Source organism: Camelus dromedarius, chromosome 32 (assembly GCF_036321535.1).
Source record: "Camelus dromedarius isolate mCamDro1 chromosome 32, mCamDro1.pat, whole genome shotgun sequence".
Taxonomy (NCBI): Eukaryota; Metazoa; Chordata; class Mammalia; order Artiodactyla; family Camelidae; genus Camelus; species Camelus dromedarius.
Genome location: NC_087467.1, coordinates 3,938,796 through 4,010,884, shown reverse-complemented (window position 1 = coordinate 4,010,884; position 72,089 = coordinate 3,938,796). Strand labels below are relative to the sequence as shown.

The 72,089-nt window shown below is 40.2% G+C and overlaps 1 long non-coding RNA gene across 1 annotated transcript; it reads left to right on the top strand.

Moving 5' to 3' along the window:
- Positions 1–43,193: 43,193 nt before the first annotated feature.
- LOC116148780 (uncharacterized) lies at positions 43,194–58,087 on the top strand. The gene is made up of 3 exons (XR_004132321.2): positions 43,194–43,285; positions 56,759–57,076; positions 57,186–58,087. It is a non-coding gene; the product is annotated as an uncharacterized LOC116148780 (long non-coding RNA).
- The last annotated feature ends 14,002 nt before the right edge of the window (positions 58,088–72,089 follow it).

The following is a 72,089-nucleotide window of genomic DNA, read 5'->3' as shown; positions in this document are numbered from 1 at the left end:
CTGTGAGAACAGAAATGGGCTTTTAGAAGATGTTCTATTGAACATGAAATAAAGCACAAATGATAAAACATTCTAATGGCTACATATTTTCTTGACATCTGAAGTGGCTAGTCAACATTTGGGATACTCAATAATTTGATTGTTTCCAAGTAGTACAAATTCTACCTTCTCAGTACATAATTATAGTTAAAAAAACAATAATAAGGTTGTATTTTCTGGCTTCCTTGCAGGTGGGGTAAGGACTTTTTAAGGTTCTACCAATCAGACGCTCCTTTGGAAAACTGATTTGTAATGAATTACGTGGGGGAAAGGGAAGTGTGCAGAGAACCATTTTTCAAGGGTGGATCAAAGGCAAAGTTGATGGGAGGCAACATTAATCCAGGCTTCCTCCTTCAGTAACTACTGCCCATAGCAGAAGTAAAATGACCCTGAAGTGATTCCGAAAGCTCAACTTAGAATCTCTTTCTCCCTAAACCAGAGGACATCAATTCTGTGTTATCTGCAGCAAGAACCCTGCCTATTACAAGCTTCTACCACAGATCGATCACACATTAATTTATCTGAAACAATCTTAAATGTGTGCCTGTTCCACTTGCTTTGGGATTTAATTTATTATGTTTCCTACTAGACATGAAAGACATGACTGCTTTTGCCCCATCATGCCATCAGAACTCAATAAGACATACAGGATAATTTACACATCTAGACCCATCAGTATAGACTAAATTAAAGAATATAAAGAAAATATTTGGAAAATAATTTCAGTAGAAGTATACTTTGCCTCTATTACCCTACAATCCAACCTAATCTTTATATTAAAAATTTTAAAATATCACCATTTCTCTATAAGCAATAATTATTCCATGCACAAGTGGACACAATTATGTGAGGTGATTAGACTGTACTGAAGCAATCTATGAATTAATCAATAATCATTTGTGGAGCATTATTATGCAGAAATCTTGGCCAGGTACAAGTAGTCCAATACATGGTCCACTTTATATCCCAACTGGAATGTTCAATATACATAAAATCACAGTTGTGGCAACACCAGCACTAAAAGGAGAAGCAACTGATTGTAATGGAAGAGAAGAGAAAGGTTCCATGCTTGGCTCCATCGCTTACAGATCTCACACATTGGAGACAGTGTTCTGAATCTCGACCTTGACGTTTTTGGACTAGGATAAATATGAGACAACACTTGGAACATTTAGAATATGTTCTAAAATGGCTTTTTCCCAACTGACTCATCTGCAGACACTTCAAACTGCATTTCCAGCCCAATTCACTTTTTGGGCCAATCTTGGACCCCCGGATTGAGAGGATTACTGCAGTACCACAAAGACATGATGGGGAGCAGGAATGTCCTCAACTGCCAATGGCCTCAGACATCTGTCTGTTTACCAAACCATGGCCTTCCCTTAAGCATGACTGTGTTCGCTTTGAATTCCTATTCAGCCTTTCATTACCATCCCCTGGGGACTGGACCCCAGCACCTCAATTTCTAGCCACGACATTACCCTCTGCCAAAGGACCGCCTGGAACCATAGTGCTGCCACCCACCTGATTGTCATCATTGCCTCTGCCTGAAGGCTCCTGCCACGTGCCCTAGCAGGCAGGGCTGGATACCCTCAGATGTGGGCATTGGCCTAAATCAAGCCTGAGATAATGACACATCCCGGAGCAATGGATGCTGCTGGCTGCATTCCTCTAGGGCCAAACCAGTAAAAACCAGTAAAACAGTTAATATTTATCAAGCACTGTTCTAAATACTTCGTGTACATTATTTCACTTAATTTTTATAATAATCCATCATTTAGGCACTAATCATTACATTTTGGGGGAATTCAAGGGGAAGGAAAGCAATTCACGTGGAGATAAAAAGTAAATATTTGGGAAATATTTGCTGGTTCCAAGCAGAGACAGTGGGACGCAGAACGGACTCTGACCTCTAGGTCCATCCAAGTTTCTCACGGCACACCCAGCCCATATTCTTTGCAGGTATCTCTGGTGACAGCTCTCTTCCAGGAGCAGGTTCACTATCTAAAGTCTTTAGGCAGTTAGAGGGGAGGTCGAATTTCCTTCCTGAGTCTTTTGGGTGAAAATAATCCACAAGTTGAAGAGGCATTTGGGGAGGGCAAGTTTTATTTCCCTACAAAACAGGATGTTTCTTTAGTCTCTCTTCCCTTCCCTTTCATCTGCAGATCCCTCCCTCCTAACCTACTTACTCATCTATCCTTTTATTGTCTGAGAAAGATCCTGGTATATATTAGCAATTAAATTCATCTTTAAGTGTCTCAAATAACCATTTTAATGGGAAGAACAAGGTAAGTATAAATAGTATCAGAGAGGAGAAAAATCCCATTTCATCTTTAATTCTTTGTGTATTGCATTTTTACTATACAATTTTGTCCTTAATTCTTTTCTCTTATGACATGAGTGCACCACGGTAGATCCTGGAGTGTCTTTCACATCAGGTCACCCTTATCCTTTTTTTTTTTTTTTTTTTTAATTTTTTTAAATTGAGTTATAGTCACTTCACAATGTTGTGTCAAATTCCAGTGTAGAGACCAATTTTTCAGTTATACATGAACATACATGTATTCATTGTCACATTCTTTTTCACCATGAGCTACCACAAGATCTTGTATATATTTCCCTGTGCTGTATGGTATAATCTTGTTTATCTATTCTATATACACCCTGCCCTTTTGATGTCAAATGGAACAAAGAGGTGAGGGCTGCTTTGAACTAGGGCATGCAATAAACCCCTATGCCTACATTTAGTTTAGTTAAGAAGGAAATGGTGACCTTGAGGGCCCACACGGTGTAAGAGAATAAAAGTTTAACTTGAATTTGGAGGCTAATATCCCAGCTAGTAATAATATATGATTGCCTTAAGTGTTCCTCTTTACATATCTCTCCTGAAATAAAAAGATGGATTGTAAAAGGAGATAGGCAGCCTGAGATTCCAATTCTGGTCATCTTCCTTCTTTGTAAAGTAATAGATATTAAAAAAGAAAAAAGTATTGCATTTAATACATACCGGTGCCAAAGGCTTGCTACAGACGTACATCGCAGTAGGATGACCCCTGGAATCTTGGTGGATTTTACAAAATTAAACAAGAGACCCAACAGACATGTGCCATGAAACTGACAGGCACATTGGAACGTGAGTGTGAACCAGAAGATAATCCTACGAGGGGAAATTTAAATTCAGTACAAGAAGCATGAGATAATAGTCCAAGCCAATTTATGATCCAAACTGATTACAAAAAAAGATGAAGATAGAAGAAGCAAAAGAGGAACAAGAAACAGGGAGTTGATATGAATCCTGACAGTCAGACAAGAAAGCAGGGAGTTTTAGGTATCTGACCGTTACACCAGGGCTCAGCAGAAAAAAATAAATGTTTTCTGAACAGACTGTTTCTGATGTGGTCCTCCTCTCACATCACCATGGAAATTAGAGTGTCCCTTATCATCTCAGCACCTCCCACATTATTTTATATCATGCTTTGACTTCTCTGTCTGCCTAATTAGTCACCTCTGGATGAGAAAGGTGTCTATATACCTTTATTTTCTGTATGTCCAGCACTATCCTCTCGCCTAGAATAAGATAGAGACTCAATGAATCATTGAATGAAAAATAAATTGAAGTCCTAAGGTCCAAATAATGTTGGTGTCTTGTGAACCAGTGGAGATTTGCCCCTTTCTAATCTCTCCTGGATCGGGGTCATGGTTAAAAACTGTATGTGAGGTCAGTGGTCCCCACTGTAAAGTTTCAGAGCTCCAGACAGCATACCTTTCCTCCACAGAGAACCATGAGACACGATTAGAAAACAACTACTCAAAAGAGAATGCAGTTTGGATTTGTAAAATTCAGCCTTTAAGACTCAGCCCTCCTAAAGACCTAAACAAGAATTTCTCCAGTGAAGACATACAAATGGCCAATAGGTACATGAAAAAATGCTCAATATCGCTGATTATCAGAGAAAATGCAAATCAAAATTACAATGAGTATCACCTCACACCAGTCAGAATGGTCATCATTGAAAAGTCCACAAACAATAAATGCTGGAGAGGCTGTGGGGAAAAGGGAACCCTCCTTCACTGCTGGTGGGAATGCAGTTTGGTGCAGCCACTGTGGAAAACAGTATAGAGATTCCTCAAAAAACTAAAAATAGACTTAATCTATGATCCAGCAATCCTACCCCTGGGTATATACCCAGAGGGAACAGTAATTTGAAAAGATACATGCGCCCCAATGTTCATAGCAACATTATTTACAATAGCCAAGACATGGATGCAACCTAAATGCCCATTGACAGATGACTGGATAAAGAAGATGTGGTATATTTATACAATGGAATACTACTCAGCCGTAAAAATGAATAAAATAATGCCATTTGCAGCAACATGGATGGATCTGTAGATCATCATTTTAAATGAAGTAATCCAGAAAAAGAAGAAAAATACCATATGATACCACTCATGTGTGGAACCTTTAAAAAAAAAAAAGACACAAAAGAACTTATTTATGAAACAGAAACAGACTCACAGACATAGAGAACAAACTTACGGTTACCAGTGGGGAAGAGGGTGGGAAGGGATAAACTGGGAGTTTGAAATTTGTAAATATGAACTACTATGTATAAAATAGATATTCAACAAGCTCATAGCACAGGGAACTATATTCAATATCTTGTAGCAACCTATAATGGAAAAGAATATGAAAACAAATATATGTATATATATGTATGACTGAAGCATTGTGCTGTGCACCAGAAATTGTCACATCATTGCAAACTGACTATACTTTAATAAAAAAAAACAAAAACTAAGCTCTCAATAAATATTTGCTAAATGAATGAAGGATCCTGTTCAAAGGGGTTAGTTATTGAAATGGCAGGGGAGACCACAGAAAACTCTTGAAGAACAGACAGGAATCAAAAAGATGGGAAGGAGAGTGTATGGCAGGATGGCAGACAGGCTCAATGCCAAACTTCCTGAATTTAACATGGTAAAGTGTTTACTGTGCACGTCCTCTGTGCCAAGAGGAACACGACCATATGGGCAAACTCAGTTCTGATGACTTTTTCCAAAACTTCTCCATCACCTCATACTGAAGCTCTTGTCTAACTCTGTCCTCTACCTTCAGACTGTAGGAAAGCCTTACAAGGTACGATTGTCTTATTAAGATTCTGCTTCAGAGTTTGGGACTAATCGTAAAGAAATATGACTCCTTTTCTTCCATTTTTTTTTAACCAAGAAAATATTGTTAATGGTGCTCTTTGACAAAGAAGGAAATTAAACTTGCTCCTGATAAGGAATTTGAAAGCAAATCTTTGGAGGCAGCAATACAGGCTGTTCCTAGACATACCTCACTTAAAGCTTCTCTGTCTCTCAGCACTCCATGCAAACAACACTTTCTCCGTTAAGCAGTTGTCACTCCGGCCAAAAAAGACCGTTCTCTCCTCCTGATACTGTGGTCCTTTGCAACAGAGAGACTGCATCCTTAAAATAAGACAGAGGCAGTTCCCAGTATCCCCACATCTAAACTGTCAGAACGATTTTAGAAATCTTTCAAATGTAGCTATTTATGAATTATACCAAGTAACAAAAATGGCTAGTCTTCTTAATCTGTCCATCAGATTCTGTATTTGCTATATAGCAAAATGATTATAATTACATATTTACATATATCTACATGTACTGTATTGGATAATGTGTTGATTTGCAACTATTTCTTGCAGGTCTGCTCCTCTAAGGGGCTCCATGCTGTAGGGGGCAGTGCTCCTTTCTTACTCGTCTTTGCAATGGACAACATCTTCACCCAGAGCATTGCAGGTTGTTGCTGTGTTCTGTCCTGGTGTGCACAGGGCCAGGAGAGTGGAATTGCACAGTAACAGAAGTACAGCACTGAGGGGCCTGGGAGTCCCGGGAGTGGCAGGAGAATGCTGGCGCCCCGTATGAGTACTGAGAAAGAGAAACTGAACACGATGACTAACGTTCATTACACCACCATGTATCTAGGGTGCAGGAACCCTGAATTACCAATGTAGGGCCTGATTCTGGACCGATTCTGGTTTATGTATAATGGAATTAACTGATGGCCAAAATCTCTGTAGCTATAACAGGCAGGGAGAACAATGAAATTGAATCATCAAAGTGCTGAAGTTTATGCAAAAGATACTGTAAACAAAATCCTAAGGTGAGCGAACAGACTGAAAAAAATATATATATTTGAAAACCAAATAAATAACAGAGTAAAATCTACTGGGTAGGAGTTTGCCAAATACTCATTGTGTCGGAATAACAAATTCTTGGTCATGCGGGATGAAGAAGCTATTTTTAAAAAGAAAGACAGTTCTAATCTCCTGATCTAGGTACCCTCCACTACACATTTTCTCAACTCACTTGCCTCTCAGAAGTTTGCAAACAGAAGTGGAGACAGACAAAGAACATATGCTAAATTGATCCTTTTTGTGTCTGAATATTCACTGTTTGAGAGACAAGAAACTGTTCCTTCTGATCTAGGTCTGATTAGACTGGAGTCCAAATTGAAGTGTCGGTGGAAATGGATTGGGCAAGCCTCTGGGTTGTCAGTTATCACTTACTCAGCGCAGAGCGAGATGAGGGCACTCATGGGAGACGGGGAAGTGGTTCCGCGCACACCTAGACGGATGGGTGCTCCTCTGGGCCGGTCCTTCAGCCGCCAGCAGCCTCTGCGGGTGGAGGGCAGAGAGACCCCCCTCCAGTCTGCAGATGCCACCCTGCGCCGCACTCAGGGGGCGCTCTGGGGCACCGCCGAGGTCTCAGACCCTGGATCAAGGGTTCTCCCATCAAACCAGCAAGGGTGAGTCTGACAGCGCTGGGGTGGGCGAGGTTCTGTCCACAATACAGAGACCCATTTACAGAGATCGGAGGTAAACGTGTACAAATGTAAGTAATGAAAGATTCCAGGAGCAGTTTGAGGCAACAGAAGCAGAGTAAACGTTGCCTGTAGCGAAGAGCGCTGCGCAGAAGAGGAGGAATTCTTGTGAGAAATGCCGTTTCTGAAATGGATCCTCGTCAGTTACCAAAAACAGTTTAAATCATACCTGTCAGTTTTAGCAGGGAAGGTAGGGGCATAATTAGGTTTGCTCGCAGGACAGTGGATGAAACTTTCCTTCTTGCTTCTCCCTTTCCACCTGGTTCAGTCAAGGTTCTTCAGAGAAATAGAACCGACAGGAAATGATATATGATAGATAGATGGATAGATTTTAAGTCAAGCCCTTGTGGAGACAGGCAAGGTTGAAGTCTGTAGGATCACCCAGAAACTCAGATTCCTCCTCTACAGTCTTGAGGCAGAATTCCTTTTCTCTAGGAAACCTCAGATTTTTATTCTTAAGGCATTCAACTGATTAGATGAGGCCCACCCACAAATTACTGATCGAGTGTAATTTTCTTTATTTAAAGTCAACTGATTGTAAGAGCTAATCACATCTACAAAATACCTTCAACAGCAATTCTAAACCACTGTTTCATGAAACAGTGGGGCATCATAGCCTAATCAAGTAGAGATGTGTCAGTAACCATCAAAGCGCCCTTAGGGGACTCCTATACACACGCGCGTGTGCACACACACACATTCGCACTTGAAAGGCCTCCTAGGATGCAGTGCAAGTTCCTTAAAACATAATTCTGTCTAAATGACCCCAGTTTTCCTTTCTTCATACCATTCTTAATATTATTATTTGCTTTTGTTAAATATTTATAAATCGGTTCCACATTTTTCATCATATTATTTTCTTTCATAAAATTATTGAGGGTCTCCAATCCCTTTCTTAATAACATCCTCAGGTTCCCCACAATCTGAGCCCACCCAGTCTCTCCGTCTTACTGACTGGCATCCTTCTGAGCCAAGCATTGGCGGCTGTCAGTCGGTCCAGCTCACGGTGCCTCCTGACTGAGGCCCTTCCTCCACACCTGCAGACAGTTCACCATTACCCTCCCCATCATGGGGTGTGGTAGGATTGCCATAGAGCAGATCTCAAGTACTCCAGCCCTCCTCCTTTCCAACAACGGAAGGGCTACACTCCCTGCCTGCTCTGGATTTAGGCCGAGCCAGTGACATGGAAGAGGAAGTGGTTGCCAGGAACCGCTTTGGTGACTTTTCTTTTCCCCACAAGAACCCCTCTCAGTGTTTCTGACAGTGGAGGCTCTTAAGTCTGATTTTGAGTTAGTGTCACATAGAGCAGAGCCTCAAGCTGGCCCATTAAGGACGCATACAGGGATCAAGAAATAAACCTTTGGTTTTACAACTATGGAGAGTTTGAACTTACTTAATATTACAGTATAACTTAATCCACCCTGTCTGAGCATTCTAAAGGGGAGTACCTTAATTTGTTACAGCAGCCAGAACAATATACCACAGACTGGGAGGCTTAAATGACTTTTTCTTAGTCTGAAGGCTAGAAATCCAAGTTCAAGGTGTCGGTGGGTTTGGTTTCTCACGAGCGCTCTCTCCTTGGTTTGCAGATGGCTGCCTTTTTGCTGTGTCTCCACGTGTTCTTTCCTTTGTGTGCACGCGTCCTTGGTTCTCCTTTGTGTGTCCAATTTCCTCTTCCTAAAGGAACACCAATCAGACTGGCTTAGGGTCCACACTACTCATTTTAACTTAATCCTGTCTTTAAAGGTCCTCTCTCGAAATATAGTCCCATTCTGTGGTACTGGGGTTTAGGACTTCAGCATATAAATTTGGGGCAAATGCATTTTAGCCCATAAAAGTGAGAAATATCATAATCTGTTTAAGATGTTGAGAAACACATTATCTAGTGAAGGCAATGGAAGCAATAAATTGATTTGATTGCCTGCCCCTGGCCTCCACTAGAAAATACAGTTACAAGGGGGCAGGTTTTATTTTGATTTATAGGATTCGTTTTAATGTTACTTCCTGCCCAGCTCTGTTTCAGCAGGAGCTGGAGATAAAGGGTGAGGCATGGGTAGTTTCTGCTCACTAAATTTTCTAGCTTCCTTACTATTGGATGCAGCCCTGTGACTGGTTCTAGTCAAAAGATTGTGAATGAAAATGACAAATCTCCCATCCGGGTCGAAGAGTCTAAAAATTGAGAGGCAACCCTGCAACCCCTCTTTGCCTTTAACGTGACTGTGGAGGGTGTGTGTTGGGATGTCAGAAAAAAGATGGAAGCAGCCCAGGTTGCTAAGTTACCACTTGGAAGAGAGTAGCCTCATGGAGTTGTTGGACTTAGGTCAGATCTGTGTGAACAAGAAGTACATTTGTATGTGTTAAGTCAATGAGATCTGGAGTTGTTTGTTACTGCAGCACATGCCTGTCTGATCCTTACCCCAAAAAGAAGCACAAGGTGTGTTTATTCATAGCAACTAAGGCCAACAGAAATAAAGGAGAACGTCAATACATTAGCAGGATGAGCTTTCTTTATTTCTGTTCTTTTCTTTTCTTTTTCATTTAGGATGGAAAGATACCAAGAAAAATATTCATCTGTTTCACTATTTTACCCAGGGCTGGCCTCGAATGCCAACCTAACAGAACCGTCTTCTCTCCCTGGACAATTTGCACTTCAGAAAAGCACTTGGAACTAAGTTTTCATAAGGTAGAAAGTAATTTAATGTTGAAAAGGTAGAGCCAACTGTACATGAATAAATGCATATCCATTGCATATTAATAATGCAATATAATAATCTACCTTCTCACTTTTAGAAGAATCCTCCGAGCCCTTTCCCAATGTTAAGGCGGCTCTGAGCTCCAGGCCAATTCTGACTTTTTTCTCCTTGTTTCTACGAAGTGTTCAGGAGAGTTACAAGCAGACTCCAGGAAATCCACTTGAAACGGAACACTGACAAAGTTCTCCTGGACCAGAGAATGATGAACGAAAAGGTGTGTGGCTATGTCATACCTGAAAAAAGTGAGTGAACAATGGTTGTTTGTTCTTGAGAAGAAAGCACTGAGAAAAAGCAGGGTTACTGTTTTTTTAAGATTTTAAAGGTTTCATGTATATGATTGCAATGGGGAAATTACAAAATAATTTGGGCTTGTTGTTTGTTTTTAAACTGTAGCAACCCCTATGTTGGCAGGGATTAAAGTAAAGGAGAAATGACTTTCTTCCAGAGCTAACATAGAAGAAATTTCTGTATTGGAAACTGTGTTCAGTTTAATGAAAGAGTTGCCTATTCAATCTATAGGATCTATTTATTATTCATTCAACAAACAAATGATTAGTATTAGGTTTAGTGATGGGTTTATAAATATCAACTATGTTACACTCCTAGACCTCAAATAGCTCAGATAGCTCATATGCTAGTAGGGGAAACAGATGGTGACCAAAAAATCCATAATGGAAGGACAGACGATGAATCCAACACATAAAGAGAGGATCATACATTCTCCCTGGTGTTGCTGGACGGTATCTTTGAGAGAGTGACCCTTAAGCTGGGACTTGTCAGAAAGACAAAGTCAAGAAGAGGACATTGTGGGAAAAGGAAACAGATTCTGTAATAGCACAGAATACAGAAAGTGTGTGTTCTATGTGTTGCGATTAGAAAAATAAAAGCAATGCTGTCGAGCGAGAGCCTTCTTGTGGTACCAGATAAAGGTGGGACAGTAGAGAAGTCAGGATGTGGAAGCCTCCTGTTTGTTTAGGTTTTATTCTAAAAGCAATGGGAAACCATGGGAACACCTGAGCACAGGAGAAACTTAATTACCTTTGTATAATCTCATCCTTTCCCAAAGTTCCGTGATTCCAAGGAATAATGAACTATGACTCCCTTTTAACTTCCATGGTCCTTGCTGTACATATCTTAATAGTATTGATCTTTTTGCTATCATAATAGCCTTTATTTTTATCTTTGAAGAGCCCCCTTTTTGTTTCATTTTTATTATTCCAACAATACACAAGGGTCTTTAGTATAAGACTCATGAACATTTTGTCCTAATTTTTCTATCTTGATATTTCTAGCCTAAACTAGATGCTCAGCAAAGGGATGTTGCTGAGATTCTGTGGTCCAGGCCTTGTAGACCTCTCCTTATGCCGTGGAGAGAATGCCAGAGAAAAGCCCATTGCAAAATCTGAGGTACGACAGACATTTAATGAGCTTGTAACTTTATTTAGAATACCTGAGGTCAAGATCAAGCCATGCCCCTCACCAGCTGAATTATTACACCTGAGCCTCCATTCCCTTGTGTGTAAAATGGATGCTATAATAATATTATTTACTTCCCAAGGCTTTTGTGAGAATCCAGGAAGACGATATGAAGGAAAGAATTGTAAGGATTGTGAAATCGTATAAAATTGCTAACAATGCTGAAGATGACAATGATGCCAATAATGAAGATAAGGACAATTAATCTGCAAGCTGCTAGGCTGACAGAAATACACTCTACATTCACGGAATTTAGGTATAAGCTTTAGAAATGAGAACATTTTTTTTTCATCATGTTAAACCAAAAGATCTAATATCTAAACCATGGTCTGAATGTTCACAGCAGCACTATTTACAATAGCCAAGACTTGGAAACAACTCAAATGTCCACTGACAGATGACTGGATAAAGAAGATGTGGTATACATATACAATGGAATACTACTCAGCCATAAAAAGAATAAAATAATGCCATTTGGAGCAACATGGATGGACCTGGAGATCATCATTCTAAGTTAAGTAAGCCAGAAAGAGAAAGAAAAATGCCATAGAATATCACTTATATGTGGAATCTAAAATAAGGACACAAATGAACTTATCTACAAAATAGAAACAGACTCACAGACATAGAAAAGAAACATGGTTAACAGGGGGTAGAGGGAATGGAAAGGGATAAACTGAGAATTCTAAATTTGCACCTCTTGGAGAGTGATGGAAATGTTAGCTGTCTTGTTTGTGGTGGTGGTTTCATGGGTGTATACATCTGAATACAAAATTTATCAAATTGTACATCTGAGGTACGTGTAGTTTACTGTACAGAAACCATGCCACAATAAAAGTGTTTAAAATTTTAAAAATAAAATCAAATAAACCATGGTCTGAATTTGGCCAATGGTGCTCCCTTCCAAGACTTCTATTTGGAAAGTCATATCACATATGGAAGAAAATGGAATGGGGATGCAGAATGGCTAGGTGCTGGTTCTGGCTCCATCACTAACCGTCTTTTTGGCTTTCACAGCCATGGAATGGACAGTAATACAATTATGGCCTCCTCCACTGGATTAAATTTTTGATCGGATTAAAGAATGTCAAAATGACATCTTGAACCACCGTATTTATGCAAAGGAATATGCTCTTCCTATATGTGATACTGCATGGTGCAAAATGAAACTCATTCAGTGATTTCCGGGGACATGCTCAGGCCAAGAATGGAGAAGCTGGGGAACTCATGCGCTGACCATCACCGGCACCACTGACATCTACCTACTGGAAGCCACACTTGTACACACGGAAACTTTATGCATGGAAATGGTTTTCCCAATCACCAGGATTGGAGGAGCAAGGTTATTGCAGCTCTGTGGGCACATAAAAAAGACAGAAAATGAAACGTCAACAGCAGGTGCAAGCCCTTTCTAATATATGTCCCTCACTTACTGAGACAGTTACCGGGCTGTTCTTGAAGGAAGAATGATTTGTTTATAAACCAGGTACGTTATTCCAGCTCTTTAGAGGAGGGAAAAAAATGTCTTCAGCATATTTCCTCTCCCTGTATCATCCAATAATATATTTTCTACATTTCCTTGAAGACACATGCATGTATTCCTTTTTTCATGCTAGTTTCTGGGCGCCTACTATGTGCTAGTTCCCTAGGAGAGAGTTGAGGCGTCCTTGCTCTCAAACACCTTTCAATTTAGTAGGGACAGCCAGTCACGTGAACAAATCCGAGAAATAAAGGCTTACAGGTGTTATGATAGAGGTCTATGCAGGGAGACACAAAAGGGAATGTTTAATTCTGCCTGGGGGGAGGGGGGGAAGAAAAGACTTTGTGAAGGAGGTTGGAGTTTGAGATGGTTCTTAAAATAGGAGTGATTTTACAGGCAGACCGCAGTGGATAGCTGCCTTAGCCAAGGAGAACTGGGAACTAAAGTAGCTTGGGGTAGGATGGGTCAAAGGAGGCATAGACGTCAGCTTACTGAGTAAATGAGGAAGCCAGTGTGCACATGGGCGCTCGTGGAGGACTTTGGAAGTCAGACAGAGGGATCTAGACTTTATAATCTGGGCAATGAGAAAGCCACCAGAGATTTTATACGAGGGAGCCACACGAGCAACTTCCCATTTTAGAAGGAGAGTGTGGTGGTTAATGAAACCAGCAATGAGAGTAGGCACTAGGACCCCAGTTAAGAGTCTCTTGCCATGGTCCATGTAAGTGAGGATGGCTGGCCTTCTGGGCCGAGGCTGTGTGAGTTGGGTGAATGACCACATTCCGCTGAATTATTCCCTTTTATGCCTACATCTCCAGCCTCTGCCCTAGTCCTAACCTGCCCTCATTTAAAGATGGTTAAGGGCCTCTTATCTTAAAAACAAAACCAACATTATTTTATTTTTCCCTTCACTGCTGAAATTCATCAAGTGTCATCTTTTCTCAAAACCTTCATCTCCGGTTGACCTGTCCAGTGGATTGGAAGCTCTCAGGAGTCCTCTGGCATCTGAGAGGTAATATGATAGTAGTTATGAGCTCAGGTTCTGTATCAAAATTCTCAGTTGTAGTTCCTGGTTCTACAACCTCTAACTTTACAACTGGGGACAACAAAAGAAATTTCTATCGCTCTGTGCCTCAATTTTCCCATCTGTAAAATGAGAGTAATAATGGTCCCTCTTTAGTAGATTGTCATGAATATTAAAAGTGCAGCTATATTAAAAGTATTTACAATAGTACTTGGCACATGGCAAGTCCTCAATAAATGTTTGCCAGTTTGGGAACTGGTTCCCAAGAAGGGCAGTCAACAGGATAAATTAGCATTTATCCACAGAAAGAGGGGATAGCTTGTTATTCATTTCTCATGTTTTATTATGTCCTTTTTAATATCCCTCTTTTTTCCCCCATTATTTTATCTTTGGGGGCAAAAATGCCTTTCAGTCAATTATATATGTGGCAAAAAGTTTTGCCACAAAAATGCTTGTGGTTGTGAAGATGTCTAAGATGCTTATGGCGAAAATGCTGGACAGAGTTAGACGTGGTTCTGGGTCTGTTTCCTGTCATCAGATTTTGCAGATTTAGAGACTGGTTCTGCATCGAAGAAAGGTCTGTCTTCCTCCTGGGCACATGCTTCTCCATAACGGGTTTCACAAAGTTTGTGTTCAGGTAGATAAAGTCATCATTACCGGAACAGAAATAGGGTCACCCAGGGCAGCTTCTCCAAATGGCTGGAAAGCAGCATTGCATAGTGAAATTTGCACAGAGTTGGCTAACAGGCAGCTTGTAATCACCCTTAAGTATGGGATCAAAGATAAGACCCCTCACCTTTCTGTGCTCTAATTTTTTTTAAATATAAAATGGAAGTTAATAGTAGACTCTCCCTCACAGGGTTGCAGTGAGATATCTAGCATGTGATGAAAATTAACTTCTGCCATTATTAGGATTCTCACGAGATGAGGATGGTGAGATCTTTGTCCTTGAATAACTGGTTCATCGCTGCTGTTTGCAGGAACTCACATAGATGATCTTACGCAATCACGTCACCCTGTGTATTGTCGAGGCTACAGGCGAGCATTTGACTTGACCCTTCCTGAATGGCTGCTTTAGGTTTTTTTCTAAACATTTTGATTTTCATGCACTTTGGGGTAAAAGGAAGTGGCCTACATTAAATGCTGGCCAAAGCATTTTTTTTTTATGATTCTTAAAAAAAAAAAATCACACTCTCCATGACATTAAATTACTTAAAATCCACATGCAAAAGTAGTGACCTCTCTCCCATAAATAAATAAAAAAATAAAAATCCCAGCATGGAAATGCATTAGCTAAAATAAGTGTTTGATCCTTTCAACCAAAGCCCATTTCCTTCTTGCAACCAGAAAGCCTTGAAGTGTGAGTATTACGCTACTTGCAAATTTCTATGTAGGCAGGGGATAAATAGTCTGCTTCTGTAATTAATAACTATTAAAGCTGTTTGACTGATCATATCTTTGGGCTCCTGAAATCTCTTCTGTGCAGGTGTGCATTAATGGAATCCATTAAATTCATATATTTCAACAGATAGTAATTTATGATCTTTTATAAGATCTGTCAGGAGCCGCAGCAGGAGACACAGGACTGTCTCAGGGTATTACAGAACAAACCGGGCTCCCTCCCTCAGAGACAACTTGCCTTTGCGAACTAAATATGAATGTCAATGTGTTGGGCAGTCACATTAGGTGCCTTCTATGCCATTCGCTGTCCGGGAATATGCACTATAAGCTTTTTATCGCTGGCGAAGCCCCGATCAGGGCTGAACAATTTTCAGAGATGCTGAAGGAAAAGTGTGTGGGAGTTCTCACCACTTTATATGTGCCATAAAAAGGGAGAAATTGAGAATATAGCAGGGCTCTGGGAAAGTAATGGGCTTTCCTAGGGGTGAGTCACCCTCCCAAAGCCAAGGATATTTGCAAGTTCTTTTACTGGGGCAGCCTCCCCATTCTGACTGTTTCCAAGGGAAATCAAAGTCAGTCTTGGCTTCTGCCTGATCCCTGCCCCTGGTTCAGCCCAAAAAGAAGCTCTGTCCTCTCAGAGTGGTGAGGGGAGGCGGAGGGGGTCAAGAGTGGCAGAGCCACATGATTAGAATGTGAAATTCTACTTGAGAGGTCTTCATAATTAATTGAAAGTTGAAAACCATCCTGAGAGAACCAAGAAAGCAATTCTATCATCAACTAACATCCGAGGGGCTGGTTAGGAGACACTCAGCTTAGGGCAGAGGGTGGGTGAACGAGGGGTGGGAGGTAGGAAGTCGCTCTGAGGCACAAGGGGCAGGCTGATGAGAACACGCTGGGGAAGTTAGAAGGCAACCAACACCAGAAGTCCCTTTCATATCCTTTGTCCATGAAATTAAACTGTTCCCTGGTGATTTTGAAAGGGGAGTGAAGGTTGAGCTGAGATCAGGGATCATTTGATTGCAATGAACCCCTCCTATTTATGGAATGCTTCTGCCACTCAAGGGATTCTCTAGGACAACTGGATGAGGTTGGCAGCTCTTTTTTAAAGGAAATAAATGACCCCTACGCCTATTTAAAAGTGAAGCCATGTCTTCCGGGATGCAGCGATGGTAAGTAGAATTTATTCTATCGGAAATTCCTGAAGAGACACAGACAGAAGCACCCACTTTCCAGGGCTCACCTAACAAGACAGCAGCACCACAACCACCACCATCAAACTGAATCCACGTGTGAAGTGTCAGCAGTGATCATGGATTGGAGGCAAGGGGAGGTTTCTGAAACCTTTGTTTTGTTTCTTTGTTCAAGATTACATGCATACATGAATCTCTCAGTATATTCATTCATATACGTATATTCCCTATTTTAAGGAAACTTACTACTTCCTGAATGAGTTGATTAGGGGAGTTATTTCCTTTTTAAAAATTCTTTGTTTTCTAAACCAACCTACTATCGAGTTCTCTGCAGATAATCTACTCCGTACATTTTTCCACCCCCATCACTAAATATGAGATTGTTCAAAATATAACTCTTGCATAAATATGGACTAGAAGTGTGATACAACTCTCAGTAAACTGATATACTCTGGCTAGGTGATAGAATTTCTTTAATTAACCTCATTGCATTCAAATACTTCCGGAGATATTGTAGGCAAGATTAACCAGTGTTAACTACTTATATTAATGAGTCAGTTTACATCTTTTAAACAATACTTTGTCAAATATATTTGCAAGATATTTGTTAAGTGCTAAGTTTATAAGGAAAAGTAAAAAAAAAAAAAATCCCCACTCTTGAGAAACTTACCCTTAAGTGAGAAAATCTAAGAGCCGATAATTACAAGACAACACATTAAACATTAATGAAAGTACAGGAACGAGTGCTGTGAGGATGTTAGACAGATCCTAACACCGGTGGGGCTGAGGCTTCAGAGTCTTGAGGACTTTTGATCTGAGTCTTGAAGAAGTCTTTCATTCACTCAACATGTATTCATTAAGTGTCAATTACGTTCCGATGCTAAGCGAAGGGAACTGAATTTTGTGAGAAGGGAGAGGGGAGGTCCAGGCAGGAAGATTATATCCAATCTGGAGCCGACAAATTGACAGTGAAAGGGAAGGGAATTAACATTTGCTGCCCGTGTATTGTCTACCAGGTGTGGGAGCCTCTCAATAGGTCCATTTTAAGAAACTGTCTTCCCACCTTCGAGATGAAAATCGTGAATTTCAGAGAGGTTACCTCACTTGCCCAGGTTCATCAAGCGAGGGTGGAGAAGAGTGTAAAAGGTATCAGTCTCCCTTCATAACCATGGTCTTCCCGTTCCCACAGAAACAGAAAAAAATAATAATAATAAGATGGAGAGACAGTGAGGGATGGCACCAGAGTCAATGTGATTTTGGTGGCCGAGGGGTTTTATGCCTGAGCTGTGGATGGGGGCCTCCGAGGCAGTGGAACATAATGGAAAAAGTATCGGCCTTCCCCAGAGTCAAAATCAAGTGGCTTCATATCCTGGCCTTGTACTGAGTAGCTACGTTGTCATTGATTCAGAGACTAATCAGGTATGAAGTGGGGGTAACTAAATCCTGTCCATCAATGTGTGGTGAAGTCCAGCGTTAAGTAAATACAATGCATAATGCATAGTAGTTGCTCAGCTAATGCTGTTTTACCTTTTGCTCTGTTCACCCAAGGAAAATTTATTTCTTAATGTTTTGCAGCAGGAAATTTAACTAAAAGAGAGAATTGGGTTGAGTCAAACAAATAGGAGTTCTTCATGTTCATTTAGGTAGGGATCATGTCTTGCCGACAAAAATCATTGACCAAATTCTGCATGCAAGAGGTTAATGGCCCTGCCTTTGGTTCGTGTGTGGACTGCCTTGCTTCCTCTCCTGGTTTTTCCTATGTTGCTTCATTTGGGACATTGTGACAGCTTCCTAAGTCCAAAGGGCTTGCCGAGTCCAGCTATCACCTATTTTTGGAATGCTTATTGGTTTTGGTTTTAAGATGGCGTACATGTGATATACTCATGTTGCCTTCAGGATACTAGGGCTAATTCCCTACGACTGCACTTGGACCATCTTTTCTCACTATTTTAGATAAGGTTTAGCTGAACCGAGCCTGCTTTAGAAACTTTCACTCACTTCCCAATTCACTGGCCTCATGGTGCTTGAGATGGGTTGACCCAATGACCTTGACCACAGCTGAGAGCACCCACAGGAGCAATAATCCGAAGGGATTTCTGACATTGAGCGATGCCGTATGATGGCCACGTCGGAGCACTGACGCAGTCACCTTAAGACCAAGCCCCTGAACTAAATGAAATCAAAGGGCTTTCAATTGCTGGGTGACTATGTATAATCAGAGTAAGCATTCACTTTGGTGCAACCAACCGATAGGCTACATGGTGACGCTTAAGGACAGTGGCCATACACGTGGGTCTGTTCCATACTCAAAAGGGCACCTTTATGGAGAACTCTTAAGGTAAGGCTAGAAAGTAGAATCAAAATGAACTGAGTAGTATTTCTTAGAGATTGACTTAAGTTGAAAAGCTGGTAGAATCCAAACCAGAAGATAGAACCATACAGTTGGAAAATGTTTTGAGTGAGATGTAATCTCTCAGGTGATGGTTAAACCCAGACTGGACAGGGCTGTAACGAACACACTCTGAGGGGCAATTTTGGTGGGAGGATGAGTCGGCCCTATTGCTTCAATGAATCATCCTTTTCTCTATCTGCTGTGATACGAGAGCTGATGAGATCTTGCCCGAGGCAGCGGGACCATCTCAACACAGATTGTCTCTCCATCCACAGGGGTAAACACTTTACTGGGAGATTTAAAGTGAAATTTAGAACTACAGGGAAGTATCTAGGAAACAGATTTTTTTTTTCTTCAGTGAACTCTTAAGAGGGTTTGTCAGTAAAGTTCAAGCAAGCAGGTGTGCTGAAAATTGCTTTAAAACCAAAGAGACAGTAGGAGGCATGCATATGCCAGAAATCATAGCCCCCGTGAGAGAGACAAGCCCATTTTTCAGCAGGAGCAGCTGCTGGTACATCTGCAGACAGATTGTTGTCAGGAGCGTTGAGCAGAGAAATTTCAGGAGAAAGGCGCTCAGGAGGAGGAGGGGAGAGGCGCGAGGTCTCCGGTGGATGGGATTGAGCTGGGAAACTCGGGTGATGGGCTGAGTTCTGGGCTGATATTGTTGGAATTTAGAATTTCATCTGCGATCGGGAGGCTGGCAGAATTAGATTGGAGTTTGTTAAATCCTGAGCAATAAAAATTGCAGTTCACTCTAATGAAACTTCCTGGGAAGACTATTAGTATTAAACAGGGCGGCTCGCCCCCCAGAAATAATGCTAAATCACAGTCACAAATAATTCCAAGTCCAGTTCTGCACAAGGCAGAACATGATTGCACTTTTTAAATTAAATTCACTCTTATTGCTTTGGTGGTGGCCGTTTTCTGGAATTAATAGGAATTGCACACATGGGCCAAAGGGCCAAGGGTGGCCACACTGTATCGAGGGCACCAAGGTACGGATGACAGAGATGGGCGGGCAGGCAGAGGTAGGGACACTGATAGCTTTATTAGGCATTTACTTCACAGGAGTAGATAGATTGAAATGTCTGTTGGAGTCCTAGAATCAAGACTTCACAAAACTGTTGATGTGAAAGCCTCAAATAACCCTCTGTGTCTTACTAAATGAAATTTTAACTGCTCTTTTAATATCTTTGTGAGCACGATGTGGACCAAAATTATGTCCTTTATATGCCCATAGTTGGTAAGAAATTGTTGCCTACCTGGTAGGCACTCTTTACTTTTTAAATTAAATGATGCCATTGAAAATAAGTTTCATGGGCCTTTATTCATTAATGGTAACCATTTTTATTCCACAAACCTCCATGTGAATGATTTATTGAAATTCAATAAATGAATCACTTGTTTATAAGTTCATTGTATATATGTGTGTGTGTGTATATATATGTATATAGGCTTTTCATTATATACCACATGGTTATTTTTTTGATACAGTGATCAGCAACACATGGTTCCTATCTTCAAGGAGTTCTCTTTGGCATCAATGAAAGGGACAGCAAAATAAAGAATCACAGTAAGAGCTCAAGGATCTGGATTCCCCAACATGGACAAGGAGCCCTGAGCTCAGCCTGGGGATTGCGATTAAGAAACACCTCTAGGAGGAGGAGATGCTGGTGGTCCCTGCTGGTGTTGGGAGATGAGTCAAAACCAGCCCAGTGGACAGCGTTGGGCAGATTCTTCTAAATGGCCACGCCATGGACACAAGCACAGAGATGTGGAAGCACACAAACCGTTAGGGAACTGAACACAGACCAAGAGAACCAAGTAGAACATCATGGACTGAGAGAAGTGTGGAGAGTCAAGCTGGAGCCAGAAGCTGAAGGAGTTCATGCTAAGGTACGTGCAGGTAATTGGAAGCCACTAGAAGACGCTGAATTGTAGCGATGTGAGTGGAGTGGCAGTTTAGAGGAAGGGTTAGAGTACAATGATGCTGAGGGTACACAGGCCATTTAGAAAATTATTTCCATTGTCCAGCTGAGCAGTAACCAGAGTCTGAGCTAAGGCAGCTGCATGGCAGACAGCAGGGGGTGATTTGAAATATTTAGAAAGTAGGGTTAATAGGACCCGGATAGTGAATAGATGGAGGTGTGTGGGGAAGAATGGAAACACTTTTAAAGAACAGTGAAAACATTAACCTATATAATACCAGTGGGTCTAATGAGGTAGGTACTAATGTTCCATCCCTGTCGTATATGGAAACATGGAAACAGACGCAGGCAGGTGAGTTCACTGGGGGCTGCTCATCGCAACAATTTGTTGCTGGATCTTGTTGCAGATCAGAGCGTTCCAGCGCATCAGATGAAGGAATCAGAATTAAAACCAGCACTGCATGTTTCTCAAGTACATAATCCTGGGTACGGAGATTGGTAATAGACGAACTCGCGATGAGGGTCACATTCCACGTAAAGCTTGCTGCACTAACCAACAGATGAGAGAAACAGTGCTAGAGAGAGAAACAGACTCCAGTCCACGTGGTGAGTGAGTCCATCATGACTTGATTTGTCTCCCTTTAATACAACACATACCACTGCCATGTGTTTATTACAGAAAATGGTCTTAGAACGTAGTTACTTCTAAGAATTCTCAGAGGTAAGATTAAAGAGAATGAGAACCCCAATGTTCAAAACACAGTGGTTGATCATTTTTTTTTTTTTTTCAAATTGGAGAATTTCAAATTCAGGTCTAAAATCTGGGTTTTAAGTAACCTTTTTTGAGAGGGGTGCTGTCTCCATTTCCTCATCTGCAGTATGGACATAACATTAGCACCTAAATAATAGGACTCTTGTGATATTAAATAGGTTGACATTTTTAATGTGCTTAAAAGAGTATTTTCTGGACCAATTTCCCCCTCCCCACATACCTATTCTATTATTCTTCAAGTCTTATACATAGGGTATACAAAAAAAAAAATCCACCTCTATACAGATAATAGTAAAAATGACAAATATCAAAGTTTAGACAATTATGGGAAAATTATATTACAAACAAAGAGAGGGCAATTGAACTGAAAACAGACATCACCACCTTGAGAGATGTCGCTAAAGAATGCAGATAATGTTGTCAAGTTAATGGGTAAACAACTCATCAGTCTAGAATTTTATACCCAGAATTATTGAAGAGTGAGTAAACAGCTATATTGTTTTCTTATGGATACAGGATTTATCTTAAAAATCTACCATTTCTTTACAGTCTTGTACATCATCGATAATGAATCTGAAAAGTAATAACAAATGATACCATTAAAAATGGCAACAAACCTCAGGTACTTAGTGGTAAATCTAACAAAAGAGATGTGGTAAGTGATAGAAGTTTAGGGGAAAGTTGCAAATAATTTTGAAGAAGATAAAATAAGATTTATATTACTAGAGACATATGAAAATTGCATAAATGTATGTTGATTTAACTAAAATTTTACATAAATTTGATACAGTTACAAAGAAGAACTTGAGCCACAGAACATTTGGAGGTTAAAGGGCAAGGAATACTCTAGAAGAAAAGGAAACAGGGAGGTTGGGTAAGGATTTGTCTCATTATTTACCAGGTTTATTAAGACTCTGTAAAGCTGGAGCTGTACTATATTACACCGATGAAACATAATGAAAAACCCAAATTAGATCCACTTACGTGAGAAAGCCGGATGGGTGATGAAAGAGATACTAAAAAGCAAAGGAAGACAGTGTTACAAATACTGTTTGAATAGTAACTGTCCACAGGGAAGATATATAAATATAGATTTCTAAGTAATGAAGTAGAAAAATCAGTTTTAGGTAGAAAAGAGTCTATATGTAAAGAGCTGAACTTGGGAAATTTTATGAATTACTTAAAAATACTCCAAAATTACTTCTGTGGAGCATGAGGCAAATAATAAAATTATAAAAAATAAAAACACATGGAAATGACACACAAAATTTAGAATAATGATTATATCTAGGCAAGGAGGAAGGGAAGGGACTGGAAGGGGAGGATTTAGTTCTTCCGGTCATGTTTTCTTGCACTAAAGACAGAGTGACAAATCTGAAACAAATACAGCAAAATATCTCAGTGGGTTAATACCAGTTGTTCATTCAGGGATGCAGGTTGTATTAATTTTGGCCATATTTCCATTTGGTTGAAATATTGCTCAATTCAAACTCTTATAAATAATAAAACCCAATAAACAATCAAAATCATCTTTAAAAATAATATTGACTAAGAAACCTAGATTAAAAACTCATCTGTATGGTATAAGTCCTGCTGTGTAAAGGTTTTAAATACAGCATGATTCTATCTGCTGCATGTGGAAATACGCATATGTAATAAAAGTATAATAATATAAACACAAAGAAACTCATCAGATTAAAGAATATTGGTTGCCCTGAGGGGGAGAAACAGTGACATGGGTTAGGGGACAGTAAAGGTCGCTTCAATTGAATTTGCAACATTATAGTCCTCAAAACAATTTCACTTTTGATAAACCTGGATAATAGAACATAGTTCTTCATATTTTAAAATTTTCATGATACGTAATAAAAAAAAGAAATCATAAATCTGTAGAGTGTAAAAGAATGACCCGACTTCTCAGGTCTGAAACAGCAACACAAAAAGAAAAGACTCTCCCAGGAGGCGTGGACATTTGCTAGCATGTTCCAAGAACTCTTTTTCCTATTAGTCTGGGATATTATCTTAGACCATTGATTATTGATGATTGATTACATATGATAATCCTGCTCTGCTGCAGCCACTCTTTTATGTATTTTTCATCTCATTCCCAAATCATAAAGTTTAAAGAGTTCTTACTGATGCAGGAAAAAAACAGATGTGGGGCGTGAGAAAGGCTGTGTTCCCAGGCTTTGGTCAAGCCCCTGGGACGTGCCCCGCCAAGTTTGGGTCCTTGGCTTCGCACAGGAAAGAATTCAAGAGAGAGCCACTGTTGAGTAAAGGTGGATTTATTCAGAGAGATACATTGAAAGGCAAGAGAAAGGCCACGAGGTGTGGGGATTGGGTGCTCAGAGTAAAAGTTGGTACACACGCCATAGACATAGTGTGGGCCTTCTCTGAACAGGGCTGGGGGAGAGAGAGAGAGGCACGGTGTTACCAGTTTTTTGGGCTCAGTGGCTTCATATGCTGATAAGTGGAAGGACCAGTCTAAGTAGCCTGGGGAAGGGGCTGGGTTCCCAGGAAGTTGGCCGTTTCCCACTCTCTGACCTGTTGTGGCTCGCCTTGGGACTGCCATGGCGCCTGCGGGTGTGTTATTCACCATGCTAGTACATTACAATGGGCGTATAATGAAGCTCAAGGTCTGCTAGAAGTCAAATCTCCCACCATCCTGAGCCTCAGGGCCTCCTGGGGGCTGAATCTTCCACCACTTTGATGTTAATTGCTTTAGCTTTCCTTGAATGGCTGTGCCCTGCCCCGTTCCTGTCTCATCACCACTTCTCAGGTACAGCCGGAATTGAGGGTCTACCTGTGTTGTTTGGAACAGTCTTCAATCCGTCTTTTGTTAAGGAGCTGAGATCAGGAGAAAAACCTAAGGCACTCCCTGGGGAAGCAGCATGTTGGAAATGGCTGTTTAATTCAGCCTCTTGTTTAATGAAACGCATCTTCATTGGACTGAAAGAAGAAAGTTCAAGGTGGGTGTGATTAAACTCTTCCAGGTCCGTGCCTGACTTACCAGCTAAGAATGCCAGCCGTGGAGTCTGGGCACCAGGGTCAGGTAGGCGATGGCAGGAGATTGCGGAACTGCATTAGGGCACCTACTACCAGAAACTAGAGAAACACAGAGCAGCCCTGGACTAGCTATGGGACGAGACAACTGAAAGGTCAGGTTTCTGTTTCTCGAAGATGGGGAGACTGGGGCTGAGCCTCCTCTCCATGTGGCCACGTGTTCAGTGGCTGAACTCAGAGCTGTGGGTACAGAGATAGGAGAAAACAAAGTCATCAAAGGACCATCCAGGCAGTCACCTATTCATATCCCTTCTCCCTTTTCCCATTCCACAATATATAATTTTTTTTCCCGGTGAAAAAGCACGTTCACAGCCATGACAAAGCCCTCCTCCTAAACCATCTACCAATGGAAGTGCTTTCTGCTTTACAATCTCAAGCCACCCCACCTCTGTCCCCTTGGAGGGAAAAAGTACAACGGAAATGCAAAATACTAATAACAAATACATCCTCAACTCTCGCACAAGGGTGTTGTAAAGACTAATGAGTTATTGTCTGAGAAGACCTTGGTGGCTTTCTAATGAAAGGTGGAATATACATGGAGTTTGAAAGGTTTCATCTTGTTCTTGCTGTTGTTGTAATTACAATAGTTGTGTGGTCTGCGAGGCATACAGACAGCCAAGCATCTCCTTTCTCCTTCCTCGATTATGCTTGAAAAGTAAGCCTGTCTTGGTTGTATTAATCACGCTTCACTCCGCTGTCAGACGCCATGGACCAAACTCCGGATTAGTTAGCTAAAAAGCCAAACTCAACATTTTGGAAAATTCCCTGACCTTCATAACATTCCCTTTTCCCCTTTCTCCATCCCTAAAGGGTGTCCCCTCAAAAGGGCTAGATTTCCTATTTTGATCATTTTTCTAATCCACTATTTTTGTTTAGGGAGACCTGGGAAGCCGTGTTAAGCCTCAGAGGGAAGTTTATGCTGTCCCCTTACAAAACGGAAGCTACTCCTCTTTGCAAATTTCTAACAAGGAATATATGAGCTCAGGCATATTATTCAAGGATAACTGCGCACTGGTCTTTGTTTACTGGCAAGCTGATTTCTCTAGGTCTTCATTGACCCTGGGTTCTGGGGTCTGTTTTGCATTTGCTGAGAAGAATACCTTTTCCCTGCTGCCCGCCTCTCTCTTGTTATGTATGAGCTGTCTCTGTCTAAAATCCCTTATGCTAATTTTCCAGACACGTTTATTTATGTTCACTCACTAATTGAAAATCTCATATTTGAAGTTATTATTCTGATTGATGTCTGTCATTTTGATCAAGCAGTAGCTCACAGACGCTTTGTTAGAACAATTTTACAAGTGAGTTTATCATCATGTCTTTCTCTTCTGACCTTCTCTATGGCTGGTAGCAAAAAAAAAAAAAGAAAAAGAAAAAGAAAAAAACTCAGCAGAGTCACAGAAAGAGGAGAGGTTTGGCAAACCTCCCGAATTCAAGTTTCATCGTGTCTTCACCACTAAAACAATTCTATTTCAGACGTTGCTGACGGTAATGGAGAAGTCAGACTCAGTGCCGGGGAGCAAAAATAAGTGGACATGTGACCTCTCCCCTTTGACTGGAGCTACTCTCTGTCCTCGAGCTGAGCCCACCTTCCCATTCTCCTATACAGATAATCTTGTGGGATGCGGGGCTGGGGGTTCAGTCCTACTTGCTGTTAAAAAATGTATTGTGTTGTGCTCTTAAGTCAGGTGCCCTGGGGCAGTCCGTGCACCCCGTACACTGATGCCACAGTGCTTGATGCTGCCTTGTATGGAGTCCACGGCCTTGAACCTAAGGGTCAGGATATTTACATCTAGATCCTAGTTCCACGGTTAGAAGTTCCGGGATCAGAACAAGCTATTTCCTCTCTCTTGAGTCTTAATTTTCTCCCCTGGAAAGATTATCATGCCTGCACTGTTTATCTCTAAGGTTAAAGATGAAATCAGTTAGAATTTTACTTTAAAAAGTTACAGACAATAGACTGGGATTTCAAAATTGTAGAATAGATAAACAAGATTATACTGTATAACACAAGGAAATACATACAAGATCTTATGGTAGCTCACAGAGGAAAAAATGTGACAATGAATATATATATATGTTCATGTATAACTGAAAAATTGTGCTCTGCACTAGAATTTGACACAACATTGTAAAATGATTATAAATCAATAAAAAATGTTAAATAAATAAATAAAAAGTTACAGACAAATGAATTATTTTTCTTACCATTGAAACTCTTTTAAAAAGCACCGTTATGACATGTAATAATCTCTACAATGTATTTTAGACTCTTTTCTAAATGAAAACTTTGAAAAACATTTCCCTGATTGCTTTCCATGTTATGTGAGGCTCAGAGAAGCTTGCATGTCTGAGTTACTGTAGATGGAAAGGCACTCAACAGTGGACAGGGACTCAGAAAAGAGAGGTGTGGGACCGAGAATGTAAAGTTCAAGCACTTTGCACATTTGCTAGGTCCTACCAACTTACTTGTTGGAAAAAAAAAAAAAAAGTGTTTCCTCGAGTATGTAAGTTGCTGTAAGCCAAAGGTATTCACATTCTAATAAATCTGGTTAATGCTGCAAACAATATTCCTGCCTTGAAGATTAACAATACCCACTCACATAGTTAAGTTCATTCTATCCAGAATCTTATTTCAGTTTGTTTAATTCAAGTTTCTCAAGTGTATTTGAATCACAACTTTTTTATTTATCACAAAGATTCAGATCCCAAGAAACTATTACTTTTTGAAATAGTTTAAAAAGCCCTGTATTCAACCATATGCCTCCTATGATTACTCTTGTCTGTAGAATCATGAACCATTAGTGCTAGAAGAATGTGAGCTCATTTAATCCAACCCGGTGTCTAATTCATGGTTTTTTTCTACAAGAGGAATTTCTCTTAACAAATGAGCACTAAAGTTTTGCCTGAATATCTATAGAAACCCTACCTTATGAGGTCAGAAAGACTAATGAAAGAAAAATGCTAACTATATTTTTGATTTTTTGGGGGGCGGTAGTTAGTTTTAGTTATTTTTATGTATTTATTTAAGTTTATTTACATACATTAATTTATTTTTAATTTTGTTTTTTACTGAAGTGTAGTTGATTTACAATGCTAGTTTCAGGCGTACAGCAAAGCAATTCAGTTATGCATATATATACATATTTTTTTCAGATTCTTTTCCATTATATGTTATTACAAGAAATTGAATATAGTTCTCTGTGCTATACATTAAGTCCTTGTTGTTCCACTATTTTATATATAGTAATGTGTATCTGTTAGTTCCAGACTCTTAATTTATCCCTCCCCTGCCCATTCCCCCTTGGTAACCATAGTTTGTTTTCTATGCTTGTATTTATTTTAATTTTTTAACGTAGGTGCTGGAGATTGATCCCAGCATCTCATGCATGCTAAGCACACACTCTACCACTGAGTTATACCCTCCCCTTGGGAAGCTTTAATTTTTAGAAAGTGATTCAAATTGAATGAAAATTTTGGTTTCTGATTGTTTTTAGTCAATAGTTACACTTTTCCATTGAACTTCTTCCTGTTCTTTTACATATATATATATATATATATATTTATATATATATAAATAAATTGAAGGTCTTTTTTTTTTTTTTTTTTTTTTTTTTGACAGGCACTGTTCTAAACAGTGGGCATATTTCAAGGAGTAAGACTGACAAAGTCCTTGCCCTCACTGAGCTTACATTCTTTGGTGAAAATGAACAGGCATTAAGCGAGTAAATTAATAAATAATAGAGCATCAGGAGGTAATAAATTATATTAAAAAACAATTTTAGATTAGAGAAAGAAGAGGGGAAAGAGAGAAGCTGTTTGTGGTAGTCTGGTTGGGGAAGTTCTCTCCGAGCAGGAGATGGTTGAAGAGGCCCCTAAAGAAAGTGAAAAGAAAGTGAGAGGAGAGTGGGTACCGAGTGCAGCAGGAATGGAGGGCAGGGTCCAAGGGCGTGAATGAGCCGGGCGAGATGCACGAGGAGCAGAAAGGCCCTCGATGAAAGAGGAAGAAGATGGAGCCAAGGCTGGACAGTTGTCAGAGGCCTGATCGCAGGCGTGTGGATAGGAGGTAAGGCCTGTGGGTTGTGTTCAAAGTGGGATGGAAGCCGCTGCAGGATCTGGAGCAATGGATTGTATTATTAACCTGCAGTTTTCAAAGGGATGGCTCTGGAGAATAGACTGTAAGGGCAAGCCAGGAGGCAGGAACAGAGACCGCCGCCAAGGGTGAGTACCCCCCAGACCACTTGTCCTTTGGGATCTATTGCCCATGCTCTGGGCCCTTGTCCCTCTGTACATCCTTGGACATAGAGCTCCAGCAATTTTCAGTGGACTTCGTTGCTTACAAGCCCATTTCCACCACTCCTGATAGACCAGCAGCTCTGCAGAGACAATGACCATAAATTGCTTTTCTTCCTGTCCCTACAACCAGGTCCAGTGTTGGGCACCTGGACACAAATGAAGTCAGGCAGAATTTCTCTACTCCTCACAAGCGTCAGGTATTAAAGGTCTGCATTTGAAAGCAATCATGTTCACATCATTATCTGAAAAAGTCACTTTTGGATGGAGGGATAAATTGGGAGTTTGGGATTTGCAGATACTAACTACTACATATAAAATAAATAAACATGCTCCTAAGTGTATATATAGCACAGGGAACTATATTCCATATCATGTAACAGCCCATAATGAAAAAGAATATGAAAAGGAATATATATGTATAGCTGAATCACTATGCTGTACACCATAAATTAACACAACATTATAAACTATCTATACTTCAATTAAAAAAAAAAGTCACTTTGAGGTCTGAGTTCTGGCCCCCATTTCCACATACAGGTAAAGCATACCTTTTCTTATGAGACCATCCATACTTTTACCAGTGTTACCTGTGAAGCATGTCTCCATTTTGCTTACAGTTTCTTGTTTCAGTAATCAAAAGGTTTTCACTGTTCTATTTCAGAGTTTGTGGCCATAGAAAGCACATATACACATTGCTTTATCCCCACCCCGGCCGTTGTGACTAACCCAAATTAGCGATTAAGCAATGTTCACCAAGGAAAGGAATTTGAGAAATTGAATGTGATGTACAATATCAGATCATTAGAGTTCTTTAGTTTAATAAAGAATTCCTCTCTTCTTAGGAGGGGAAGTCAAATGATTTCACAGTGTTTTACAGTAACTAGAGGAATTTATGTTATGGAAAAAAATCAGAAAGCATGGTCAACCTACCTAGATGAGAAGGCAAGAATCTAATGTGAGCTTCTTAGTAGAACGAAGGTTTCTTGGGGCGTATGAAGAGAGGAAACCCATTGTAAAATATTTCATAGATTTGACATAGCTTTGAAAATTTTCCTTCCAAATACAGTCATATAGTCATAGAGGATTTAGTGGAGAATAGTTCCTGAATCAGATAATTATTTGACAGAGAAATATGGGAGAGTGAAAAGTGGGGTCCAAAGTAAATCAGAGGTTACAAATAGTATTTCAGATGTTGAGAATTCTATATCAGAATTATTAACAATTAGTAAAAAATAACCAAAACAAAAAACTCTCAAAACATGGGTTCAAAAATCACCAAGATTTTTTCATTCAGTAACTTAGCTTCATGACATTTTTGAGATTTAGCTCAAAAACTTGGAGTTTTGGATAGGAAAGGGATCATGTAAGAAAAAAAATTAATATGAACAGGAGGGAGGGTATAAGTCAGTGGTAGAGCACATGTTAAGCATGAACGAGGTCCTGGGTTCGAGCACCAATACCTCCATTAAAAATAAATAGATAAACAAACCTAATGACTTTCTCCCCAAACAAACAAAAAAGCCAAAAATTAATATGAACTAATGCATCTATTCATAATAATATTGGTGACTGCATTTAACTAGATTCCAAACCCACTGGCTAATTAACTCTATTTTTTTTTTTTTCAGGGAAGAAACCAGCTGAGTTTTTAAGCCAGTCAAGGGAAAGTCTATTATTTCCATCCTCTTTTTAAACGATCTATAAAGAAGTCTCCCGTTCATAATGGCTTTGTTTACTGCATAGTACTGTGTGTTCTAATTACCACCCCTGCCTCACTTACCACACAGCTTATGTTCCCACATTCATCAGTTATTTTTATGCCTCCTGCAGAAATGAAGAGAACATTAATAAGAATAATACTTGGGGGATAACTTTTTTTTTTTTGATGAAATTAGGGGGGAAAAAAAGTGCCTGATAGTCCAGGAAATCAGAGCATTTCAGTTCCATTGAAATGACCCATTACCAACAGCTTACTTACTTTCTGGGCTTTTTTCATTTGTGATTTGTCTCATTCCCTCATCTGCTTCTTGCCCTCTTTTCTCTAATAATCTAGTTGGTTATAATTGGATTTTGCTGTTTATTTTTCCCTGGCAGAGTGTGTTTCACTCTTTTGCCCCCTTCCAGTTGAGAGTGTCTCCCATCTTTCTTCTTCCCGTATTTTGCACTCTCCTTTGCTTCCGTCTCTTTTTACTTTACAGACGTCTCATTTTCTCCTTTGCTCTATTTATCTCGCTCCTTTCCCTCTCACCTTCTATCTTCCACTTATAATAACTTCTCTAATATATGCACAAGAAATATCTTTTTATACCCCTGACTGGCAAGAATGTATATACATATATATTGAGATGGGAATTAATACATTTTCAGCACAGGAAATGGGACCAGCGGGAATGTCAAATGGAACATTAAAACATTTTAAAATCACCGCATAAGCTGAGTAAGGCTTAAATGATATTTGCATGGCAAAGAGTCTAAATAAAGGAGCAGGAAGAAACTAAGTAATAGGAGGGAATATGGATATAAAAACGATTCTTTCAAAAAATAATATATTGAGACAGAATCGTAAGAATCTTTCCAATCTGTGAAAGGTGGAGTCAATATGCTTTCTTCACACAATCTTTCCTAACGTTTAAAAATATCTCTGGGGGAGGGTAGAGCTCAGTGGTAGAGTGCGTGCTTAGCATGCACAAGGTCCTGGGTTCAATCTTCAGTACCTCCATTAAAATAACTGAATAAACCTAATAATCTTTCTCCCACCCCCCCCAAAAAAAAAACCACAAAAATAAAATTAAAATATCTCTGTGCACAACTATCTCTTAAGAGTCTGAGTCTGAAGAGGCAACAGGTCTCACCTCATTAAGAACCACATTTGCTGTGCTGTTGATTAAACCATTCAAATAGTGGTTACTGTTTGTAGGAGTTTTTTCTGAGATATAAACCTTAAGTGGATAGAAAAGAAAACACACACACACACACACACACACACACACACAAGAGAAGAAGACTGCTAATTAAGAGGGAAAGAAACAACAAGGCGAGAATCATTCCGTGGATATAAACGTTTTCAGCCATGACTCAGAAACAGCTTTGGATAGATTACGTCACCCCCTTCCCTCAGTAGTTGAATATAATCACCCCTGTGGATTGATTGAAGTTTGAAAAAATAGCAACGCAGACTTCTTTCACACACTTGTAATCAGCTCTTGGAAATGGTCCATTTTAGACGGCATGGCTACCGGGAGAACACTGGTGTGATGCAGAAATATCCCAGACTACGTATGGATCAAGAGCACTTAGGGATGAGCCCCCAGAAGCCACTTATCCCAGCCCTTAAAGGAGGACCCACTTTGCTGGGGTGGAAATTGCCCCCGTCCTCGCCATCCACTGCCAGGCCGGCACCGATTTTAGCCCTGCTTCCAAAGACTCACGCTATTTCTAGCTTCTCCCTTCATCATCCCAAGTGAACCCTCCTTGAAAAGGTTATTGTGATTCAGGTAAAAGTAGGGAGCAGCCTCTCCCTTCCTCCTGGGACCTCCCTGACCTAAGACAGCCGTCATCCTTCCTTGCATCCCCAGGCACATGTCACAGAGGGGACGTCCTGTCAAGCTGGAGGAGGAACACTGTGGATGGACAGACCACAGACCGACATCTCAGGGCAAACAGTTCATGCATTTACACAAAACTAACCAAAAGCAATTTTGAGCTTTGTTTTACTTTTCGTGCTCTCTTAGGGCAGATGTATTATGGTGTCTCAGCCATGATGATGTGAAGAAAGAGGAGGGGGCTGAAGTCCTCGGAAAGCCCACTCACCAGGCCACTGGCCTGACTTGGCTTCCAGGCAAGGACAGCCACACCCACAGGACCCATGGAAAGTCGCACTCTCAGACCCTGCTTCCAAACACCCTACGCGCAGCGAAGCCATGCGACAGCCAATATTCGGGAAACAAGGGATTGTCATCCTCTAGCCGTGTTTATACCTTACCAGGCATATCGCCGTGGAGGTGGAGACTCCTCCAGTGCAACAGAGGGTCATACTCAGTTCCCAGTCGGAAGGGGTAGTTTGAGAAACTGGGGTGGGCTAGGAGATTATCGAATAGAGCTAACGCCAACCTAGAGCTGAGGACAAAATTGAGGGAGGGGTTGAGGACAGAGGTGATTTACAAGTGCTCAGGGTTCCCATGGAATCAGGACCTGAGTGTGATTGTCACAAAGAGGAACTGGGATATGTTTGCTGGGGGAGAGAGGGACATTACAGAGATGGGGCGAGTGAAGGAGCAGGGAGCTGAGACCAGCAAACTTGCCTTTTGTTCCTGTGGGTGTCATTCCAAGTTCCAACAGACTTAAGTCAGTGTAGAAGCGAAGTGGGTAGGACATTCAAACAGAACTTAGAATTCTTTTTAAACACTACTCAGAACTGAATCCATGGTAAAGCGTGCCCACGGACGACAAAGACAAGGACGGAAAAACGCAGAAGCTGCCCAAGGTCCACCGTGCAACGTGTGCTCTGAACAGGACGGATTACATGCCACAGCCATGGCTCCCCCTTCCCTTCCCAGCTGGAAACAGGAGTTCCTAGCAGGTCCCGTGCTATTTTCCCTGCCCTCTCCCAAATTAAGACACTGGAGAAGAAGCTTGTTGTTGCCATGGTGACACGGAAGCCAGTGCATCCACACAGTCACGTGCCTTTGAGAACAGCTTCAGCTGCAACCCATCACACTGGTCTGCAGAGGAATCTACGGCACCTTAAAGACATTTATGGCCAAAAAAACGCTTGTGTGTTCAAGCTGGTGATGAAGTGTTGCTTCGCTTTGTTTTGGCAAAGAAAATCACTTCCTTCCATAGAAATGGAAGGTTTCTTTTATTATAAAATCCAAGCCTTTGTCCAGCCGAGCTCTGCATGTGCCCCTTTGGATGGTTTGCTGAGGGAATAAGATGCTACCTAAACCAAATCTGCCTGTTCCCGTCCACTCCGAAGTTTAAGACCATTAATGACATCCTACCCTCTTTCCCTTACCTTCTACCCAATCAAAATCATTTTTTGACCTATGCAGGAGAATCTCTCACTCCTTGGGGATAATAGGACAAGCAATGCTCATGCTAAAAAAAAAAAAAATCAAAAGATCATGCATTCTGGTATCTTAAATTAAAGGGCTTATGAGGTCACATTTTCAGGGTTTAGTTTCAAAAGGAAATAAATGCATACTCTAATTTCATATACTAAATAAAAATATACAGAATAACCTTCAGCTCACTCCATCCATATGCAAAAATGGTCATTTGTTTTAAAAAAGTTTTTTTTTCCTTTCTTCTGTTAAATAGAATTCAAGTGTTTTAGGTTTTTTTTTTTCCCCTTTCTCTCTGCAGGTTTTGCTGTCAGCTGTTACTATCAGCAATGATTAAACATAGCGAGCTTTGTGATTCATCAAGAACTGACAGTCCCATCACTGACGTAAACATTCTTTAGTCCCAAGGTCAGATCAGGTAGGGAGCCAGGACAACTTCATACACAGATCTATGACGCTGACTCTACGTCAGTTCATTTGTCGTCATATCATCACTGAACACCGTGCATGCACTCACGCACGCACACAGACAAACATACATCAAAACCGTCATTGTATGAAGTATCAAGGCTTGGAAAGGAATTGTTCCATTCGGTATAAAGTTGCTTGTATTCTAACTTCTTGAGAGTTCAAACAGACAGACCGAGAAACAAACAGGTTACCAGAGTAATTCAGCCTGCTAGCTTACCAGCTTCCTGGAGCCAATGTGGAAACCGTCCAGTGAGAGCACCACAGTGTTGCATGATGCCTTCAAATATGCATATAAAAAGCTCAAGGCCCAGTAAGGCACAGAGAAAAATATTTTCTCTTAAACATCAGAGAACAGAAGAGAGCTGACCTTGGCACTATATAATGAAAACTCAAACTTCTCTTTAGATCTTGTAAGGAAATCTGAGTAAGTTTCAAAATCCTTGTAATTGACCCCCTCACCCTTCTGCATCTTGAAATTGCATTCTGAGAGACACAGAATTTCTGCCTGCTTTTCTATACTGGACATTCTTTTGAAATTCTCCCTCCATTAATTTCTGTGACTTGTTGGACCCTTCTGATTCGTCTTACTTCTTCTCCATCTCTTCTTTCTTCTCTGTCCACCATACTGTTTTACATGCTCTGCGCCCTGGGTTCCTCCTGCTGCTCTAAACGTTTAGCACAAACTCAGTGGGTTAAAACAACAGGCACTTACTCTCTTACAGTTCTGAAGGCCAGAGCTTGGCAATCAGTCTTCACGGGGTCGGCAGGGCTGGCTCTTTCCAGAGGCTCTGGGAGAGTATTCTCTGATTCTTCCATGTTCTGGAGGCCACGGGTGTTCCCTGGCTTGTGGCTGCTTCACTCCAACCTTTGCTTTCGTTGTTATGTAGCCCCCCCTCCCTCTGTTGTCAGATTTTCTTCTGCTTGTCTCTGAGAAGAACAGTTGTCATTATATTCACAGCACACCAGGACAATCCCCCGTTTTGCAAGAGCTTTAACTTAATCAAATCTGCAAAGGTCCTTTGCCATAGAAGGTGACATTCATGGGTTCCAAGGATTAGAATGTGGATATCATTGGGGATTGTTACTCAGCCTCCCATACCTGGCTTTCTCTCCTTTTAAAAAAATATATATTTTTTATTGTTTATTGAATTGCCTCTGCTTTTTTTTTTGTTTTTTACCCTCTTGTGGTAGCATTTGCTCTCCCTGATTGCCTTCTTTATTTAGGGGACTTCTATTCTAAATCTCTGGTGGAGAGTTTTGATTTAACTAACATCCAAACTTGGCTTTCCAAATAGCTGTTGTAGACCTCCATCCGGATGGTGTGCTTAAAGCAAACAGAAAACACCTAAAATTTAACTCAAAGGCCTCTTCCTCTCTTCTCCATGTAAATATCTATTGTTGTCGTATTAACCATATTTGAACTTGGAATAGTCTTGACTTAGATCTTTCTTTTCTCCCCACGTAACTCCTCTCTCTCTTATAGTCTAGTCTTCCTCTTATGGAATTTTCTTTTCTCTCTCTTGTCCTTTCAGTGTCTGCCACAGTTGAAAGCTCAGTTGCACTATGCCTTATATTATTTTAACAATCTTTTGGTGAGTTGTCCTGCCCCCTGTCTCTCCCCACTCCAGTTTATCAATGCACCTTGCTTCCAAGAGTCATTTTTCCAAACGACTCTGATTAGTGTCATTCTCTTCCTCCAAACATTCAGTGGGCTCCTTGGTGCCCCGAGTCTAAGCTGTTCCATCTTCATTCAGCTAACGTGGACCCAAGCATTTTCAGATGCACATAGTTTTGTCCTAAGGATAGTCTCTACATATTAGGATCAAGCCTCCTACTCTCCCCTTTGTGCATTTACTGATGTCATTCTTTCACCTTGAAATGCCCTCTCAAGCCCCCTTCTTTTCGAGTCCACCTCAAAGGCTTCCTGATCCGTGATGCCATCCTTGATCACTCAAATCAGTTACCTCTTTCTTAAAGTCAAATTATTTTATGACACACTCTCTATGTCCATTTGTGTGAATATTAGGTACTCAGAACATACGTGTTATATAGATTACCCAACTTTGCACAGAGAGAGAAAACACATAAGGTATGACTCACAAAAGCTTTACTATTTGAAAAGAGTACAGTGTCTGTCTTTTTGAAGAAGACAGGTATAATTTTCTTACAGGAATATTTACAAATTCTCTTGCATGACTTTTTAAAATTATATTTTTATCCGTTTCCCAACTTACCTACATCCTACATTTCAGAAGCAGGACAGAAACTTCCAAAAAAAAAAAATCTAAAGTTCTGTCTTTCCTTTTGCACATCATTTGAGTTTGATGGATACCAAGAGACATATATCAGATCCTGGGCAGGATCCCACTGAGAGTTCCCACGACACTTCAGTCACTTAGTCATGATCTATGCTCTCAACAGTTGAAGATAATGACTTCAGGAACAATCTTTCACGGGTTTCATATTAAATGAGACAAAAGTGCAGGCATGGCATTAAAGCACCTTGTTATTTGCAGAGTACTTAGAGTAACCTTAAATATGGAGATGATCAAATTTCATGACCTTTAGTTTTAATTCTTCCATCGTATCATCTTGTGCAATTCCTATTTTTAATAAAGATGTATGTGTGTGTGTGCATGCATGTGCGTACCTGTGTGTGTTTCTGCCTAAATTAACCCAGACACATAATACAATGTTAACATTTCAGCATTAAACACAAAAGCCGGGGAATGAAAATATAAATATGCTTATTTTTATTGTAAGCTTATCTGTATTACTTTCATGACCGTATACTTTTAAGAGACTATTATTTTTAAAGGGTGCTCTGGGCACGTTATAATGTTAAGAGCCTCCATCTTTGGTTTTCTTTCTACTGATTTGCATATTTCAATTTAGAATAAAATGCAGAGCCCATTAAGTTCTATTTTTGACAAGATGTTTTCTTTTTAACATTAGTCCTGATAGAAAACTCTCCCTTTACAATAATGAAAGAACTTCCGACAGAGTAAAAAACGAGTGTCTAGGAAATGGTGGAAGAATTTGAAAAGAATAGAGCCTAGGGGAATGAATATATGCATATTTGCCCAAAAAGCACCGTAAATCCCTGTTAAAATTCATAAACGTGAAGCACATAACCACAGATAACTTCTGATAAACTAATATTCATGGGTTCACTTAGAACCAGCAAGAGGCGGTATCAAGCCACGCACCTGAGGAAACTATATTCCCCAAGCCCCATTCCCCGGGGAAACTGGGAAATGTGAACGACCCCAGGAAACACACTGGAGTAAGTAACATCTTGTGTTTGAAGACCTCTCCGAGGTCTACTACTCTACCAAATTCCACAGAACTCACACGCTGCCCGCTGCCAGTGAGCCCTGCAACTGCACGTTAGTTTGTAGAAAGTGTCAGTGAATTAAAAAGAGAGAGACAGAGAGAGAGAGAATAGAAAACCTGAGTTGACCTTAATGAGAAATCATTTTTTAATACACCCCAAGTGCAAACTAGTTTGGCTGCCTTCTCAGCTTTTAAGTAAGATCCAAGCAAAGCTCCCTCAGGTCCAGTGTCTAGTGATTTTCGTGTAATACGGCTCATTGTTTTCCCTCCGTTTTGCGCTGCTCTCAGAGATAAACTGCTATGGCTGCTTCATCACCAGGTTTCCTCCAAGTAAATGGGTAGTATAGGTCTGCCCTCGCTCGTGGAGCAGCTGTGGTTCGGAGACACACTCCAGTCTGCTCAGTCATATGTGGACCCTTTATTAATCCTCCTGAGCAGTTTACTCTTGAATTTTCATTCTTATTTAAACATTTTTCTCAGGGTTTTTATGTCCTTTTCACATATTTTTTCTCTTCTTTGGCTATTAAAAATGTAAGTTCCTTGAGGGAAATCATTGTATCTTGCCTTCCTTCTGTTATTTTGGGCTTTATCAACAGAGGGCAAAACAGATACATCATTTGCATGCAGTGAATGGTGCTGACTGACTGGCAAGCATTGATTTCCTGAATCAAAATGTCACATTCAGAAACAAATTTTGAAAGACTCTGTAGTTGACGCCTGAGATTTGGCAAGACCTCCAAAGGAGTGTGGGCACATGGACAGGACTACAGGTACACGGCTAATAAACCAGCCGACTCCTGAGCTTCGATTTAAAGATCTTTTGAAGACTGGTTCTCTTTGGGTCACCACACTTGCCAGTTTGGACTTTTGAAACCTACTAATATGGGCTGACATAACAAATTAGCAACAAGAAAAGTTCACGGAAGGACAAGTGTGAGAAACTGTGCCAAATATATTAGCATTCGTTTTGCAACCTTGTCTCCAGTTTGTGCGAAGTTGATGGTTGGAGGTTACGCTTTCATTAAAAATTGACAACATTTTAAATGCTAATCAAAACTGCTTGTCCTTTCTACTTCTATTTATCTTGGAAGGAGAAAAAAAGAGAGGGAGAAAGAAAAAAAAAAAAAAGACAGCTTGCTTTGAACAGCAACAGATATTCTCTCTGCTGCCCCCAGATCCCTTTGCCTCCACCTGTGTAGGGCAGATAAGAGCTAGGCAGATGGAGTGTCAGGACCTCTGCCGGAAGTGTGAAGGTGCCACAATATGGGTCAGATGTGTGTTAAGGAGGAGGACAGAGAAGTTGTGTGTGTGTGTGTGTCTGTGTGTGTTTGTGTGTGTGTGTGTGTGTGTGTAGCAGTGGTCCTTCCATGGCAAGTCCTTTTTAATGAATGTTAGGAAAGAATTGTGGAGGTATCGTTGATTTTACCATGGGTAAAAGAGAAAAGAAATATAATTTTAGAAGAAGAAAAAGCAATTTGGTGAAGAGGAAATAACAATAAGAATCTATAAAATCAAAAAAGAGAAAAAGAAAAGCTGTTTCAAACATGGCTAGCAACACATGATCATCTATGAATCTTCACAGATAGTATATTTCACTTCAGACTATTCTTAAGACGGGCTGAAGAGGCTGAAGAAAAATGTTTGGCCAAAAATCCTTTTTGTTCCAACTTCATTAAGATGTAACTGATATATAGCATCGTGTGAGTTTAAGCTGTACAATGTCTTGATTTGATACATTTATATATTGCAAAGTGATTACCACCATGGCTAACACTTCCATTGCATCCGCAAATTACCATTTATTTTTCTGTGGTGAGAACATTTAAGAACTATTACCTTAGTAACATTCAAGTATATGACAGTATTATCAGCTAAGATCATCATGTCGTCAATTCGATCCCCATAACTTTTGTTTTTTAAGCAGGTGAAATTTATTTTAAGATCTCTCTGATTAGCTTTTATTTTTTTGTTCATTTTTTTAATACATTTTTATTGAAGTACAGTCAGTTTACAATGTTGTGTCAATTTCTGGTGTACAGCACAATGCTTCAGTCATATAGGAACATACATATATTCATTTTCATATTCTTTTTTACCATAAGTTATTACAAGATATTGAATATAGTTCCCTGTGCTATATAGTATACACTTGCTGTTTATCTATTTCATATATATTAATATCTGCAAATCTCAAACCTTACAACTAACAAGATGTATCGTTTGACCAATAGGTCTCCATCTCCCCCATCCCACATTCTCTGGTAACTATCATTCCATTCTCCCCCTGATTTTAGCCTTTATAGGTTCTATATAATGATATCACGCAGTATTTTTTTTTCCTGTGTCTGACTTATTTCACTTAGCATAATGCCCTCAAGTCCCATCCAAGCTGTTGTAAATGGCCAGACCTCCTTCTTTCTCAGAGCTGCTTATTTTATCCCTCACATCTTCTTTATCCATTCACCACTGACAGATACCTATCTTGTTTCCATATTATGGCTACTGAGAATAATGCTGCAGTGCACATGAGAGCACAGAGGTAAATTGGGTGTACACATAGCTGGGTTTTCCAGGGTTTGATATGGAATTGCCTTATTTCCACTCATTGCTTTCTGGCTTTTCAGGAGGAGGGTAAAAACACAATCCAAAGAGGAAAATATCTCTGATTTTGCTATATGCTGAAAGATAGCCTGTATTTATTAACAAAATTAATCAGTTCAGCTGAGTATCCTAGCCAAATCAACTTACCAATCTATACACGTAATTTCTTACTAAATTGAGAGTCAGTGGACCAAGAGTTGAAGTGTGTATGTGTGTGTGTGTGTGTGTGTGTCCACGTGTGTCTGTGCATATGTGCAAGCATTTGTTTTTTTATGTATTCCAATAGATCCCAGTAACCTACAATTAAAAGGATTGTGTATAGAATAGTTTTCTTCAATCAGATCTATGGTCTAAATCAGTCTTTCTCAAATGGGGCCCCATTTGCATTCAGAAGAGTGTAATTCATTGTTGAGTAGACTGCCCTGCAAATGTCAGAAGTATCCTGTTTAAGATTCAGCTGAAACGGTAAACTGGAAAGACTTCATCCTTCTTCTTCTTTTTCTTCTTCTTCATCGTTGTCATCATCTTCTTTGTCTTCCTTTTCCTTCTTGTCTTCATCTTCGTCTCCTTCAACCCCTTCATCTGCTTGATCATCATCATCACGATCATCTCATTTAACCATTCCAAAACCCCTACAGTGTAAGCACTATTATTATCTCTACGACACAGTGCAAACTGGGGTTCTGAAAGGTAAGTCATCCAGCAAGGGCTGTGCTGGAATTTAAAATCAAGTATGCAAAGGCACCCAACCATTAAACTCAACCTGAACCTTCCTTAGTAACCCATCACTGATCTTCTTTCAGAAATGAATCTTTGTCTGGATCCATTTGTATTTTTAATGAATAGCAAAAGTTGGGATAATGAGTTCCATAAGTTTATCCCCCACTGTGTTAAAAAATAGTTCTCTCCATTTATCCTAAATCCATCTTTTCCAAGCTTCAAAGGGGGCCCTTTGTTCTGGAATTTGATGAAGAAGTCCATATCAATCCTCTCTGTATTCTTTTCAATTTTATAGACTTGTAGACTTTGAGTCGATCCAGCTTTGGTTTTTACAGACTGAAGAGCGTGATTCTATGATGCCCCCCCCCCAAAATATTTATCTTCATTTGGTCATTGTTATGTTCTCTAAACTCTCTCTAAATGTCTTTGAAACAAAAGACAATTTGAACAATGCAACTGAGCCACGCACGGCCAATTCCTGAAGTGAAGCCGAGCCAAGTGAACTTGACTGAGCATCCATCTAACTTTTCCAATGATACAATACGATAGCTGATCTCACACACGAGGCTCAACTCAGGACAGCACATGGAGAATGATTTTAAATGAACAGAAATTAGCCGGTGCTCCATTCTTGCCCCCAGATTTTGAAATCGGATTTAGAAGTTGTTGATCTATTTCAAATATATCCTTTGCAAGTGCCCCATGAGAAGGACAGTGCATCACTGTTTTGTTTTGTGTTAACTATTAAACCCTCAACATGATTTTGGATTCCTAGGGCCAAAGTCCTGAGTTGTATTGCAGAATGGAGAGAGCGTAGTACATTAGAAGCTCCTGGCCCTGCCTGGGAGAACTGGTTGGGAGACAGCACTCCTTTGGCTCTTTTGGAAATGAGATGGTGGTGCAAAGCTATAAGTCAGACCAGCCGTGGAAGGTGTTCCAAGAGTTGGGTAAGACGCAGGAAAGGGAAGGATAAAGGCAGAGTCTACCCACAGCTGACATCACCTTTCCCTCTGAGCCAGCTGAAGGTGCAAATATTCCTTGTAGACTTGCCTCCATCTTTGCATCCGGCTATTCACCATGCTAGGCTTAAAAATGCCCATGCTTGAGTTTTCTTAGATCAAGGACCATCCGATACCTGGATTTGTGTGAGGAAAACAGCTTGGAAAAATGACTGGGAGGTGCTTTGCCTCAATAAATGCAATTTATATGCTAAATAATCACATCGAATAGATAAAGTCTCCTTCCACTTTCTCAGTTCTATTATAACGTTGGAATTTCAGAACCCAAATATAGTGAAATATATACTTTTAAGTGATGGGTAAGGAGGGGGCGCCTGAGAAACATTACAAGGGTTCTTTTCCTGACATTATAATTGCAACAACAAGCCTGTGCTGTCATAATCACCTTTTACCCTTCTCAATGGCATGGGACGCGCTATCATTTCATTAATATAATTTCATAGAGAAACTCTGGATGCTGAGGGGGGAAGTCATTTCCCCAAGGTCACTCTGTCAGTGCTGGGAGTAGAGCTAAGCAAAGACAACGAATCCTGAATTCAAAGAATACTATTTAAGCTGATGAGCTATTCCTGTGATCAATAAAACGGGGTCCCAGGCTAAACGCGGACAACCCGAGTGTCACACCAAGATGGAAGTGAGAGATACAGCGGCAGAAATATCCCGCAGCTTAGGAAAATAATGGAAGGCAACCTCAGTACATTCTGTACCTGGAAACTGTTCAATTAAGAATTCATTTCATTTCACAGTCATTTTTGAAAAATAAATCTGTATTTCTTTATACCTTTAAGCCCAGTAGTTTTATGCATTAGGTTGATGTGCATAACAAAATGTGGACTATTTTTTAAATTGCCAGATAAGAGCTAGTATGTCGTTCCTATTTATATATTGAAGTTGTAACAATCATGGGCTTTTAATTCACTTCACCTTCAAAGATCCGAATGTTTCCAGTTTGTAATATATTGCTGGATGTGTTAGGTACACTGAGTCCGTCTGATTCACAGCTTTCTAATCGGCTATTTAGAGTTTACACCAAGCAGAAAATCAATGTATTCGAAATGTAGTAGCTCTCTTGTTAACTCTAGTCATTTGCTTAAAGAGTAATGTCAAGCTGATAATTGAAATATGGCTGAAACCGTGCATTTTAATTCAAAAGAAAAAAAAAGTGTTGGAAATATCCTCATTTGATCTTTCCCGACTCCAAACCCAAAGGGCAGATTTTGCTTCCCCAGCTTGACAGCTGCACTCAGGGATAGCCAGCCCTGGCAGAAGTGCCTGCCGATGGCAGGGGCTGGACTTCGCCCCTGTCTCAGGGATGATTTAGTCTTATTGAAGAGCTGTGGGGCTCCCAGAAAACCCTGTGATTTGCCTCTCTGTAAGTTCTGATTTATATTCTTTTTGTGGGTGAGGAATTTCCTGTGCTAACTTTACGAAAGTGAGTCCCCCCCCCCCCCCCAGCAAGATGCTTTGTTACCTTGTTGTGTCAAGGAACACAGAGTCATTTGCTGTCAAATAATAAATGTAGTCTTGCATTCGAATTTAAACACTCAGCATTCAGAGACTTACCGTGATCTTTGAATGAGAGCTGACATGTCAGTAGCTAAGGCATGTCATTGACAAACAGCTGGGGTTAGGCAAGATTTTAACCTATAAATAAGTTTGGAGTGGGGTTACTACAATTGTGTTCCAGTATGTTTAAACTTATTTATATGAAGATCTGACTTATGCTATGAGGTCCAGTATGAATAAAGGTTGAACATTTCCCAGGCAGAACTCATACAAGAAAGAGCTTTCTAACAGTTAAAACCATCTGAAGGGTGAAATGGGATACCTTGGTGACAATACTTTCCTCGAGGTAGTGTTTTCTTTGATAAACTGGATGCTTAGGGACTGTTTTAAAGACTTGACTCAAATAGAGTGTGATGAATTGTGAGGGATAGCTGACAAATGAGATCTCTTCCAATCTTTGGACCAGGGCAGGTGGGGCGTGTGACCGGGCGTGTGACCTCGACTCTTCCTACTGTCTTGTGTTTGTTCTGAATCTGTCTTTCTTTTCTTTCTTTCTTTCTTTTTTTTTTTTTTTGGAAAATGTTGGTGCTTAATGTCGTGCTTTGTACACAGTAGGCACACGATAAGTGTTTATTGACCTGATGATTAGAGTACCGTGGGTGGAAAAGCCAATAACATTGACAATCAGAAAAAGGATAAAGTCCTGGAGAGGGCAATGAGCTCCTCTGTAAATCATCTTTAGGTAAACCATTGCTGCTTTTATAGTCAACAAATCTAAGCAAAATTGACTCTTGCTAGATTCTGCCCAGAATTGTGTCAGTTCCTTCAAATGCTGAATCTCAGCTCGTTCTATAATCAAACAAGAAGCTACTTAATGTGTTAAAAATATGTTGGTTGCTGAGAAGCAATGGCCAAAAAAAAAAAAAAAGTATCCTGTTGAATTTTCAGGAAGGAAGCCAAAGATAATAGAACATAATCATCACATATGGAATATGGTCAAATGTTGAAATGACAATTTCCACTCCTGTTCAGAAGGTCACTGGATCCCTGTCACGGGGATTAAGTGAGCAATACGCCACCTTCCTGGCTCTCTCTGCAGCTTAATGTTTTCCAAAACCTACTTTTTAGGACAGAGAAAGGACATAACAAAGAAGCAATGTAAACCAATCAAGGAAAGGGCTTTTCTTGCAAGCCTGGTTTACAGTGGTTCTCAACAAGGGCTGATTTTGCCTTCAGGAGATATTTGTCAATATCCGGATATTGACTGTTGAGGCTGAGAGTGGGCGTGGCCCCGGCGTCCTGTGCACAGAGGTCAGGAATGTGGTTTAACGTCCTAGGAGGTACAGGGCAGCTCCTTTCAACGTGAAGTCATCCAGCATAAAATATCACGAGCTCTGAGGCTCAGCAACCCTGGATTGTGACTCTGGATAACTAAGAATGTATTTTAAATAGTGAGCAAGCAGACAAGACATGGTCTAGATCATTCGAGTCACCAAATTACCTTTTTGTTTTTCCATAAAACAAAAACAAAAACATATAATTAAATTAACTAAGGACTTTTGGCTTCTGGTACTGAATGTGTGTCCTTTTCACTTCTCTTTGATGCCGAAAATAAAGTGAAACAGAAGAGAAGAAAGGGACAAGAGGTCACAGGGGAGAAGCAGACAAAGAGAAAGAGAGTGGGAAGGAGTTTATAAAGGAGGAAGGGAGAAGCAAAAGGAAAAAGGGGGAAAAATGAGGGAAAGCAGGAAGTGGAGGAGATGGGCTGACAGTATAAATCAGAATTATGCTTTTATTATAATGAGCATTATGGATAATCTTTGATTATTGGAAGAGAACTCTTAACTCTCCTTTTCTCTCACTTCTATGAATTTCTCAGTGGAGCCGATTACCACACTTGTCACAAAGAATGAGAAGAGATCTTCCCGTATTGAATGTTATGAGAGTGCGGTGCCAACATAAATTAAACATAGGGCTTCATTCGATGGAACCTCGTAAGAGCAAGTCGTCCCCGTGCCCCGTGTCTGGAGTAGCAGTCTCTCTCCATCACCGTCTCTCCCTAAATCTCAGCCCTATCTGACATGCTCTTTGTTTATGTGTTGGCTTTAAAAGCAAAGCTGCTTCATTGAGGATCAATTCACGTACCATACAATTAATCCATTTAAAATGTGCAATTTGATGGTTCTTTGTGTATTCACAGTATGCAAAACCATTACCAAAATCAATTTTGTAACATTTTCTGCATCTTCAGAAGAACACCTGTACCCTTCAGCTATCACCCTTATGTTTCCCCAGTCTCCCCTTTCCAGCCCTAAGCAACCACTAACCTACTTCGTCTAGATAGAATTGCCTATTTTCAACATATGTTATCTTCTGAGAATTTTACAGTTCAGTACTTAACACTTCAGTCTTCGATCCATTTTGAGTTAATTTTTGCATATGGTGTGAGGGTTTCAACTTGATTCTTTCACATGGGGCTATTTATTTAATCCAGAACCATTTGTAGACAAGACTATTTATTCCCCCATTGAATGATCTTGGTATCCCTGTTGAAAATCGGTTGACCATAGACATGGGTTTATATCTGAACTCAGTTATATTCCATTGATCTATGTGTCCATTTTTATGCTGTTCCACACTGTCTTGATTACCGTTGTTTTGTAGTAAGTTTTAAAATCAAGAAGTGTGAATTCTCCAGTCCTGTTCTTTTTCAAGAGTATTTTTGGCCATTCTGGGACCACTGCAATTCCACATGAATTTTAAAATCAGCTTGTCAATTTCTACAAAGAAGCCAGGTGGGATTTCTGATAGGAGTTACATTGAATCTGTACATTAATTTCAGGAGTATTGCTACCTTAACAACATTAAGTCTTCTGACCTATGCATATGGGATGTTCTTGCATTTTTTACATTCTTTCAATCATGTTTTGGAGTTCTAAAGAGTGGATTATGATTGTATCAGCAGATGTGGAAAAAGCATTGACAAAGTCAAGGAGATTAAAAAAATCCAGATCACATTATACTCAATGATGAAAGTCTGAATGCTTTCCCCCTAAGATCAGGAATGTACAACTTTCTTTGTTCTCATCACATCAATTCAACATCATGCCAGAAGTTCTAGCTATGGCAATTGCATAAGAAATATGAATAAAGTCATCCAGATTGGAAAGAAAAAAGGAAAATTCTCTGTGCTTTTCTTTCTGGATTTTTTTTTAAATCTCCTTTATCAGTTTGAGGAAGTTTCCTTCTATTTCTACTTTGTTGCATGTTCTTATTGTAAAAGTTTGTTGGACTTTGTTGATGCTTTTTCCACATATGTTGATGCAATCATGTTAAAACATTTTTTGGGGATGTGATATATTACATTAGTGTATTTTCTGATGTTGAATCAACTCTGCATTCCTGTGATAAATTTCACGTGGACATGGTGTATAATTCTTTCACAGTGTTACTGGTCTCAGTTTGCTAATATTTCGTTAAAGACTTCGGAGTCCTTACTCTTAAGAAATATCGGACTGAAATGAAAAGTAACCTTTTAAAATTGTATAAAAATAAAAATTAATTTAAAAAAAAGAAGTCAGAAGAAAAGAGAAATATCAGACTGGAGTTTTATTTTTTTGTGATGTCTGTCTGGTTTCCTATCATGATTAAACCGGCTTCATAGAATCAGTCGGGAAATGTTTTCTCTACTCTATTTTTTGAAAGAGGTCTTGAAGAATTATTATTAATTCTTCTTAAATGTTGGGTAGAATTTATCTGCGAAGTACCTGGGTGTGGGCATTCCTCTCTGGATAGTCTAATTCATTTCTTTACATATTATTGAGCTGCCTGTTTCTTCTTGAGTCCATCTCAGGAGTTTGTGTTTTTCTAAGAATTTGTGTATTTCAACTGTGTTGTCTAATTTATTAGCATAAAATAGTGTATATCACTTTATAAATAGGACTTTTTAATTTTCTGTAAACTTAGTAGTAATATGTCCTTTTTCGTTTCCAGTTCTAGTAATTTGAATCTTTTTCTGTTTTTTCTTCAATCAATCAAGCTAAAGGTTTGTCAATTTTGTTGATCTTTTCAAAGAACCCACATTTCATTCCATTCATTCTTTTTTTCTGTTGTTTTTCTATTCTGTCTTATTAATATCCATTCTAAGTGTTACTGTTTCCTTCAATCTTCTTCCTTCAGGCTCATTTTGGTTTTGTTTGTTTGTTTATTTTGTTTTATTTTGCTCTGTTTTTCAGGTCATGAGGTAGAAAGATAGGTTATTTATTTGACTCTTTCTTCTTTTTTGCTCCTGGCATTTACAGCTAGATATTTCCTTGGGTGTGCTGCTTTAGCTGCATCCCCTAAGTCTGGGGTTTTGTGTTTTCATTTTCATTCATTTAAAAATCTTACCTAATGCATTTTTTTTCCTTTGACCACAAGTTGCTTAGGAATGTGTAGTTTAATTTTTCACATCTTTTTGAGTTTCCCATATTTCTTTCTGTTGTTGGTTTCTAATTGTATTCCATTGTGGTCAGAGAACATACTTATTTCCATCCTTGAAAATATATTCAGGTCTACCCTGTGGCTCAGCACGTGGTCTAACCTGGTGGACGTGTCAGGTGCCCTTAAGGATACTCTGCTGTCGTGGGCAGTGCTCGGAGACGTCTGTGAGGTCTGGTCAGCTACCGGGTGGCTCAAACCTTCTATTTCTTTGACTTTCTGCCTACTTATCCTATCCATTATGGAAAGCCATTACTATCAAATTGTCCGTTTCTCCATTCATTTCTGCCAGTTTTTGTTTGGACGGTTTGGATTACCTTTCGTCTGTCTTCTCTGTCAGGAAAATGGTGCATTTGTGCTATTCACTGCTATATTTGTAACACCTAGAACAATGTATGTCACACAATAGGTCATTATTATATAATTAACACATTAATGTTTTAGTAACTATATTGTAGGCCTTATGAACAAAGGAAGAAATAAAGGCAAATTTGAGTTCACTTTTGAAACTGACACCAATCCTTACCACAAGCTTGCACATCAGGCTTTGGCCGTCCACAGCCTCAGTGAGTTTTACTGACCATAGCAGGTGTGGAAAGCTCCACACAGCCTCTCGCTGGAGTGACCAAGACAGGAAACCCCTGGGGCGAGTTTGAGGTTGTCCCTGGATACGAGGACAATGTGGATTTCAGTGCCAACCTTGAATGATTAAGGTCATTGGAAATGCTGAGAAGAACAGTTAAGAATCAGGAGTTTGTTTTTTGAGGATAGATGATAACAAATGTTCTAAAATCAGGCATAAAGCCTCTAAATTTGCTTCATTGTACAGTATTATACCAGGAGGGGAGATTTCTTTCTGACCTCAGCTGGTGGTCAGTTTATGCCCTGATGTCCACGATTTAATGGTCTGTATCATTTTTATCATGTCACTGCCAGTGTCATTCTTACTCATATGAGTGCCTAATCCTCTTGTTGAATACTTATCCCTGCTAATTATTTCTACTGCATCTGAAGCAAGCCACTCATGGCCCAGGCTTAAGGATGGGAGTGCCTCCTCCCTGGAGCAAAACCAGAAAAATAGGAAAAAAAAAAAAAAAAAAAAAAGACATCTCAAAGTCCATGGCCAAACATACTTTTGTTTATGGTACAGAAACTCAACATAGCATTTTGGTAAAGGTCATGTAGCTTTATTAAAAGAAGATACTTTCCTTGCTTATTTTTATGTCACCTTATTTATATCATTTCAAGAGAGAGAGAAACCATCATTCGATGTCTCAGCAAACCACAATGAAGTGCGGAAAATAAGTTTGACCTAAAATACATAAATAAGTTAAAACAAAGGAAGATACCTACGTGTCACTTCTCAGGAAGGTCAACCGAGCCGTTCAAGACCCTCTCGTACACGAGCACTCTGTCAACTTCCTCTAACAGATGCAAGGAATGAAGCACTGAGGACCAGATAAAACCAGGCTCAAAGAGACAGCAACTTAAATACTGACATGCTCCCCCAGAGCACAGGTAACCCAACATTGCTCTTGGGTTTTACGAGCATGAAGTCAGGATTCCATGTTCTGCCTGCAAGTTTGTAGCAACAAGTCGCTCCACCTCTTCGGGGCTCAGAGTCTCCTCAGTTGTAAAAGTTAAAAAACATTTTGCTCCATCTCAGAGTGGGTGTGTCTGGCTTGATTATAGCCACGGGAAATGCCAGGTGAGTTAAGACATCCTTCTGGTCCTCAAGGAGATGTCGTTGAGCGGAGCAGAATTTTATCAGCATTCTCTTCTTACTCTGGATGTCAAGGAAACGTTATCATGGAATCTCAGTTTTGAAGGGGAGTTGGAACCCATCTAGTTCAAAGTTTCCACTTATGTATGAGCCTCTGTTCTGATATTCTCAGAAGTGGGTGAGGTCATCCTGAGAACCCCCTCTGAGGCAGGCGATATCCTGTCTCACTAGGCAGCTGTTTTCAATATTCCAAAACATGTCCAGTAGAACTCACTCTTTGGAATGCCATTCAGGAACGAATAAACCTAGAACATGACCTCAGTGAACTCGAGGAGTGGCAGCTGAGATCCAGGGGGAAGCAGACAGGATCACAAGCTGCAAAATGTAGTTTTTAGGGGAAAGTGAGGGAATTAACACATTTTGAGGCTTCTTGGGTGCCAGACGCTGTAGTGGGTCTTTTGCTGACCACAAGACAGGGAGGCAGGTAGGAAGTGCCCATTTGATGGATAAGAAAACTGAGCCCCCGAGGTGGAGTCATCTGGCCATTGTCACGGATTGTAGGTGGCAGAGGTGAGGTTAATTCCTTGTCTCCCTGAATCTCCCAAGCACAGAACATCATGCTGCCTCCCTCTGCTGATTTTGTCCCCATCGATTTGCCTAATTTTGCAGAGTAATTTGGGGCCACTCAATTGACCTCGTGGAGATTCATTTTCCTCTAGCTCAGAACTGATGAGACACCCCCTGCACAAAACTGTGATGTAGATAGTAAACCTCAAGTTTATTAGCTCTACAGCTGTTTCCACCTCAAGAGTCTGTTTCTCAAAAGAGGTCGTGTCCCATGCCCTGATGTCATTCCCATTCTGGGCAGAGATGATTTACCAGGGTTTAATAACGTGTGGCCAAGATCTAACCACAGATAACCAGCTGATGCATTGGCACAACAGACACAAAATGAATGATGTCTATCTTTTATTTAATACCAGTGGCCAGTGTAACCATGCTTTAAGACGAAGGCTAGATAAAGGGAAATAAAAAAAGTGATAATTGCAAATTTGAGATTAGTTATCATGCAATAGTGATCTACACTCTGACAGTTTAAACAATCTTCATGCATTATGAGGTCTGCTTCTGCGGTTTTCTTAAACCATCTGACACACCTGATCAAACGGCTTTACAAAAATAAGCTTTACTATCTAACTTAGGTAATTAGGAGTATGTTTATTATAATAGGAATACAATTTACTGGCGCTCTGAATGCTAGTCTGCATAATTAATAATGAAACATGTTTTAATGAACATTTATTAGCAGTATGAAATACAAATGTCTTGTAGATCAGCTACCATCTAGGAAAATTTCATTTGTTCCCTGAGATTAAAAAGCCCTGCTTTACCACTATCAGTGTTTCAGTCTTGACAGCTCAACAATCTGTTCTGCGAAACTCATTAATTTGAACTCCCACCAATATGTACACGGTGATAATTCAGATGGTGGTGGGGCTGAAGTCTGCCTTTGTACTATCAGTGAAAAAGAGTTTGCAAAATAAATTAGTCGTGTAAATAAATTATATAAAGTTCTGTTTAGCCACTTAAAAGAAATTTTTTTTCAAATATCCTAGCACCGTGCATTTGCATACACATGATTAATATGCCAATTACAAATGAGTCTTACCTATTCATTCAAAGGGACTCAGTCCCTGGCTTACCAAAAAAATGGCAATAAATACTGAGCATCTACTAAATATAAGGTGATGCATTAAGAACTTACAGGGGTACAAAGAAATTTAGGAAATGAGCAATTCTCCCAAGAAGGCTGTATGCTCATCCAGTGGTTCCTAACACTCGCTCCGTGTCAGAAACATCTGGGAAAAGTTTTTAAAATATTAATATACAGGCTCCTCACCTAAGAGCTGTGATTTAATGAATCTGGGTTGAGGCCCAGGCAAACATTAGAAAGTGATTATTTGGAGTTAAAGCATTATAGTTCTTCAAATAGAGTCTTTTAAAATGCAAAACCTCCAGTGAATATCAATGCATCGTGTTGTCGTCAGCCTTCTCGTCTTCCTGAACAGCATTGTCAAGACTGCTTTCTCCTAGTTTCCTGGTTTTGGGGGCTGGCAGGGACCTCTAGGTGTGACCTCTATACTGTCCTCAAGGTGAGCATATACTCTTGGTGGCCCAGGGCAGTCTTGGTTTATACCTATCAGTCTGCCATGGTTATTAGTGGTGCAGACTCCATGCATCCTCAAAAGTGTCTTGGTTTGGACATTAAATTATATGTTACCCAGACTCTCCTATTAATCCCTAAGCTCCTCTTAATCACCTCTAGGGCCCTCCTCTTCCTCTCCATCCTCACAAACCCTTTTCTAACCCTGTACCATTTCATTTCTTGCATCCAAGCTCATCACTTCCCAGTGACTCACCATGGAACCCTTTCCTTGCAACTGGTCAAGCCGTCACCATTGCCATCAAAATGAACCTCCCACTACTTTACATGACAAGCTGGGTCCCCCATGATTTGTTCTCTGCCCATTTTCAGACCCCTATCTCTAGCTCCTCTGTCTCTGGGTCTCCACATAGTGAATACACGCCTCCATTGGAGATAAATTCAAAATACTAACCTAACACAAAGGAATGAGCTGCAGTAACTGGTCTGCTTCCTTGGACCCGACTGGTCTGACAGTGCGTGAAGTCCTCAACATTCTGCAGTGACCTTGAATGAATAAGTCGCCCAATATCCACGTTTAACTAACACAACCTGAAACGTTACTGTGTGTTTTACAGAAACTATACCGTGGCTCATTGTTCACCGCAATGCGGCGGGAGTACGTTCATCACAGACTGTTTTGAAGATGATTTGTTCTATAGATATGATGGTAGTTGTTATAAATATTGCGAGGAAATATCAGTTATTTCTAGTTCCCCTAAGGTCCTAAGTAAAATAGGGGTAATAAGATAAAAGATACACCTGTTTACATGCATCCACAAGTCATTGCTCTTATTCCAGATTATACGCCAATTACTGATACTGAGATATGTCTTTCAAGCAATACATTTAAACTTTCATTCTGACTGATGGCCTGTCCTAAGATTTGTCCAAAATATCTTCATTGGAATAGTTATAAGGAGACTAATTCTGTTAAAACCAGAACTAATCTTAGCTTCAAGTCAAGAAATTCCAAGCTCAAAACTCGAGGTCTGTTGAGGAAATTAAAATTCAATTGACTTTATTTGATGGGTATTGTCAGAAGCCTTGTTCATTCAGGTTTACTGTGCCGACTTAAAGTCACGTTTTAAGTGAAGAGTGACTTCTGAAAGATAAAAAGCAAATAAAAGTAAGTTTATGTTAATTACTTAAATTTAGTAAGAATTTGTATATTACTTTCATAAAAGGTGTTTGTGGCTGTGAGTAACTGTGTGTGTGTGTGTGTGTGAGAGAGAGAGAGATAGAGAGAGAGAGAGAAAGGCATTCAGAAATAATGAAAATCTGGTTTTCAAATACAATGTTCCTTTTTTTTTCATCATGACTCCGGGTTTATTAGTTCCTTAGGTAACATTGTATTTCAAATACATTGTCTTTCAAATACAAAAAATACAAAAAAAAAAAATTGTATTTCAAATGCAAGGTACCTTAGGTAACATTGTAGACTGCAAAATTTATAAGCCAAAGTAGTTTCATAAAGTCCATTGTGGTTCTTTGAAAGTTTACTTATTTAATTATTATAAGGATAATATCTGAAACCTTCGATAATCACTCATCTTTGAAGCACCGATTTTGCTAGGAGACTGTGTAGGCCTCTAACAGGAAATCTGAAATTTAGCAAGGAATAGAAAAAGTAGTGAGTTAATAATTATTGTACTTGGAAAAAAACAAAAGCTGATGGTTGAGTTAACTGTGCATGTCTAAGAGGAGAAAAAAGTAGGTGACTTCGTTGTGAACACAGACTACAGTGAGATAGAATCTCCAGTTTCTCTCTATGATCTGGACCCCAAATACACAGATCCTCATAAAATTTCAAATTAAACACTTGGTCTAGGTCTTGAGGAAATTGGCAGGAGGCGGCTCGTTTTTGCAACAATCATCTTGAGGGCACATGTTTCCCCATCTTCATACTACGAGATAAATTTACTTTCTTGGCTGAGGAGGATCAGAACGCATTGATAATGAGACAGGAGATAAAAGTTATGAACCCAAAGCAGGTAAACACACCCTGAACTGAAGAAGCAAATTTTGTACCAAGTTTATGAACTCCTCTGAAATGTGATTTCAGGGACACTGAGACTCTCTCTCGTAAACTCCTCTCCTCTTCTCGAGGCCTGAGCATCCCCTCCTCTAACATGTGGGCTCCCCAGGACAGACGTGCTGCTTGATCTTTTATCAGCCCCAGAAAATTGAGTGTAAATAAAGAAATGGGGGGAAATACGGCAAAGGGAGGGAATGGGCTGGAGAGAGTAAAATGTCACACAACTACTGAAACAGGAAAGAGCTGTGAGTTAAAAAAGGACACACCTTGGTGACTGGAATGGAACGACAACTTTGCCAACTTCAGAATTGTGATGTGTTGATAAACTAGTTGAGGGCTAATGCCCGTGACCAGAGGCTTGGTTTAAAATACATAAATATCGTACTTCAAATTCTAACAGATTGCTAAGCATAATAAACTGGGGGAACTACCATTTTGCCCTACATTTGACCTTAGAAATAGCAAACCTTCCTTGGCTTATTGCTGTCTGGACAGATGACATTGTGACCGTGCTGTAGGAGGCAGGTACCATCTATTTCCTGAACCAATTCCTCCCTCCACTCAAACCAACCATGCACCCAAGGACTTTGAAACAAGCCACAGTTTAGCTTTCATGGATGGACAGTTCCATTTCTAGTGAAAAGGGAATGTGGAAGCCCAAAAGGTTGACATCCTTCCAAATGTAAGACTTCGGAATTTTCCAAGAATCTGTCCCATCAACAGGACATTGACTTAGGGAATCTGGCCCTTCTCTACCTCCAGTTAACAACTGTAGAGGATTAACTCCAAGCCTGCCTAGATAATTCTCTACCTTGAGGTACAGTCCAAAATTAAAATCTCTTGAGTTAAACAACGTAAGCTGTGGACCACACAGCCATAGATAGAGTGTCTATTGAATGTTCATAATGAAATTGTCTCCATATGACTTTGTCCATAACCAGCCCTTTTGTTTTGTGGGTTTATAAAAAGCTTTTGAGGGATTGGACACATATTTTAAAGCTAGCAAACTGCCGATCCGTTAGCGCAGAAATTACCTGCAGCAGAGCCAGACGTGCAATCATCGGGAGTAATACTGCAGGAAGCAATTTAAGTTAACAGAAAGATAACCAGCCCACGTTACATTTTCAGATTACAGATGGCGACAGAAAGCACCAAGAAACCATGGTCTTGGGCCAATCACCAACTCTAGAGTGAGAACAAGGAGCCTTTCTCTCCCCAGATCCAAGATACCTCAGCCATGTCCTTTTAGCCACATATCCTGTGCCCTGTGCAGGCAGCTCTATTGGTTAATTTCCTGGCAATTCCTTCACTGATGATCTGTTGAAATGTAACTTAAATCCCTCTCGAAAAGGCAAATACCCTTTGCCCTCAATCCCCTCCCCTGAACTTCCATAGCAGATTTGCCTCTAACTGTCTGGATACCACGTTTCTCAATTCCTCTGCCCAGAAGAATGGAGTCAGAGGCTGCCTTGGTATGTTTGCAAACTGAGTAATGGCAGGTAAATTTTATTACTCTTGCGCAAAAGCCCGCGGAAGAATGCAAGGGATAGACTCCTGCCTCCTGGAGCAGTTGCTCCACAAATTTAATATAATTTTCTTTTAGGTATTTACTAACATCACACCTTCCAGCGATCAATTGACGGTAACTCTGCCACAACGTTCCACAGGTAGTTTTGTACTGTTATGATTCAAAAGGTGCGAACAGGACCGGATTTAAGGTACAACTAGGCAATCAATCCAAATTCACACCCACTTTCCAAATGATCTCAGACCCAGGAGTTCCTTCTATTCTTAGATATTTTTCACTGTGGTTCTGAAATTGCTCTTGTGAATACAACACCTGGATCTGTTATCAGCTTGTAATTAACATCCATAATATCCTCTTCAGAATCCCCAGAGTTGGCTTCTATACATATCTCCTGGGCCAGAATTTTACTCCATGTCAGGCTCAGATCAGTAAGGTCAGCTTCACTGGTCCAGCCTCCCTTAGAGATAAGGATTGTCATTTCCTCTAAGCAAGGGAGAAGGGAGAGGCAGGTGCAAGGTGGGCATGCCCTGGTACCTGTCATAGACACTTGGATGCCCAGTGAGATATGCTTTGGTTTGGTTTTGACACTACCAGGATGTCAGGCAGACCTTCATATTATCAGGTAGAGCACAGAATTAATAACCCTGTGAAGCCATTAAATGTCTACCCTAACTCTACATTCCCTCCCACCCATACCCCAACTTAAGAGGGAGCTAAAGTCAGGATTTTTCTCAAAAGAAAAACTTTGTGTGAGGCCAAGGTAAGTAAGAATTCTGATTCTGCAGAAAATGGGAACTTCAAAGTCATTTCGTCTATCCACAGCCTCTATATATTTCAGATCCAAATAAATTCAGTCATGTAAGGAAAGAGTCGCAGATCCAGTCAGTAAGTTATCACTCAGCTAGTTAGCAGTTCTCGGGTCCTCTGCTTTTCCTGAGAGCCTTTGCAGGAGACCAGCTGTCTGTTTCTTTGCTGTAAACTAGTCAGTTTAAAAGCAGTCCTAGGAATGGGACCTGTTCAAGAAAGAATGGATTTTATGCCCTGCTTATTGCCTTCCAAATGCCAGGAGCTTTTCAGAGTAATAGCAACTGGTGTAAAAAGAGAATTTGAAATAAAAGAAGCTTTTATTGCCCCAGAAAGAGGCTGCCCATAAACTTTCCACCTGCCTTAACCACTGGGGAATGTGTGTGTGTGTGTGTGTGTGTGTGTGTGTGTGTGTGTATGTGTGTACATATACCAACGATTTCTGGCCAATGAGAATTTACCTTTCCTATTAGCCTCATATCCCCCGGAAAAACATACATGGTAAAAACAGAGCAGGAAAGCAGGATCAAACTTCTTTAACTGCAGCTGTCAAATGTATTCCAGCCGAATGCTTCCTGCACTCTGTCATCAAGAGGACATTTTACCGCCGGTACTGACGCCTTCCCTGGTGCAAAACCTTTCATCTCGGAATATCAAAGATTTTTGCAAGCACTAATTCATTAATTAAGCCTCTTGATGACTGTTCAGAGAAAGAGAGAAGAAAAATGTATTTCAAAAAGAAAGAGGCTTAAAATTTGGGTGGTTTGGGTGGCGGCTTCCGTGAACAAAGACTGACATTTCACGCGTGTCATTGTGACTCCCCCACAAATCCGTCACTGAATCCAGAACAGACCTTGCTATGAGGATGCAAGTGTTTTTCAGGTAAATGTTGCAGAGATGTGTCTTTCATTTCTAATGAAACTTCTTCGTGGCACTCGGTCACATCATTTTTCTCTAATTCTGTTGTTCCTTTGTTCTGCTTTGCTAATAGAATGTGAAACCTGGTGAATTTGCTGAGATTTATCGGTTCACTTTGGAGTTGCTGTGGAAGACTGTGGTGCTAAAACCCTACCCCTGGGGAGAGGGAAGCCTGCCTTGGATTTGAGCCAGGTTTTCAAGAAACTGCCTTCAAATGCAAAGCCAAGAAAAATGGTCGACTCTTTTGGTCTTAATTAGTTGAAATGCTGAAACTCAAAATCAGTCAACATAAAACATTATCGCCCCAGGTCCAAATAAAAATAAAAGAGACTGGAAAATATTTCCACTCTTTCCACCACCCAACATGTGTACTGTAAGTAAAGTTACAGCCAATCCAGGACCAGGATGTTGCTGCTTTGAAACAAAGGATTAGGAAGTGGTGTATGGAAAATGCTAGGAATGTGTGCCCAGAATCACACCGTCATTTTCCTACCCAGAATCACATATACAAGACTCATCATTATACTTTCTGCATCCATCCAAATGCATCTGTGGGTTACCAGAATAATCACTGGTAATGTCAAGAAGAATCTAATTAATTGGCCATGAACACCCCAGTTTGTAAACCCACACTTTGAATGACTATGACTAAGCCAGTACAGGCACCGTGCTGGGATCACATCTGATTCTTTCAAGGTTCTTAGAAATTAATATGTATGTCTACAAAACACACACTAGGGTTTAATTATGTCTATTAATCAATTCATTTTTAAACTTTCTCCCCTTCTCTGTCTTTCAACTCTTGACCATGTAGCTGAGCGGTGAAATGTGGAGTAATGCAACAAGAATGAAAATTTTGACTTCACCCCATAAGTCCTGTGTGACGTTGGGGGAATTCACTTAACTTGTCTAAGATTCACTTTCCTAACCTACAAAATGGAAGCAATCCCAGTAATGACTTTGTGAATAAATGTTATACACATGGACACCCAGAGACTCCCATTTGGGTCTATCTTCGCGCTTCTTGGAGCAGATCACACCCCAGATTAGGTAAAGACTTGGAGCCCTCATTAAAGAGAGGATGATGCCTAGAGCCCACCCAGAAATACATTATGCAAAGCACATTCCTACATCGAAACACGTTAAAAGGAATAAATGTACCAAGGGACAAAATCTAAACAAGGCTCAACAAACAACGTTGCATTTTTGAAAATGAGCAGAGTAGACAATCCAGAAACAATGCGTAGAGCCACTCTGTGTCCCTGTGTGATGCCTTTGCAGTCAAACTCTGAAGCTGAAGACTAAATTATCCCAAAAGGAAGGGAGGTCTCAGAAATCTATGCCGATACCCCTTCAAGGTGAAGAGCCAAGTTTAATGCTCTCCTAACCACAGTGGTAGACAAATCTTGGTAATTTTTGTTACCATTTATCAGGCATACATTGAGTGGTTTTTGTGTGCTTGATTCTGTAATAGAGTGTGTTTAGAAAAATCCAAAATATAAGATCCCTTCCTTCAAACACTTCATGTTCTAGTTGGGTTGCCAGAGTATGTATTTGTGAAAAGCTCCATTATAATATAGAACTTCGTGTGATTAATCTCAAAGGAATTTGACTGTTTTTGCTGTGAAAGTTTGGGGGACAGTGAGTACACTGTGGGCTCGCCTGATCAAAAAATCTGACATGATGGAAACACATGAGCTTTAAAAGTCCAGTAAAGACTGGAAGACAGAGAATCTGGAAGGGACATTTTGGGTGTATAAACAAGAGTAAATCACATAAACACAATGAAGGAACCAAATGGCCGATGAATGTAAGGTGTGGAAAAATGAGAGGAAGTTCTGTGAGGCAGGATGGAAAAGCAAAACACATTTTGGTTCCTTTAGACTTTAAGTCAAGTAAAAATCACCATATTCCAGCAAAGAGATTTGCAAAATTTACATGAGATAATTGGGAAAATAATAAAAGACAGTCTGACTGCAAGATAATATGAGCCAGCGATGAGCTATGTGGTTATTTAAAGACTAAAAAAAATTTGAGTCACATTAATAGAATTACAGTGCCTTGAAAGCAGAAGAGAAACAGACCGTGGTCAAAGAAGTACACTTAATTCTAGGTACCACATTTTAGTTACAAACTAAACTCATCAAAAGTGAATCCAGGCAAGACGTTGGACTAGAAACGAGTTTAATAAGTAAGCAACTAGGAACTCTGCCTTTTTTTGGGGGAGGGTGGGTGAGGGACAGGCAGGGGGAATAATTAGGTTTATTTATTTCTTTATACATTTATTTATTTTGATGAAGATACTGGGGATTGAATCCAGGACTTCACGAGTGTTAGGCACGTGTTTTACCATGGAGCTAAATGCTTCCCCCAGAACTCTGTCTTACGTGGAATGATTGATGCATACTTGAAAAAAGGTGTCTCAGAATATTTTGAGGGTGCATGTGGAAGAGGAATATATATATTGGGAGTAGTCTCAAGGAGAGTAGAAGGAATCTATTAGAATCTCAGTACAGAAGAATTTCTACTACACAGAGCTACATAAAATGGCGTGACGATGGTGACTTCACTGGAAATACTCTAGCTGAACTTAATGACCATATTTATCTGTGTCACACAAGGACTTCACACTAGCTGGGGAATTGCACTGAATGAACCCAAAGGTTTTTTTTTTTTTCCTGACAATATGATTTTATTAATATTTTAATTCCATTCATCAAGCTATGCTCAGACAAATGCTATGCCTCTGTACAATTGCAGTCAGATGCTAAATTGTGTAGCTGATTTCCACAACAGACACCTGCTGCAGGAAGCATAGGGATCTCGCCATTAGAAGACTTCTATTTATATTGGAGGACAATTTCCATATTTCCCCATTTCAAAAAGAAGACAATTTCATACTGACTATAATTCAATAAAAAACAATAAAATAAAATAAAATAAAATAAAATAAAATAAAATAAAATAAAATAAAATAAAATAAAATAAAATAAAATAAAATATTACAATGACGACAACAAAGAAGACAATTTCTGCATTTGAATCCAAGTTTTCAATCATGCTATCTAGTACTTGTTTTCAAAGAAGGTAGAAGCTTGAAAAATAGAGCCACTTCCCTGTCTATGCATTTTTAGAAAAATGAGATTACAGAGTGGAGTCCTATGTCAACTGTTTATCAATAAAATATTTCTTTTTATCCCATTCATAAGAGTTCCTAATCATTGTTGAACCTGTTAGCTTAATGATCACATCTTCAAATTGAAATGGTTTTATTATCAAATTAAAAAACAGAAACACCTATTTGTGAATTGGACAATCATAATGGCTCTATGTGGTAATGAAGTTATTGCATTAATATAAGATAATTAATGCAAAAGCAAATGACCCAGGGCTGCAAGTCTGAGTTTAATAAAGCAGTGGAATAAACCCATCCAGTCTGGTCATGTTTGAATTTTCTCCCATTGACAGATTGGAATGTACATCCACCAACTGGCTTCTGGTAGGTACCCAATTCTGCACCTCTTACCTGATGCTCTACAGGTAAATTTTCCCTGCTTCTATTTTTACCAACTTTATCTTCCTTATGAGGGTGTTGGCTTACATTCCTGTGAATTAAATTGTGCCGGTTTTTCTTCCAGCTCATATGGTGACCTATAGAAAGAAAATAGTTAAGTTATTTGCCTGACCTTTTAAATTCATTTTGCAGGAAATGAAATCATGTGCTTTTCTTGTAAGAGATGCTAACGCCACCCGGCAGTGTATAGGGTTAATTGTTATTTTAATGAAGGTGACATGCTGCATTGGGTAAGAATCTGATTTTAAAAGCTACAAGCGATAAGGGTCACATATTAGTGGAGTGGCAAGTTTTTATGGCATTTTGCGAGGTCCATTGTAGGCTCACGATCATGTTATTCTTTGCCTAGTGCAGGCCATACACTTTGACAGCATACTAGAATTTTTTATGGGAAAACATTGTGTCTTAAAATCTTTCCAAGTAACCCAGTGTTCGGCCATGGGATTACGTGATTGGAACAACCTTCGATGTGGACAGGGTATCAAAGATTAACAGTTCAATGAATACAGTTATAATCCAATGGTAGAAATTCAAATCAGATTCCATTAACTCTCTACAGGGATAATACCATTGGGTAGTCACCATTTTCCCTGTGCTCCCAATTCCAAATAGCATTGAGTGCTGTAATGCCACAGTACACAGGATTATGTCGCAGGTCGTGATTACAGCCACAGTACACAGGATTATGTCGCAGGTCGTGATACTTAAGTAGGTAATCAAGGAAGGCTTCCCTGAAGAGAGAGCCTTTGAACTAAAACTTCCATGGTACTGAGAAGCCAGAAAGGTTAACCTCGGGCAGAAGGAATAGCAAGTGAAAGGCACAAGAATGGAATTAAAGTGTTTCATTGAAAAAAAAAAAACAAACGAATCTCAAGAGAGTTGAATATAACAGAGAAGGCAGAGGGCGGCTCACCAAGAGACCTGGGAAGCCACCAGCACGTAGAGATGGAGTCAGACTTCATTCTAAAGGGAACAGGAAGTTATTGGTGAGGTTCAGGCATGAATACGTTAACAGCTGCTATGGAGAAAAGGTGGTATTGACAAGAACAGAAGCAAGGGGACCATTGGGAAGGGTCTGGATGCTGTCCAGCTGAGAGGTGATGGTAACTGAATTGAGCATCAGCAGAGGTAAACCAATCTGTAGAAAAGACAGTGACTGCATTGCCCAAACCAATGCACCCCTTGCAAAATGAAATTCAGTGTCTTTTCCTTGGGTTTATGTATTTAAAGAAAAAAAATTTCTTGTTAGTCTTTCATCTCCTTTGACTTCTCAGAAAAACTTCTTGGAGATAAGAAGATGTGATGAAGAATCAACATATTTCCCTCCATCTTCCAACAAAATACAAATAGAATCACTCCAGGAAGACAGATGCTGTGTTTCATTCCAAGAACGAGTTTGGGTTGCGAATCTGTCTCCACAGGAACTGTCGTTTTAAATGTCTCACTTCCAAAAATTTTAAATTAACAATTGGTGGGTTTAATGGTCACTGGAAGTCATACTTGAAGATCTTTAGGGAGATGAATTTTACAGAAACACACCTAGGAATTGACATGCATTCTGGAGGATCTGATAGAATATACAAATAAGAGGTAGTTTAGTTGCTGCGAATAGGATGAAAAAGGAGCCTTGAGTGAGGGCACGGTCCCTCATTTGCTGCAGGGCAGGGGTTTAGAAGAGTCACCTGGCTTTGCTCAGTAACCAAAAGAGATTTAGATTTTGAAATCAAACTGAAATATACCACAACCATGAGAAAAGACTGATCAGGGCTCAGACAATTGGTGCAGAATTCCTGGCTGCTTATTAGGTAAGGATAATTTAATCTGCTTTTAGGCAATAAAGGAGAAATCTCTGCTTTTGTGATTTGCCAATCTTTCTTCTGCACACAGTCGCTCTGGCCATTGTCTGGTTACAGGACTCTGAAGCATGTGTGAAAAATTAGCCCATTGCTGGTCCTTTCCGGTGACATTATCTTCTCCACAGCCTCTAAGAAAGCCCTGTGGATGCTGGAGATAGGACGCTATTGGGCCAAGGATCTTGTTTCTTTTCATTCTTTTCTTTTATGTATGATTAAAGATAAGTTTCCTTTTTCCTTTAAGAGAAAAAACCCAGAGAATTTCTAATATGTACATCAAACTTTTTATTTCCCTTTTTCCCCATATTTTCCCTGAATCCTTACCATCTTATGTTACACTTCACCTACCAATAGCACCAATATCATTTTCAAATCATGGGTTACCAGACCCTCCTATGTGCTTACAGATATGAAATGAGAGACTGCATAAATGACCCCTGGAATTTCCTTTCTTAAGGACTAATCACAACATTTAAGGGGAAGAATAATTCCTAGGCGTCCCCACTTGTCTTTTGTCTCTTACCTAAAATTCAGAGAAAGAGAAAACCTCCTTGAGGGCAAAAGTCAGAAGCGAGTGTGTCCAGGAGGCACACCGATGCTGCCTGCAAGAAGTTTCTCTCATAAGTAGCCTGGCTGGACCAGCACCTGGGGCTTTCCTCTGGTCGCCATCGTCACTCAACATACACCCAAATTCTCTACCGATGTTTCTTCAAAAGTTGAGTCAGGAGTTGTCAGTAGGAGCAAGTGATGTGGTCAAATACATGGTCTCCACCTCATTAGTAGGATATGTGACAATACTATTGTCACCCACGTGGTTAGGGAGTCCAAGGGCTGAGCGGTCATATGCAAGCTTAAGCTGAAAAGTAAAGGAATAGCACGGACTAGATAAAATCGCTCGGCTGCTGGGTACTGGAGAGAATACTTATTTCTCCCAAGAATGGGGACTGGCCGCCTGCTTAGAGTGGGAATGCATGGCCTCGGTCTCTTTGGATGCTGGTGTCCTCAGTCTCATAGAGACATTTTCTCCCTTCTGAAGATCATTCTTCACAGAGAAGGTATGGCACAAGCTACTTTATATGATCTTTGGAAGTGCCTGAGTCTGAAGCAGAGCAGGTCTGGTGACTTCTGGGATGAGCCCTGCTTAGAGGCTCAAGGCACATGTCAGAGCCAACTGGTCATGAGCTAACGAGGATATGCCCTCACACCCACGCATGCATGCGTGCACACACACATACACATGCACGTGTATATGCAGGAGCTTACGCAGATACACATCCAGACAGCCATGCAAAAGGCTTTCAGCATCTGGAGCCCTTACAGAGAGCTGGATGTGTGAGGTAAGGGCACGCAGAGGACATACAAATACAGGAGCATCATTAATTCCAACACAGTGAAGGCGACTTCCCAGAATTTGATGGGATGATTGCGATCATATCCAAACTGAGATCTGGAAAAGCTTCGTAAGCAGTTTATCTTTCCTGTGGGAATTTGCCTGGAGTGTGCGTTTATAATGCATACTTCTAGCCTCCAAAGGGACAGTGACATCTCTGTGTGTATTTCTGGTTCCTCATCGTCAGTGTGGCAGTCTTTGTCTCTGTCATAGGTCTTCAAGTGCCTGTTTGTAGGAATAAAGCCCTGTTCAGGGTGTAAGGGGGGGCTGGGATGGAGGAAGATGTTCCTGACCTCAGGGTTTGGTTATATTGCCCTTGTTTTCCTGGAGGAACTGTGCGCTCCCTCATCAGAGCACTGACCTCAGGTCATGGCGATGTGTGTGTCTCCCCCTGGTCTGGAGAATCCTGGAAAGCAGGGGATTTCTCACCTTGCTACCTACTAGGGCCTCGCACAGTACCTGGTAGGTCATTGGGTAGCAATAATTTCCACTATTCAATGCTTTCATTCAGTCTGAATCCTCATTCTTAGAGGCGGGTACATTTATTCACCAAAATTATTAGCACACGCCATTTATGCTTGGTGGTTCCAAGGGAAAAGAAAAAGAAAAACAAAACAAAACAAACACCGTGGCTTGAAAGGCTTATTTACAAAGACTGTGTTGTTTGTGTGTGTGTGTGTGTGTGTGTGTGTGTGTCCGCACACGCATGCGTGGGAGACTAGGTTTAGATGGGGCTGAACTAATTGTGAAGATTTTATGCATTTTTCAGTGTAATACAATTTATACAACAATTTAATCTATGTTCATTTGAATAATATGGTGTGTTTTCTAGACTTTGATTTTGATCATCACCCCTCAGAAGAAAGGTTCTTATAACATTTTGGTTTCTAATAACACAATTTCATTATCTCACCATGGGGTGGAAGTCTGGCAGAAGATATTTAAAACTGACTTGGACCCTTTTAAAAGAAAGCTACATGGTTACAGAAGCTGTTTGTTTGTGTTTTCCCATTTTGTGCATCTTGCTTGGCGCCGGTCCCTGTGGGCAGCCAGAATGAAAGGTCAGGTTACTGTCAACTGTGAGAAAGGCTGTTTCAGAAATGTTTCCAGCTGAGATCTCCCAGGAGGTGTCACACCTTGACATGTGGAATAAGGTTTTAGGGAGATGCCTTTAAAATTCATACATCGATTGTATTCCATGTGATTATATGCAGGTGGGTGTTCTGTTTGTAGGAGCACATGGAAGTAGGCATATGTTATGCGTATGAGAGCATATGACTGTGTGGATGCTGGCTACGTGTATGTGTTCTGTATGTTCATGTGTGTTGCATGCAGGGTCCATTCTGATCTAAGTGCGTTGCATCGTAAGCGTGTGTCATTTGTGTGTGCATTGTGTGTATATGTTTAGTTGTACCCTTGTATATGTAGGGGAGCGTATAGGCGCTGCGTGGGCACCTGTGTGTGACAGTTCTGCCTTTTTTTCCCCACACATAGTCATGAAGTGAAAGAATGTGTCATTATCCGTGGAGAATACAGCCTCAAATTAAATAGATTAAAAACAACCTTTTCTAGGCTGTCAGAGAAAATGTTGAAGGGTTTTCAAAAAGGGAAGGAAATCTCTCGGGCAACCATATGTATATTTGCATTGCTTGTTTCAGAATAAAGACAACAACAGAAAAAACCAAACACATCCCCGCCACGCGCTCCTGACACAGTCATATTTTGAAAAGTGCTGGTTCGTAGCACCTCCGTGGTGTGCCTGCCTGTGACATTTTAAGATCACAAATTGTGGCTCGGAAACACTCCCTCTTTCCACATTTACACTTAAAAAACCCTTTTTCTTCTTAATGGTTAATTAGGTCATGAATCAAAAGAAGCTCTTAAGAGGAAAATGAAATGTTGACATTTTGCAATTATTGGCTACTGTGAATAATACATAAACATGCTACTTATGGAGAAAGTGGCTTTCAACCTCTTTTTTTCTGCCACGAAAGCTCCCGCTGACAGCAGAGTCCCAGTCATAGATGGCCACACTCCCCCCTTCCCTGCTTGCATGCACTTGGGGTCACTTATGTGTCATTATACCGTGCTTTTCCCAAATGCAGAATCACAGGCTAAATGTGTGTGTGTGTGTGTGTGTGGAGTATGTTGTTCTTGTCTATTTCCAGTTCCATCATTAATGTTAACACACTGACACACCATGAACTAATTTTAGTAGAAACTCCTTTAGAAATCATTTTAATCAGAAATAGAGAGTATTCTGATCATTTTAATAATTCAGCCCTGCGGCGAGCACTTTCTGGGTTCTTCAGCTCCAGGATTACTACAAGCACCAGGAACAGGAAGACGGTGGGGACCTGGTGTCTGTCCTTACAGGGCTGAGGGGCAGGGGACACACAGCACCCGGCCACATTCAGGAACGGTCTTAGAAGCACATATAAAATGTTTGGCTTCTCATTTTGTTCTTCCTGCTCTTCAAATGATCTTTTCTTTCATTGCACCTCAACCATCTACTCCATTGTCAAAACCACCACCAGTAACTTCACCCCCACCAAGTTCTCAGCTGTAAGCATTCCTCTCTCTAAATCCAAACTTCCTTTATTTCAGCTTTCTAGTCCCCAAGATTATCACCAGCATGTTGTAAAGCCAGAGTCCCACCCTTCTCACCGTCTCCACCGCTACCCAGCAGGACCTATCCACCATCAACTTCCTCCTAGATAACCATGCGGTCTCCTCTCTGGCTCCGTAGCTTCCAGGTTTGTTTTCTTGTTGTTTCATGGTCTTTAAAAAAAATGTCAATTAGGTCAGGTCAGTTACCTCCACAAAAGGTTGCGGGAGGAGAGAAAAATCAATTCTTCAAGTCTATTCACTCGTGCTTTCTCTGTGTTTTCACGTTGGTCTAGGTCAATATCAGCAGAAGAGACGGGCAGAGATCTCTGCCTCTTAGGGTTGTATTAGTTCCCTCGGGCTGTTGTCAACAAATTACCACAGGCTGACTGGTTTCACCCAGCAGAACTTCATTCTGTCACAATGCTGCAGGTCAGAAGTCTGAAATCAAGGTGCCAGCAGGGCATGCGCTCTCTGAAGGCTTTTAGGAAAGGATCCATTTTTGCCTTTTCTTCCCTCCCCTCCACGGGAGCTGGAAATCCCGGATGTTCCTCGGCTTGTAGCTGCATAACTCCAGTCTCCGCCTCTGTTGTCACCTGGTTTCTTCCTCGTGTGTCTGTGCATCTGAGTGTCCTTTCTTCTTCTTATAAGGTAGTAGTTATTCGTTTGAGGGGCCCACCCTCACCCTGTGTGGCCTCTTCTCAACTCAACTAATTACGGCTGCAAAAGCTACATCCAAATAAGATCATATTGTAAACTTCCAAGTGATGTGAATTTTTATGGGGACGCTATTCAACCCGCTACAATAATGATGGAGCCCTGAGGAAGACAAATGCATTCGCAAACAGCTCATTCAAACTCTCATCTTCAAAAGGGGTGTTGTACTTGCCTGCCTTCTTTGTGGAGTGGTTATGAACATTCAGATGAAACACTGGTGGAGAGGATGGTTGCACATGACAAGGGTCTACACGCATACATCAAATGATTTTATTGCATAGAAACTGCGTTGAGATATATAATTTTTGGAATATATTATTATATATGTAAATACAAAACGAAATGAAATATTCCTGCATGTAAAATTCTGAGTGCAATTGATTATCCTAAATTGCACATTCAGTTTCTAGTGTATTTTCAAATATATATTGATTAATTACCAGTGTTTGATAAAATTGGAAGTGTTTTGAAGATTAACTCTTTACTGCCACGTCTTAAAGATTGGGTGACTAAGCATGGAAAAATCAAGTTACATGTCCAGGTTTGTCCAGCCCACTGCTTGCAGAATGAGAACCCACTTTTTCTTAACTTCCAAGGGAAACGGACTGCTCATAGAAGGAGTCAGATGATCTGATTGACTCATGACCCTCAGTCTCACCCCCTTGCAGACATTCTGCTGGGAACAACATCTTCGATATAGGAGGCAGCAGGGAGATGCTGGAATTTAAAAGGCTGATTTGAATTCAGTTGATATATTGACCAATCACAATACTGCTCTTGTCTCTTCATCCCTCTCAGATTTGGTTTTCTCAGCTGTAAAGTGGGAGCAATATTTATTCATAGAATTAATCTAAATAGTATTTGTTCAAAATGAATGAATCACATTCATTAACCATACATACATAAAGGAGATTAACTATACATACACACATGTATATACTTTTTGAAATACATGCACACATACACATACTTGAGATAGTGTAGCAAAAATCACACTCAACAAAGGAGAGATGATGATGATGTTATGACCAAAATAAAACAGAGAAATGATCACGTTTTAGGGAAGCAAATAGCCTTTTTTTTTTTCTCAAGGGACTGATAAAAGGCACCATCATTTGACCCTTCTAGGTCTTTTGCTTATGTCATTTTATAAAAATTTCTCAACAATGCTAGATAAGAAAGATCACAGTTTTACAGATGAGAAAAATTAAGGATCAAAACATTTAAGTAAGTTGCCCAAAGCCACTAACGTAATTATGTGCTAAAGATGGCTTTCAAATAGAGGTCTGTCTAAGGGCAAAGGGTAGAAGCTGTGCTGAAGCTGATACACACAGGCTGTGAAATATTTAGGGATGCAGAAGCTGGAATCGGAGTATTAGCCAGAGCAGTTATTTACAAAGCTCTGCTGACACCCAGGCACTGACGGACGAGCCAGTCAACGCGTGCTTCTGCACCTGGACGTTTCCGGACACCTTCCAAGTTCAGATTCTGCCTCTGCCTCTCGGGATGATGGCTTGATTAATGAGCTTCCATCCACAAAGCCTTCTGATGAGCAATGTGCACCATGGCTGTAAGTGGTAAGTCATATCATTGTTTGGATTGGCATGGAGACATGCTGGCCAAACCTCTCCCCCTGTGGCTAGGGAAATAGAGGGAAGATTCCATCAAACCTGTGGATCCGTCCTCAGCAAGTCTGTAGGCTTCTCCTAGGGGGCACTTTGAGTAGAAGTCAGTTGGATTCCTGGCTAGATGTCATGTGTTCCAGTTTTCTCTGTTTATTAAGCATTTGCAAGATTATATCTTAACCTAATCCTTCCTGAGACTGGAATTCATTCGAGTTTAGCTCACAGATGAATGAAACACAGAAGCTTTTTTTTTTTTTTTTAAAGTGCCAGTGCATTGGTTTTCTCGGAATATTTTTGATTTGAAGCAGAATCTAGGTAGGAAGAATAAATTCAGAATATCTTTGAGACATATAGAGAAAACGATATAAAAATTTAGACGTAACTGCCTGTGTTTAAGCCTCAGTGAAGAATTTACAAAGGAATGTTGTATATTTGCTAGACTTTGAACATCACAAGGTTTATAGCTAAGGGGACACCTAGTTCTCATTCATCTGCCTATCTGTCTGAAATCTCTGAGAGTATCCACACACCTGTAGGAAAATGAATTCCTTCTGTTTTTTTTTACGTTTTAGCCAATGTTTGTTATTTTTTGTAGGGAGTTCAACAACTCTTTTGATTTTGTTTTTTTGAAATAAACTTTCCTTTTAAAGTACAGTGAACACAGTTCAAATGAAAGGTGGTTTATTGGTCCCATCCAGGTTTATATTTCTGTAAGTTAATATTTTTAATGATTTGGGAATATTTCAACAACCCTCAGATGGTGCATGACATAGTTTCCAAAGAAAGTCAAAAGTATTTTGCAAAGTATAGGATGCTAGCTTGCAAGGCCAGTTGTGAAGTTTGCCTATTCATTCAACAAATGCTTACGGAGCAATGATCACACATGAGAAGTGGTGGTAAACCTAGTATGGTCTGCAAGAATTTAACGTCTAAGTTCAGCCTTGACTATGCGATTGTCTTTAGGGACACATGATGACATGAAGCCATGTTCTTATTTTGTTGTCTTAGACTCTGATCCTTGCTCTCCAATTCTAACAATCTGTACATCCCACTGCTTTTCTGGGGCGATTTGGGAAGTAACTCAAGCAACACCAATCACTGCTTGCTTTCACAAGCCTGCGTTCTCTCTCTCTTTTCTCTTTCTCTCCATTTCTCTCTGTTGCCCCTTGAAATGATCACCTTGCCCCTCCTACTTCCCCTCCTGGTTGAGAGCACGGCAAAGCCTCCTTCACCTGAGTCAGAAGCGACCTCACCCCAGTTTCCTGCCTCGACAGCACCTCTGATGTCCCGTCAGTCAGGAAGTCCTCCCACTTGTGCTTTCTCCGTTATCTCCCAGTACCACTAACTTCCCTCACTTTTCGGCCACCACTGTTTTGTTCAGACCATCCTCATGTCTTTTTCTGATGACGAATTATTCCCTCCAGCTGGGACTCTTTGCTCCCAGGTGTGCCTGCTTCTAAATCAGCTCCTACACCTTGGTGAGGACAGAATTTCTCAGCAGTTACGTATTTCTGAAGCTCGTGATAGACCATAGACTTCAGCACAACTTTCATGTTTGCTATGATGTAGGCAGCTCTCCATTGTCGAGTCCTGCCTGACTGACACCCACCCTCCGCCTTGCACGTTGCACTCTGGCCTTTGCTGAAGTGCCTTTTGTTTTTCAGGGCCTGTCTCTTTCCTTTGGTCCTTGCCCAGGACGGTTCCAGTGCTGGGATGAGCAGCAGTCCTGCAGAACTTTGGCCCTGGTCCTCTTTCCTGGGAGTCCTCCTCCAGCTGTCCTCCCTGCTTGGAGTCTGTGCCCCCTCCATTGAGTTCCTTCAGAGTTCCCTCTGTCTTTCTATCAGATCATTAACTATGATGCACTACGATTGTCTATTTGTACTCCTGTTTTCTTAAAAAACGTTCAGCTCTATAACGGAAGCAATTCGGCTTTTTTATTTTTTAACATGAATAGAGGGGCCTGTGAGGAATTGCTCTGAGGCCCCACGGAACCTCTCACAGAGCTTGGTGTGAAGGATGCTTAGACCGAAGTCCCCAAATCGGAGGGACCCCAGTGGTGCACTCTCTGATAACATGAACTCTGACTTTAAAAGAGAAACGTTAGAAACATTCAAAACTAAATTTCACCGGATCATATTGTATTTTAATTTTGCACGCATGGGTATTTAATTATTCCCAAATACACTGTGAGTGGCTCCTCCCAGAGTTAGAGTCCTATCATGCTAAGACAGTTGACAGTCATTAAATGTATTAAATGAGTAGCCACTCAGTGTGAAATGCAAAAAAAAAAAAATCCTATTTTTATCTCATTTTTTTTCTGTTGAGTTAGGTTGGTTTTTGGCTGTGACCAGAAGAAAAAAGAAAAAAAAAATTTGCTAGCAATTTGTGCCAACTTAACTTATAATGTTAAATTCATAGACCAATTTAGGATAAGATAAACACTGAGTTAAGGCAAGCTACAGTTTGAAATGAAGTCAAGAACTGATAGGCAGGGGGGAATAGCTCAGTGGTAGAGCACATGCTTAGCATGCATGAGGTCCTGGGTTCAATCCCCAGTACTTCCATTAAAAAAAAAATAGATAAATAGACTTAATTACTTCCCCCATCCCCTCCCCCTCCCCAAAACACTGATGCTACCTCAATAATTTAAATAATTTTGGATACACTGTCTAGCTGCAAAGATCACTCATCCTTACCTCTCTGGGGAAAGAACATTGCCATAGGACTTCCAAGGATATGAATAAAAGTGAGCAGGCCTGTGTTCACCAGAGAAATCTAGGACTCTGGTCTTTTCTAGAGAAAGGGGTAAAAAGATAGTAACAGAAAGTGTTGCGTTTAAGTCTCAAATAATAAAAAGACAAATTTCACAGGCTTATTATGACAAACAAAAGAGGTAGTGTGTATGAAGACACACTTATAAGTGTTAAGATACTCTGCATGCATTAAAATTGTAGTCTGTAATATGATAAAATGCCAGTCTAAAACCACCTCAAGTAACGTAGTTCTTGGAGTTGCTTTTTTTTTTCCCTCAATACATAAGACACATTCATATTCCTTGTTTACTTAAGGGCAGAACTACCAGCTGTCAATTACTGGAGAATATGCTGGACCACAATTTAGGGATTTTAAATCCTGCTGTAACCAATGGCAGACAACTAGGTGACTCTGGGCCTGTCACCTGTCACTCAGTGTGCATCAGAGCACTCACCAC